This window comes from Vigna umbellata, chromosome 1 (genome assembly GCF_029865625.1).
Source record: "Vigna umbellata cultivar VRB3 chromosome 1, Vumbellata_1.0, whole genome shotgun sequence".
NCBI lineage: Eukaryota > Viridiplantae > Streptophyta > Magnoliopsida > Fabales > Fabaceae > Vigna > Vigna umbellata.
Window position 1 is genome coordinate 69,014,507 of NC_142165.1, and position 72,089 is coordinate 69,086,595.

Genomic DNA, 72,089 nt, shown 5'->3' on the forward strand with positions numbered 1-72,089 from the left:
TTAACCTAAATTTTGTGATGCTACACTTCATGAGCAGAAGCATATTGTTAAAAACTTACAAAAACATTATTTTTATGGAAACTTCACAGAAAGCTACTTCCCAGAAGAGTCTCTGAAACTATTTAAGTCACCATATATATATATTTCATATTCTTTATCTTCACGTTTTACTTACATGATTGTTATCCCAAAGCTAGAGTTTAGTCAATAAAAGCTTCTACTATGGGTAGTCCAAAACCTAGATGCATTATATCTTAGGCAGGTTACATCAACATTTATAGGGTTTTCTTTTTCAACTTTTCTTTAGGTTATCAACCCAAAAGCCCAAACCCATGCCTAGGTTTCATCTAAAATAGATAACCCTGTACTCAAATTTTATCCACCATACTTCAATCAATTCAAAATAAATATTAAATATAATATTTTTTTTGTTGAAAATAATTACTAAATGCAACATTTTTTTCTCTTAATGGTTTAATCGGTCAGTTTTGATTTGATGGATTCACGCTTTCCTTTATGATGATAAAAAATTATTAATACAGTTAAAAGTTTCGGTCAAGATAATAATTATCATGATAAAAAGAAGTCATCATAAATATTGAAAATAACATAAAAGTCGAAATTTATTACATAAATGAGTATCTTTATTTGTTATTAATTAAAAAATAAATAAAAGCCAGTTACTAATTAGTAAAAGAGTATATAAAGAAACAATCACAACAGTGAATCTTTTTTATATTAATTGTTATAAACTATAGATAAAAAAAAAACCTTTAACAAAACATTAAGAAATAAATATAAAATAATAAGAAAAAAGTACAGGCAAAAATAGACCATCTTTATTAAATGCGATAAAATATAGATAAAAGAAAACAGTTGCCAAAACGTTCAACATAAAATGATGAGAAAAATATATATATATATACACCTAAAAGCGTTTACCGAAATAATTGCCTTATTAATGGTTACAGATTATTCTTGTGCACATATGGGTGGAACGACAAGATTCTGATGCAAAAGAAAAAAAAAAGTGATAATTGAATGGATTAGATATCTAATAATGGTGAATCAACCACCCAAAGAAATAATAAAACCTAATAAGTAACTATAATTGATAGAATTAAGACAAATTAGTTTTAATAAATACTTCTATTCTAACCACATCTACACGTATTAGATTTGAAAGTAGGATTAGAAAACTAAGAAGCAACTTTGCCTCCAACAATAATAGAAATTATGGAATCAACGCGAGATATTAATCCTCATTCCTCACACAAACATGAAATTAACCTTAGTGACAAGGTGCCTCCACATGGAAAAGGACCTTTATCCATAGTTACAAGCTTGCCATGCGTTTGAGCATCCCCAGCCTCCATAACTTTAATTATGATTTCAAAAAAGACAAAAAAATAAAAATAAATAAAGCACCGATCATTTATTGTTAGATAGGGAACTTGTTTTTCATCATGCAGAGTAGCAGACTTGTGTCATAATCAACCATTCAATCATTGACAATGCAGAAGAAGAAAAACAACTATGTTATGGTCCCAATTTAGATTTGCAACAAGTAATCAATGAAATGGTTAACTATGAGAATCCAAAATTAATTAATAAAAAACTATGAGGAATTATTCCATCCTTCCGGCTAAGAAAATCATGATCATGAAAATAAAATATCTAGCTGTGTGTTCTTACAAAAGGTAAAAGAAAAAAACATCAAATAAACAACACCGGTAACCTACAGTTGTGTTGAGACTTACTTCAATTATTTAACCTATTCCTGTGGTACATGATAGCAAGCTTTGAAAATTTTCATGTAAACGTAAATGGGGGAAGATAGGAATTGGAAAGGAAGAAAAAGGAAAGTGAAATTTTGAAGATAAAAATAAACAAGTGAATAGCCTCCTTGTTGGAAAACTTTTCAGGCAATAATGGTGAAGTGAATCTTCTCCCGTCCTCCCCCAGCGAAGAAAGAAAATTAAGATCGAAAAAGAAGGGGGAAAAGTACCAATTAGCAAGAATCTTTGTGTCAAATGGATGGATGAATGAATGTTGAGGAAGTGATTTAATGTGGGTTGAGAAGTGAACTGTTCAGCATCCCATGACAGCACAATTATAGACAAAGTTGCCGGAACGTTTTCTGGCAAGTAGATTCCACTGTAGAGGTCCTTCACCGGGAACACAGGAATTTAGTTCGATAAAACCTTCACCTTGAGTCCTTGGACCACCGATCACAATTAGCTTATCACCGCATGCCCTGAATGCAAGACCCCAACCATTCATCGACACCACTCGTTCAGGCAGCCTCCCAATGCTACGCCAAAATCTTCTATCTTTATCGTATTTTTTCACCTCCATGTCAGCATAATCGGCAGCGTAAAGTTCATTATTTACAACCGCAACCAGAGGTGGTGCCTCCGCTGTTGCAGGCATGTCAGAGGTAGCACTGCGTCCAGGGGACATGTTAGGAATTTCTGTCCATGTTCTAGTTTGTAAGTTGTATTCCTCACCACATGTAAGAAGCTTAGAATCTTTTCCACCAATTCCCCCAATAACATAAAACTTTTTATTCATAAATACCCCAGAGCACATCTTCCTTGGCTTGTTCATGCTAGGGAGAACTTCCCAGCTTTGATTCTCAGAGTTGTACAGTTCGGCCGAGTCAAGAATACGACCCTCCGAATCACACCCACCCGCCAAAATAGCAATCTCCCCGAGGCTCGCAGATCCAAACAAACACCTTGGACCATTCATCCTCATCCCAGATGACCATGAGTTCGTCAAAAGACTGTATCTGTAAATCACGTGAGACCTCAGCTCCCTCCCAAATACAATAAGCTCCGTACCTACAGCCAGAGACTCCTTGTCCGAACACATGAAGCATTCGTTCGAAGCCATTCTTGGCAAATGCATCCACCTTTCACGAATTGGATCGTAGGCCTCCCATTCCAGCAGGGCACAGGAAAAATAAATCCAGTGTTCCACTATCCCTTTCAGCCTCCTCCATCTGTACAGCTCCCCGCTTCTTATTGTGTTCCGAAAGCTCTTATTCAGTGAGGCCAGAGAACCATAATCCGACCTCGAACATCGGCTCAGACATGCGATTGAGCTGTCCCTGTTCATTCTCGGCATAAGAGAACCCGAATCTGACGAATCCCCTCTTTCATGCTCTTCCTGCTCCATCTGCTCTTCCTCCTCCTTCTTTACTTGGACAGAATCATCGGCATCATACGCTTGTTGTTCTTCAAAGACAACTCCAACTCTCTCCCCTTGATCGAGAGATTCCGCTCTTCTGTTCATCTTCCTGGGTTGAGATTCTTCTTCACAATCGCCATCACTGGGGCGTTTGCCATTCTTCATGTCCAAGTCTGGCAGGTATGGCATGAAAGGCCACTTGTTATCTGCCTGACAAGAGCTGGAAAACAACCCCGGAATCACGCAGGAACGGCCTTCCAACATAGTCTCCACCCCAAGAGGCAAAAGACAAAAGCAGCGGCAGCACCAACAAGAACTCAACCTTCAATTATTAGATGTCCTCTTCTGTCTTTGCCCAAGGGCCAAATTCAACATGCGCCCCAGAAGGAACTACCTTCGAAATCAAGAGCCTGTGCAAGAAGGAATCAATCAATTTCAATTACAAGTTCCATGCACTTCTCTCTCTACAATTCTATTTGTTAAATTAAATGCCCAGAAACGCCAACACAGCAATATCACAGATCGGAATCCATTCAAAGTCACCTTTTTTTCCTTCTATGAACCCCTAAATAGAGAAAAGAGAAAAGGGGAAACTGCCCTTCCAGAACCAAATTCACACAGAGATCCCAATAATCAAAACACCATAAATAGCTGCACACTTTAATTAAACAAACCAGTGAATCCGGACACATGTAATGAATCCAACATTCCAACTATATGTGGAGAAAAAATCTTTGAACAAAACCCATCAACCAACGTCCCCCAGAATTCAACAAAAAGAAAAATTTAGTTAGATCTCCATAAATCTACCATCTTCATCAATACCCAACAACATAGCAGACAACCCACCTTGTTCATGAGAAAGCTAGAAAGCTCTTTAGAAAGAGAGACTGAAGAAAAAGATGGATGGAGAGAGAAAAAAAAAAAAACAATGATGCAAGAAACTTACAAGTTGGATAAGAAGCAAAATCGAAAATACAACAAAAGTACTTGATGAGCAGATTTTGCAAGATTGAAAAACAGTCTTCAATTCCTTCTTTCTCTATCTCAAACTCACTGTTTTTGCATGTACCTCACACACACACACACAGAAAGGAAAAGAAAGAAAGACCCAGAGAGAGAAAGAGAGCAGAAGTGTCTTTCTTTCTCTCTCTACCCAGCTCTTAGAAGTTCTTTGGTTTTTAGGTTGGTCCTTTCTTGGGTTAGTGTCTGCAAATCAGGTGAAGGAAAGGTTTTGGAGCAAAATCTCAGAGAGGACCCCTCACACAGCCTTATCTCCCTTAAATCATATCTTAATTTATAATTAAATAATTCCTTAATTCATTTCTTTTCCATGATCATTAATTAACTAATTAATTGATTAATTTAACATCCTTCTATGTGTCTTTTTCTTCTTCTTTACCATTTCTTTCAATTTTGTGCGTGTGCGTGTTTGGATTAAGCAAATTTTGATGGAAGAGGTTGGGTGGAGCCTACCAAAAGGTTTTCCGGTAACTGGCTACTGGTAACCGCCGGTGTCAACACGTGTTGACTAGTGGGATGGAGAAGGATGAGATGATTTGTTCTCTCTTTTCTGCTTGGCTGACTCACAATCCAATTATTTTACAAATTCATTTAGAAAATCTGTTAAACTATTTTTAATCAATGATAAAATTCTTTTATGAAAGTCTTAGATTGAAATCTCAAATATTTTTTAACTTAATAAATAATCTTAAATTCAAATGTCAAATATATGATTATTAAATACTTATAAAAACTAATCTTATCCGAAAAAGTTCTCCCACAATAAAACATGTGTTCTTCAAAACATAAATTCAATTTTATACAACAATCTCAAATAATCTTTAAATAATAGGCAGTCAAATTTTAGTTTATCATATAAAAATTAATAATAATGGACTAGGTCACACAAAAATTGAATGAAAATTATATTATAAAATCTTGTGGTATACTTTATTAACTTATAATATAAAGAAACATTGCACAGATGCTTAAAATTGATTTTGAAAAGAAGGACAAATAAAAAGGTGTGTTCCATTTTCGTTACCCATACGTCTTTGTGCAGTTGGATTCTTATTCCAAATTCTCGGCTGGTCAATTTCTCATGGGAGAGGAGAATCTGATGCGGCAGCGGCCAATTAAGATTGGTGGAAGAGTTTTGTTTTGTTGGTTAATGATGCAAAAGTAACATCGGCTAGCTAGATTTTTAACCTAAGGTGTGACTTTTGACTAGTCAACTTTGATTATTATATTTATTAATTAATATTTTTATTGTTAGTTATGGGTGGGTGTTTACATACTAAAAAGGAAAAAGAAAGAAGAGAAAGGAATATTTTAACTTAACAATTTGTGATAATGTTGTTAAGTGTGGTGATGATTATGATTATTACTACCAAACACGGCTGAATCATGGCTAAGTCAAAAAAGCAGATTGTGCAACACTTCATTCAATTTCCGCTTGCGTTTTCGGCTGGGGCTCTCAATCCTTTTTACGCTCTGTTTTATCCCTTGATGGGACATCTATCTATACTGTTGTCCTCTTATATAATTATTTATTATTATACAAATATTTATTATTTTTATTTCTTATGCTTATCTCACTGTTTAATAATGTGACGGACTATTATTTATTAACTACCTATGGATTCAAACGTCTCAAGTTAAAACTGCTCATTTAATTTAATTTTTTGTCCCAAGGTAACATATTCTTCAATTTCATTCATACAAGTAATAGGACCAAAATTTTAGGTAGTAGAGTTATTGGAAAATTTTGTAACTACCCATTCTTCATTTTTTAAATATATTTTATTTTTTTTTCTTTTTCCTCAAATTTAAACATAATAATAAGAACAGAATTCACGCAAACAAGTACACCCAGAAAAATCAGCAAAGCTTTCTTGCAAGCACTGTGTTGAGATCCCTAATCATTCAACTTTTAATTATAGTTTGAAATAGTAATTACTAGCCATCTAATATCTAATCTTGTAGGCTTTGATGGACCTAACTTTTGGATTTTTGGGTCTATTACCCTTGAATTAAAATAATCATTTTCAAAAACTTTTTTTTTTCTACCTCCTTTTCTGTTTTCTACGTGATGATTATTACGGGTGGTAGCTTGGTCGGCATTTGCACATAATCACAACAGTTTGTAATCTTAATCATCCTCAGACTTCTTTCCTTTCATACAACAACATGATTAGATTGTGGTTTGTCGCCAATCTTTTCTATTTCTTTTTTCATAAATGGAAAACTCATGTCTTTCATTATAGTACATCCCACCACCTTAGTTTCACACACCTTTTTTTGGGTATGGAGGTTAAATTTTTCAAACCCAATCAGTCTGTACACTCAATAAAAAAAGAGGCAAAATCCATAACTAACAAAAAAGTTAAAGTAGTTTAAAATTGATAAAAAAAAAAAACTTAAAGTGACTTTAACTAATTAAGTGTGAAAATCAAATGAAAACCGTTATAATAATATCCCATTCTTATTTGATTAGTAGTACTGAAATATTACCTTTTGTATTGATTGATAAAGGCATTTTACACTTTTAATTACTATAAATGTAAATGCCAAAAATATCATAACTAATTTCTAGATTTAGACATGCAAGAGAAGAATAATGCTATGGACTGTCTTGTATATTTTCTTATATTATTTTATTGTTTTTTATTTCTCCTTACACATGATTTATCCTCTTTATTTTTTATTTTATTTTAAGTACTAGAGAATGAACACTCAGTATTATTCACATTTAGCATGCATTATAATTGCATACTCTTAAACTATGACCATTAACTTAAATTAATGTTACCAATTCTTATAATCATTTATTATTATTTATAATATATATATATATATATATATATATATATATATATATAGAGAGAGAGAGAGAGAGAGAGAGAGAGATAGAGATAGATGGATGGAGAGCTAGATAGATATGTTGAAGGTACTTTAAGAAGTTTTACTCTAAAAGTAATTAAAAAAATAATTTTGCAATATTTTGAATTCAACCAAAAACATTTACTCTAATGAGTACAAAATTAAGTTTTACGGAAAGAAACATATTGTGATGAAATTATATCGCGTATCCATGGGTAATTCCAATTTAAATAAACATTTGATGAAAATGGCATATGCTTTTATTTATAATCAATATTAAATTGTAATACAGGATAAAGTGAAAAAAGAAGACATTTTAAATTTAAGAGGAAATTAGAAAAAATACTAAAATCAAGCATATTATATTTATAGATATGAAATTTAAAAATTTAAATTGATTAATATTTAAATATTATTAATTTTTAAAATATTAAATATTTTTAAAATCTTTATAAATATAATTTTGTGTGATCAGGGACAATATTAATGACTTTATATTAGTGGTATCTGTTTGACGATTTCGTTCAAAAATTATCAGTTGTTATACTTTTTTTAATGTTTTTTTAGTCTTTATCTTTAATTTTGGATAATTTAGTTTTGACACAAACTATCAAAATAAGACCGTTACTATGTTATGTCATTAATGACCATTGTCGTGTTTACTTTTTTTTAATAAATAATTTTTTTAAATTAAAATTATTATTTATTAATTTTAATCTTTATTTGGTATTTTCTTAAAATTTAATTATTTTTTAGTTTAGTTTTTGTACTTATTAATATTTTAAACTAATAAAATGAATATTTATAAAAACATTTAACTATACAATAAATAAAAATTATATTTAATAAATTATAAAAATTATTTATATTTATTTTTATAATTATAATTTTATTATTTTATAATATCATAAAAAAGTGTAATTCAATTTTAAACTAAAATTATAAAATATTTATTTTTAATTATAATTCAATTATTTTATAATTTTATAAAAAAAAATAAAGATAATAAAAAATATTTTAAACTAAAATAACTATATTATTTTTAAACGTGTAATTCAATTAAGTAACGTATGTCTTAGTATTTCATTTCATATGAACAAAGTAATCATATATAATATTTTTAAGTTTTAATAAATCACGAACAATATTTTTTGTTATTTTTAATATCATTCTTACTTTTGAATTATATATATGTAATTTAATTTGACAGTTACTGTTTAATATGTTCTTTGCATTGTTTAACAACATCTCCTTTCATTATATTCATATTATTTTCAGATACACTTTATAAAACTTCCCTTCCAACCAAACAAAAAGAAAAGATTTTTTTTTTTACATTTTTTTTATTCTCTCCTGTATCCAGTTACCTAAAAATTCTATTTTTTAAAATTTTTATTTGTTTTTTTTTTCACATTATTTCCTAAGTTACAAATTGATTGAGTGACATTTATAGAATAGGAAATGTCTTAAAAAGACGAGGTGGCATTAAAATATTAGATTTATAAGAGAAAGTAGAAAGAGAAAAAATGAAATTTGAAGTTACAGTAGTGAAAGGTTAGTTTTTTGATGAAAAATGGTGGCATGAGAATGAATAGTGTGTCTGAAGATAAGATGATAAAGATTGAGAAGGTTATATTTGATGGGAAGAAAGGAAATGAATGAGAGTGCAGTTGAAGAAGAGAACTTAAATGCGGCAACAAGTCTCCAAAAACAATCACATGGCTTATTCGCAATTTCAATTATAAAACAAAACAGGTGAGCTGTGAATGAACAACATCATGTCCCACTTCACTATTTCTCTCTCTCTCTCTCTCTCATCAATCTATCTATACCTCTCCATTCTGTCAATGGTCCCCACCAACAACCTTTTCATTTTTCCTTCTTATCTTCTCACCCCATTGCTTTGCTTCAAACTTTTCTCAAATACAATGATAATTCTTTTTAATCAAAATTATTTATCATCTTCTCCTCTTTTCTACTTCTAGCTTAGAGCTTCTGTTCATCCACACCACCCATTTCAAAAATTTTAGTGTAAGGGCTGTTGTGCCATTTCACAACAGTTTGTTTTTGGACGCTAGTGTACACGTATCGTGTTGGTAAGTTTTATTTCTTTGACGGCGTCGTCGGGAGCATCGAAAGTAGACACATAACCTCAACGTGCCCTGCATCTGCACGCGATCTTAACTCTTCCTTAAATTTTATAATTAATGCAAACCACAAGGATTTGATTTGGAGTAATCATCTAGTCTAATCACAGACACGTGCGCTTTTTTTTTCACGTGTAAAAGATAAGGTGCTTTTTGGTGATACCACGAACGTACTTCGAGTCACGTGTCGGTGCACGTGGTTGGGTGCTTCTCGCTTGATTTTTTTTATTTGCAAAAGGCTGAAATGCTTTTTAATTTATATTCATGTTTACAAGTTTTTTTTTATAGTAAATAAAATATAGAACATGGGCGTAATTTATTGTTGTCCAACTTTAGGGTTAAATTGTTTAAGGATAATCATTGTGATCACTTATTATTTGCCCAAACTATTTTGTTTAATATATCGTGCTTAATTTGTGAATAAAAACGCACTATTTCGGTAGCACTACTCATTTTAATATTTACACTGTCTGCTGTCATTTCTAAAATATACATAAAGGAAGTATAGCACGTGAGAAAAAAGTTTATTAAGAGGAATAAAATGAAAAAAATTATAATCCTTAGATTGCATTAAAATGGAGTACATATTTAAATATATTTTTTAATTTGCACCGAGCTTGTTTCCATGCTCAGAGGTCTTTATATTTTCTATCAGAGAGGATAGGAACGTTGCGTTAGCATGACTGAAGCATACAGTTAGACTAGGCTTCTTTCACTTTTTGTAACTTGGCTTTCCGTTTGTGATTGCATTTTCCACAAGAGAAATGTGTAAAATAACACTTATAATTCTTAAGAGGATGCATTTTATAATTTTCAAAACACAAGTAGGATTATCTTATCTTGTTCACATATTTCTTCTATAGATGAATCTTTAATTTTGGTACATCAATTATACTATATTGGTAGATATAAATCCTTTTTATACAATTTGATTATGTAAGTTAAGATAAACAGAAAACATCTTTCTTAAGATAAGTATTATAATTATTTAGAATTTAATATATATATATATATATATATATATATATATATATATATATATATATAAACAAAGAATAAGACAATTTAAATTCTTAAAAGTATCCAACATAATAAATTATATCCATAAATTACATCCACTTAAATGTTTATGTAAACAACGATTACTTAAAATAATTATATCCTCACTAAATACTTACTACTACTTTTAGAACTCAATATTTGAAAAGGTTGTTTTTAAGGTGATAGTTTATTTATTTTTATCTCAATTCAATTATTAATTAATTTAAAAGAAGTTAATATGGTCTTTATATTATTTGAAAGATAATCACATGTCAATCATTTTAAAATATTTTAATGACAAAAGTCAAAAGTATAAATAGAAACTTTATAGGATGAGTTTCATTATTTCAAGTCACATTATCTCTTTAAAAACAATTTCCTCTAGAGCTTTCCTTTCTCTCCGATTTTTATCTGTTGGGTCATCTGTTTGAAGACCAGAGGTACCAAAGTGATCACCGTGACAATATCTTCTAGTCTAGCAAATAGTTCTTGCAAAAGAGTAAATTAGTTTCTGCTCTTTTTTTTAGTTTTCCCATTTTTTTCCTATACATGTAAGCAGTTTTACAATGCATGTGTCATCTAAATTTTTCATTAGGTTATATGTTGATCAATGTTCTAACCAAGTACCTTAATCATGATTTCGTGGTTTGTAACTACAAATAGAGCTTTTTGAGCTCAAGAAACGATTTTAGGTCCTTTTGAGTTGTTTAAGCTTCTATTAGGTATAACAGGCTAAATACCTCTTTTATATTGTTTTATTGCTTTGATAATTTGAGTTGGTATGCTTGAGTTTGATTTAGAGATTAAGCTTGTTTGAGATTCTGTTTTGTTATAATTGCCTAAACTTAATATAAATGTGTGTTGTCTAATATTGGAAGAGACTTGTTGTGATTGCTTGCTGACTTATGTTTAATTCTTGACGATATGTGGATGATAGGTTGCTAGTTTGGTTGATCAATTAGCTACTGAACTTTAGTTTGATAATAGGTTAGATAAATGGTTGGTTTTTTATCTAAAATTTTGGGTTTAAATAGGTGAAATTCTAGAGGAGTTGATTTAAGAAGAAACAAAATGTTTGAAGTTTGTTTTTGAGTCAATCAGGACTTAGTTAGCCATTTAGTTCATTAAAATATTATCTGAAATATGTGAAATATGATATATGAGTTAATGGTTTAGTGTTGAATTAAGGAATAAGTGATTCTGAATCAATTGAGCGAATTAGTGTTCAATTTGACGTCAAAACCTATTTTAGAACTCTCCATTGAGTTAGGAATACAAATTTAGTCATTTGAACTGGTCACTAGTTCCCCAATTCGCAGAAATGAAGTTCTTGGTTTTTAGTATAGCACTGAGCGACTTTAGTATGACACTGAGTGCTAGAAAAATATCGAGTCTCATATTTTTGGGCGTTGAGCGCTGCCTAAGTCAATGAGCCACTTTTTTTTGGGCGTTGAGCGGTATTCTAGGACACTTAGCACCAATTTTCCCTCACAATTCTAAACCTTTTTTCCTATAATTTGTTGGGTGAGAGGTTTGAGTTGTCGAGCGAGGGTTTGAGCATTGGGCACTCCCTGTTTCGTAGTAGTGTTTATTTTCTATGTTTTTTTTATTCTTGATTTGGCTTAGGATTATGTAAATTGATTCGATGGGTGTTTATTTTATAGTTAGAATGGATAATAGTACTCATGTATGTGTTATATGTATGATGATGTTCTAATGAAATGGAAAGTGTGAATTAAGTATGTTGTGAAAAGGATTTCATGGAGAAATTCTTATTATTGTTTGGTAGTGTGATGTATCGAAGTAGAGCCTTTAGGATTGAGGGATGATTTTGACACTCTTAATAACTTCCAATCTCAAGTAGAAAATGATGATTATGTCGTGAAGAGTAGTAGGAGGTCCTTAGTCTGATGCTCATGTATTGGCTAAAAATGTTTAACAAATTACCTTGGTGTGTGGTAGTTTGATGTAGGCAAGTTGTTTCACCACACACAGAGTACGTCCCGATGAGTCTGACATCAATACATGTATACAAATGATCAAAGTCTAGAGTTGATATATTTATTTTTGTATTGTTTGATTTTAAGAATTATTGAGATATTAATGATTCAAATTGTATAAATGTTCATTGGTACTTTAGCTTACACTTCTGTTTTTGTTTGTATTTGTGTGTTGTTTTTTCTTTAACAATGATCATCTTAATAATGTGAGAAGAGGAGGATGTCTTTGGTGAGTAGATGCTAACGGGTGGTCAAACTGAGGCTTAGAGTCTTTATTTTTTTGTTGTATAGATTATATTACACTTTTGGTTCAATGTGGTATATCTTTTGTAATGTAAGACCATATATATATTTTACTATTATATGTTATATCTCGATAATTGTAATAACAATTTATATATTTTTCTTAGAGTTAACTTTTTTGTATTATTAAAAATGCGAAGAATCATATAATAATTGAACATTATGAAAATTGGAATGTTACACAAACAATCTTATAAAATTATTATTTTATAAAAATCAATTAAAGTAGAAAAATAATTAAAAATATAAAATATTATTTGGTTACTTTAAATTTTATTTGATTATTAATTTTCTAGGAAGACAAAATTATATGATAATAATAATAATAATAATAATAATAATAATAATAATAATAATAATAAACATATGTTTTAATTTTTTTTAAAATCCAAAAATAATTAAAAACATACGTAAAAAAATTTTAAACTTGAATTTTTAATATATCATAAGAGACTTCAAATTGCCACATTTTGCAATGGATTGGCCTCACCACTCCTATTATCTTTGTCATTCCTAATTTTATATAAAAGAAATTAATGAAAATAAATTTCAAATATCATTTGTGGTAATATTTACAAAATTAAGTTGAAAACTCACTTTAACAACAACTTGGTAAAATTTATAAAATTAAATTAAAAACTCATTCTAACAACTTAGTTCGGAGAGTATTTTTGTTTTTAGTAGTTATATATATGTATATATATCCTTGTAATACCTACAAGATTAAGATAAATAATTTTGGATGCTCTTAGGACATGAAATTATAATTTTAACAAAAGCTTCTATATGAAATTTTTATTAATTACAATAATCTTGTGGTTATTTGTAATATATGACTTCATTCAAATAAATAAACATATGAAAATTTCAATCATAATTTTATATACATACTATTAAATGGATGGAGATCGTGGAAGAAAAAAATTGAATACATCTTTTTCTTTTTTTCTTGATATTTTTAATGTTGAAATTTGAAGAATTCAAATCTGGTTATGAAGTGAAAAGTTAAGATAAAGCACAAGTAAATTAAGTCACTTTTGAAGTACACAATCTTACCTGTAACAATATAACAAAAGTTGTTTAAGAAGGTTTAGAGGAAACTTTAATTAAAAATATATTATTTTCTACATTTGTTTTTCAATTCTTACTTTTGTTTTTTTTTTCTCCATTTTCGCTAGTTTCAAAGAATATTTCCTGAAGAATGTTTAATCTTTAACACCCTCCTTTGAGTTGATAAATTCTTCAACCTTTAAAGGAACACATCGATTATTCTTTCTCACAAACAATTCACAAATCCTCCTTTAACGCGTGTACACCTATTTTTGAGTTGGTACATTTTAGTAATGTATATCGGGTTTTAGTAGACAAAAATACCTTTATATATCATAAATTCTAAGTTTTAAGGTTAAGGGTATTTTAATAATTTTCATTCTTAAAACTAAAAAAAAGAAACCCAAATCCTTACTCACCTCTTTCATTCCTCTCAATCCTTTTTCTTTCATTTCTCTCACTTCAACCTTTTCTCATCCCTACCGTGACAGAGAAAAGATTGGAGTGAGAGAGATGAAAGAGAAAGGGTTGAGAGGAATGAGGAAAATGAGTAAGAGTTTGATGGTTTTTTTTATTTTTGAGAATGAAAATTATTAAAATACCCTTAATCTTAAAAGTTAGAAATCCATGATATATAAGGGTATTTTTGTCTACTAAAATCCGGTATACATTGCAAACAGGCCTACGCACGTTAGGAATATATATATATATATATATATATATATATATATATATATATATATATATATATAATATCAATGTAAAAATTATTAAAATAAATATTTAATAAATAATGTAAGTGTAAAGTAAAATAATCATAAAAATTAACCTAGTGAAAAAACTTCTAATAAAGATCAAACAAACTTTATGTCGGAAACTAAATTGAGAGGTTTCGTTAAGATAATCATGAATTCTGGAGTCAATTAATAATATGCAAATTAAGATTTTATATATTTTAAAATTAATTTTTTTAAAATTTCTTTCGTACCACAAAGACATTAAAACGAATCTCAATTATGCAAATATTAAGAATAAAATAAACAAAGTGGTATCAGGTATATTTACTGACACAATAATTGCATTTATGCTTTATCTTAAGCTTATGGGAATTTTAAAAGCAAAGTGCATATCACAAGGGAATTAAAAATATAATATAAGCAAAGTGGTTTATGTATTGAATTATTTCCACAAAGAATGATTATTATTTACTTTTTAGTGAGTAGAATTATTATTATTATATTTTGTTTTTTTTTGCGAATGATTATTGTTCATTTACTCATTGAGTAAAGTCAAGTATAATACAATATAATACCTTATAACATGTATTAATTATTGTAATTGATTTATGCCTATAGATATTTGATTGGTAAATTAAGTGCATATATAAACTCATGCATGTTATTAAAATATTAGATTTGTATTGATGAGGCTAATTTTTCCATAGATATAATATATATATATATATATATATATATATATATATATATATATATATATATATATATATATATATATATATATATATATATATAATATCAAAACTTTAGTGATGAATTTCATATTAATAATTATAGAGTTATGAATTTTTTTTCATTAGTAACGAATTTTTTGATAAAATCAACTTAAAATATTACAATTTTTGTTATCAATAAATATTTGGATTCACAATGATGTGTAGGTGTTTACTCTTGATAATAAGAAATTTGAATTTGTGTTACTAATGGATGTTTCTATCGATAATTGAGAGGATGGAATTGAGTCAAAATTTGATATTAAATACACTAACTGCCTTTCTCATTCGACATTTTTGTTTTTTCCTTTTTACGAAAAATATTTTTCCTACAAAATTAAATTAGGTTTTCATTTAAACCATCTTTTTCAAATTCAATTTTCCTAAAATTGATGTACTTGATTTGTTATTTTCTCAATCCCTGTTACCTATTACCTGAAATCGATTTCGCCTTTAAATATGCAACAAATAGTTACATTTGGTCTCAAATTCATTGGTGGCACCACTGCTTCTACTAGTCATCGATCGTTAAGGTAAGGTTTTTTCATATTTGGAATTTGTTGTGTTGTATGAAAAGTTGACGATAATGTGTAGTTTTGGTTTACAAAAAAGGGAAAATTTTGAGTATATGTTTATGCTCTTGATTCCTATGTTGATTTTTTCAAATATTTCTTAGTCTATTAAGTGTGTTTGGTCACCTTTATGTTTTCCTATTTTGTGTTTTGTGGACTAATTTTGTTTAGCGAGAATGTACTGAGTCTGTATGAGTATAACTCAAGGCAAATGATTTTCTAATGTTGTGGCGTAATTGTTAAGTTTGCAATTTGTTGAGATTGTAATTTTTGAAGTGTGCAATTTCTTAACTATGTTATATTGTACTCAGACTTATTTGGCATTCCATTTTTCTTATGTTGGTGTTTGTGTTTTTTTTTAATTTTTTGTTGTGGTATTTCTGTTTTGTATTCGAACTACTATTGGTCTAATTTTTTTTATTTTTTTATTTTTTGCCTTGTTGTTTTGAATTTGTGTTGTTGTTTTGTGGAATTTGATGGATTGGTTTTTGTGTTTGCTTTTACTATGTTAGTGTAGTTTTATATGGCTTCATTCACTTGATGATTCTTACATAGTTTAGAAATTAGTTTCAATTTGTTAGTCTAGATTGCAATTGTTGCTTATTGTTTTCGTAGTTTATGTATTGAGTTAGTTGTCTTTTACTTTGGCGTGTTCCTTTGTTTTTTGTTGTCTATAAGTTTATGGTCAAAGAAAATGAATGTACATATGATTTCATGGTTCCCCGTAAGATTGAATGTGACAAGTGTCTAAGATTGTTAGAGTACTCTCCTTACATGGTCATCATGGAAAAAGGAATAACTTAACATCTTAAACTCAATAAGAGTGACATTTCAAGTTCACATTGTTCGTGCTTGATTAAATGTTTTTTACTCTTTTTCAAATAAATATTAAACACCTATGGAAGTTCAATAGTTTGTCTCTTGTTGAGTTTCAATAAGCTCAATATCACTTTCTTCGAATAGTGTGGAAATAATAGCTTTGTAATTTAAATCTCTTAATCTTGAGTAGATTATCAATTATCAAAAGAGAATGTAAATCCTTGTTTCCATAAAGATCTCTCTATATTGTCTTTGACATTCGCTTTTGAGCATGTTATATATAAAAAATTTTGACTCATGTTGCAAACACTCATCTGTATTGGTCAATGAGAAGTTTTAGCATGGGTTGAAACTGCACACAACACATGCTTAAAAGTGAAGGTAAAAGAAATTGCATAGGAATCTTTGTGAAGATAAGGATTCACATACTTTTTTGATAGTTGGCATTCTACTCAAGATTAAAAGATTTAAATTGGAAAGTTACTCTTTCCAAACTCTATTGGAAGAAGGTGAAATTGAGAGATAGCCTATTGTGCTTCCTTGGGTGTTCAATATTTATTTGGACAAGGGGGCAAATCATTAAATCTAGCACACACAATGTGAACTTGGATTTTCATTTATTAGGTTTAAGATGTTAAGTAGTCCAATTTTTTCATGATGAACATGCAAGAAGGGTAATCTACCAATTTCATGCACTCATCACATGGAATTGACTTTTTTTCTTTAAATAAGAACATTAAGTTCATACTTCTATAAAACATGTCTTACTATTGTTTACTAATATAAGGGTTGATTACTATTTTTTTTTACATGGTGAAAATGGTCCCATATTGGAGTAAAGTAGTCTTAGGTGTTAGTATTTAAGCTCCACATTAGACTTAAGTAGTCTTAAGTTTTAGTATTTAAGTCCCACATTCAACTTAAGTAGTCTTAGATTTTAGTTTTTAAATTCATATTGGACTTAAGTAGTATTAGGACTTAAGAAGTCCCATATTAGACTTCTTACGTTTCTCTCAGCCTTAGAAACAAAAGTACTTCTACTTCTCTTGGCATTAAGAACTCATAGAAACACAAGAATCAATATTTTAGGTTTATATTTGAATAATTTTGTGTTCAAAATTTGGCATAATGATATGTTGTTTGGAATGGAACATAACACATGAAACATTATTCTTGTGCCTTCTGAAGGTGTCCAGTTCCCATTGGTGTCTGAAAATAGGCATACAAATATTTAATAGGATATAATCAATACCAACCCAAAAACTAGAGGTATATTACGCTCATCACATAATGTTTAAGATTCAAAGAAACAAGGTAGAAGGATGAAGTGTCTTTTGCTTAAGTTTTCCACCTTATGATGGTTGTTTTTGTTTTCATTCATTATGACTTTGTCTTAATAATGTGTTTTATTAGATCAAGATTACTTGGACAACTATTTCATTCATTCCCTTATTATAGAACATGGATGGTGTTCCTTTGAATTGTGCTTGGATGTATGATTGTTGTTATAATGGTAGAAGTGGTTTGAAGGAGTCTTGTTATAGTAGTTGAAAAGTTTATTTGTTGGCATATGAAAATCAACTATTATCTGAAGGGGCGATAGACTCTAAAGTTTCAATATGTGTTAGATTTCTAGCTTGCAAGTCCAATTGGAACATTCCCAAGCAATGCTTAGAGTCCCTCACACAAATGTTGTTAGATGTCACACCAAATAATGAGATTTCCAAAAAGTTATTATGTTGATAAGTAGTTTCTATCAAAGTTGGAATTGGAGGCTAAGGAGATTGATTGTTGTGTGAGTGGATATATGTTCTTTTTCGACAATGATAATGGAAAAAAAGATGCAACATTGTTTGAATATAAAATTTGTCATAAAGAAGGGTATCACCCAATCCATCTTGGATCAATGCACAAAACACAAATTATGGTTAAGTCCATGTTCTACTTTCCTATAATTTCAAGATTACATAGAATGTTTTCTTCAATGAAAACTAGACCTAATATGTATTGGCATCATCAAAAACAAATGTAAAGGCATGTTATTGATAATGCTAATTCTTACCATTATCTAATCATCATTTTAGTAGCAAAATCAACTCTTCTTTAGCTTATTACTTGCTTAAATCCTCTCTTTTATTTAGTTTTAGTATTTATCTATATTTTGAGCTACATTACGTAAATAATATTCTAATCCCTTATTTTTTTGATCTATTTCGATGTTAGGAAGATCCTCCATTACATTGAAGAGCCTCAGTGGTCTAGGAAGTCATTGATTTAAAAGTCATTTTCGCTTAAGCGAGAATAATTTAGCTTAAGCGAGAATGACTATCTTCTCCAAGAAGTTTATTCTCACTTAAGTGAAAATAATTTAGCTTAAGCGAGAATTCGGGTAGTATATATACTCACGAGGCAGAAAGAAAAAAAGGGGCTTTGGTTCTTTGGAGGCACGATTTCACGTATGGAGCTCATGGAGGGCGTGAGGAGCTTGTGGGAGCATCTCCTCCTCTTCCTTTGGGTCTCCTTCTTCTTCCACCTTCCATGTTTGTAAGCTTTAGGGTTCTCCATGGAAATGGAGAACTAGATTCATCTTGTTAGGGTTAGATGTAGCCTATGAACTCTTGTGTAATGAATGATTATTTCGTATTTATAAATGCCTTTTCTATCTATTACTAGTATTATTTTTTCTGATCTTAAAGCTTGCATGTAATGGGGACGTTCATGACTTGATTTTGGGGTTTCATTGAGCCAGGAATGGGATATGAAATCTTAAACTGAAACAAGAGTCCTTATGGGTCATTGAGCCAGGGATGGGATATGATTCACATGTTGTCTTAGATCCTAGTTCTTAATGTGGGTTTGCTTGTTAGATTGTCCAAGGGATTGAAGTTTGATAAGGAAAACCTAGGCTCTTTCACCTAAGGGATTAGGGCTAAAGTGTTTTAGTGGATTGACTTTAGTAAATTGATAGAGAGGAGATGAAATTGGCAATACAGAAGAGTTCATTGGTTAAAACTAACCTTAACAATGTCATTTCATACCATTTGTAGTCTTTTCCATTTCCAAGTGCCCTCAATACCAAAGTCCAACCTTGTAATTACTTGTGAATTTATCTTTTTGCACATATTCTTAAATGATGAGTTGTTCTTGAGTCTAGATGAGTTGTTAATCGCACAATTTTCTAGTATTACTAGTCTCTTGGGAAAACGATACCTGGTCTTACCACGGTTTATTACTTGAACGATTTGGTGCACTTGCCAAAGAGACTAATAATTATGATACCTATCTAGTGGTGAAGCCTGGAAGTACTTTGATCGTAAACATCCTACATTTGCATCTAGTCCATGCAATGTATGACTTAATCTATGCTTGGATGGATTTAACCTGTACATTCACACTTCATCTTCACCATATTCGTATTGGCCCATGATTGTTACTCTATACAATCTTCCTCCTAAAATGTGTATGTCAAAACCTTATATGTTTTTGAGTTGTTTAATACAAGGGCCATTTAATTCAAAGGCATTTATTGATGTTTACTTAGAGCCTATAAATGATGATTTGAAAAAGTTGTAGGTTGTTATTTTGATGAATGATGTTTTAAGGAAGCAAAATTTTATGATGGGACAAGCTGATGTTGACTATTAATGACTTCCCTACTTATGTGATGTTATCTAGTTGGGGCACACACGATAGATTAGCTTGTCCGTATTGTATGAAGTATAATAATTCCTTCACATTAAATTATGGTAAAAAAAGTTGTTGGTTTGACTCAAATTGTAGGTTCTTACCTAATGACCATTCTTTTAGGAGAAATTTTAAAGCCTTTTGAAAAGGCCAAGTTGAAATAGATGGACCACCTCCTAGGCTAACACCATTACAAGTTTGGACAAGAGTGAAACAAATGGACCACCTCTTGGGCTAACACCATGATAAAGATAGATGGATATGAAAAGAAACATAATTGAACAAAAAAGAAACAATTTTTGGGATCTTCCATATTATAAAGATAATTTGTTATGGCATAATCTTGATGTAATGAACATTGAATGAAACTTCTTCGATATCATCTTCAATATTGTGATGAATGTGAGTGGAAAGACAAAATAAAATAATAAAATAAGAAGGGATTTAACATTATTGCAAGTGAATAGACCTGGAGTTGAAGCCATAAGATCATAGGAAAATGTTAAAGTCTAAAGTGAATTACATTTTAACCACAGATGAAACTAAGTCAATTTTTCATTGGATAAAGTAAATTAGAACGCCAAACGATTGTATTTTGAACTTGCCTTGATGTATCGATGTTGACCAGCACTAGGAAAAACAACACTAACAAGATTAAGACTAAAAACAACAACACTAGGTCCACTAGCAATAGCCACATCTTGACCAACAAAATGATTAAGAGGATGAAAATGCACATGATGCATTAAATTTTAATTATAAGGATTATTAAATACGTTGTCATTAATATTAACATTCTCATGCAACCTTTCTTAATTTTTAGATAATATGAATTTACACATTACATTTAGATTCTATTATTTAAATGTTCGGTTGTAATATATATGTTGGTTTGATTGTCTACATGTTTTTCTTAGATGTAAAACCAAATTGGGTTGCACAATAACTTCAAATAACTAATAGACAATACAAAGGAACATATCCGTCGATAATTGTTAAGAAAAAGATGTTGTAGTTAACCATGAAAAATTCCTTACATTTAAATTCTATTAATCAAATATATGGTTGTAATATATATGTTGGTTTGGTTGTATACATCTTTTTTGGGTCGAGATGTAAAACCAAATTGTGTAGTAAAATAAGTTCAAATAATCGATAGACAATACCAATGAACATATTTGTTGGTAATTGTTAAGAAAAAGATGTTGCAGTTAATGAAGAAAAATGCCTTCGGTAATTACCGACCAATATGTTCATTGGTATTGTCTATCGCTTATTTGAAGTTATTTTGCTACACAATTTAGTTTTACATCTCCACCCAAGAAACTTGTATAGAACCAAACCAACATAGATATTACAACGAAAACATTACTTATATATTAGTCAATAATTGTTAAGAAGATGTTGTAATTAACGACAAAACATGTCTTTCGTTAATTATTGACAAAATTGTATCGTTTAAATTTCAACACACATTTTAGTTATTGATGAACATGCCATCAATAATTGCCAGCGAATTCGTGGACTTATCGACAAATTCTTTATCATCAATAATACTAACAAATTATGAAGATCCATTGATCAAATTTACTAACGAGCGATTTTCCAACGAATGTTTTACCATTGTAATTTGGCTTTTACTAGTACAAAAATAACGTATAACGTCACCCGTTCAACGTCCAACCATTGAATAACCAACGTTAAAAATGATCAGTGACATTTTTTGTCCCACGTCAACTGATGTCAGATATGGAGATGTTCGACGTTCTTTTGGGTAAATTTCGCGAAAATGCTTGGCACGAAGGTGAAAATGGACTTACGTATGACGTCGAATTCTTTAGTATTATACGTGAAAAGGTTATAAGAAGTCTAATGCCCTAGAATCAGACATTATATGTTAGTGAATTCAATAAAAATTTGGGCGGAAAGTTAAAAATTCATTCACTTTATCTTACCGCGTGACCCTCTTCTCTGCTCATACTTTTCTCAAACGAAGCTTGACGACCAACACATGTAATCTTTCTTTCTTTTTATACAAATGCATGTTGATTAACTACTTTAGGTATGATTTTCGTTTTTTTTGACTGATTATTTTCGTGTTATTCTCTCTCACTAGTGTCAACACTTTATTCCAACGAACCCACCTTATTGAATGTTAGTTTTCGTTTTTGTTTTCAAGAACTTGTTCTTTGCTCATACTACACTACACGTTATACATCTAAGCTTTAGGATAGAAAGTATATCGAAAACAACTCGAAATGACTTGAAAATCTGTTCAAATCACCAAAATATCATGAGAGGCCCCTACAAAAAATTTCAGACAAAAAATGTGAAATATTTTTGCAAAGTTTGGAAAAAAAAAATATTGACGAAAAATAGAAAATCAATATATAATAATAGCAAATCGGACAACCCGAGCAAATGTTATGGTCGTTTAAAGGTCTATCACTGTTCACTTTCCAAATAATTTTTATACTTCACAAAGACCCAAAGTAAGAGCTCCAAGTGCTTTTTCTTAAACTACGGGTTCTAAGGAGTGGTTAAAAACAAATCCAACCAAAACCAATAACCATAGCTATCGAAACAAAATAATCAAAAGTTAATACTTCTATTGTCATAACTTTTGTGCTTTTGCTTATAGTTCATAGTTCATGCTGATATAAATACCAAAAACTGGATTATGTTTGTTGCTTTTATGCTTTTCAAGTCTCGTAGAGTTGTAAAAATGGATCACAATTAATTAAAAAAACAAAAAAGTTTATTAATCTGACGTTAGACAAAAAGTAATATCTGACGTCAATTTGCTCTATGTTTGATGTCAAATATTGCTCTATGTCCGACGTCAATTATCTAACATCAATTAACGTCAAATATTTAAAATTTGACATCAATTTAACGTCTCATGATGTGATGTCAGTATTTTTTTAGACGTTAAAGGCCAAAAAATACATACGTCAAAACCCTTTTTGCGCTAGTGTTTTCCAATAGATTTGTTTTGTTACTGACAAAATTTAACTATCGATACTTAAAAGATGTCTTACCTACGAAAGAAAGTCACTTAGGCAAAGATATGTTACATAAAAGGCACCTTTCTATTTTCAAAACCTTATATTTAATTTATTTCAAATACTTGTTTTTAGATGATAATATATCAGTGTTATGTAGTATATAAACCTATTTTTAATGACAAAGATGTAAACATAAGGAATCAATATAAATTGAGTTACATGATGATTGATTTGAATATGAGAAATGAAAAATACTCAAAATGATATTTTAAATTGGTTTGTCTTTTGCGACACTAGGTATTGAAGCTCATTATTGATCAAATATATCATGGTTTGTCTTTTGTGACACTAGGTATTGAAGCTCATTCTTGGAATTATCGACGAAAATAAATTCTTTGTTAAATTTGAATTACGAACAAATCTTATCGATATATTTTGAAATTTTAATTATCGACGAATTTATAACTGAAGAAATAATTCATCGATAATTATGTAATTTACTACTGACAAATTTTCTGCCTAAATCTTGCATTTAATGTCTAAACATAAAACCATGTGCAATCCACCACCATTAGTACTTAGAGCTTTGTTATTGTTGCCCCACATTGTTGATCGAGCTCATCACGTCGGAGATCAGACAAGCCATCAACACCAATGATAAGATCTTCTCCTTTTCCTTATGCAACATTCATGTTCCAGTTTCTCCTCAAGCCACTACTCACACTCCTACAAGTGTCTCACATTTTCTCCAACACTGTTACTACCTCGTTTATCACCGCAATTCAGCTACCATGAACCTTAAAACCTTTACACAAGACAACTATTGTGTTATCACTTCATCCTTGCTATCATGTTTGATGTTGCATCTTGCATTAGTGCCACCCGACTGATGTTAATCCTCTCTCCTTTTGAATTTTCTTCAATTATTTTAAATTAAATTTTTTAATATAATATTTTAATCACTATTAATTATTGATATTTTATTATTTTTTTAAATTTTGTGTTCATTCATTTAAATTTCATTGATTAAAATGATTTTAATTATAATAAAATATTTATCCAAAATCTTTTTTCTTTTATAGTATAATATTTTTATCACTATTAATTATTAATATTTGATTATTCTTTCAAATTTTATGTTGATAAATTAATTAATTCATTTAAATTTTATTTTTTAAAATAATTTTAATTATAAAAAAATATTTATTTGAAATCTTGTTTCTTAAATTTTCTTTCTTTTATAATATAAGATTCTTATCAATGAATGATTTATTATTAAATTATCTAAGAATATTAATGATTGCGTGCATGAATTGAGAAATAATTTTACTTTTTACAGAATTCATTATTTAATATATTCAACTTTTTATTTTTTTTAAGTTATTTGAAACTCGGAGTTTGAAACTCAATATGATGAACATGAACGTGGACTCTTTGTATTTTATTTTTATTTTTTCTGGATTCGTGATGGTTTGTGTTGATGAATGATGTTGGAGAAGATTCTTTAACTTACATAAAAAGTAACATTTTCTATATCGATGGTGAAATTTGTATAAAAAATCAACTTTTTATACTCTTTATATTTATATCAATTTCAGAAAATATCATTTTTAACGTAGAAAGATTTGTCTCCATGCAACAAGACGAGTAAATGAATGAATTTGTTTGTAGTTTAATAAATTATCCATTATAAATTTTTATTTAGTTATTAAAAATGGTAACAAGTATATGTAATAATGAGACAATTATTAAAAGAAAAATGTGCATTGTGTGGTCATTTTTTTTATTGTTTTATTATACTTTCGTTAATAACCAGTATGTCAATTTAATGTGGTGTCACTACAAAGAGTATAAATTAAAATTCCGATTAATGATTTTCTAGATTATTTATTTTGGAGTGAATAAAGATTAATCCTAAAAAAGATCCAATGAAGATTTCATTGAGGAGAAGAAATGCTTACTAAGGTCTTTGTTTCTTATTCGTACATAGTTGAATTGGAAAAGGAAATGAATATTGTGTTTTATTTCTAGAAATGGAAGGGAATAAATCTCCCTTTAGCAATGTAAGTGAGGTACGAGACACCACCTTGTTTGCCTCTTCAATGTGAGGTTGACCTTCTTCATACACACTTCATTTAGAGGTATCATATGTTCCCACTCCCTCAAATACTTGCTGGCTAAAGTTGCTAGAGTTACTATTACAACTTCTTCATTATTTCCTCTTATAGATAAAAACAATTCATTTTATCTTTAGCATTATTTTTCTCACCAACCAAATATACTATTGATGGAAAATATTAAGATAAGGTTCAACCAACATGAAGACAGTGAGGCAAACTCACCTTTCTCAAATTATTTTAATTTGTGTAATTTGACTTAAGATTGAAAGAGTTCCAATTAAATTTGAAAGATCATCATAAATTTCACTAGTATTATATATGTTTAAAATAAGATATTTGTCTATGAGTTTTAAAATGTCTTCCTTATAATAGATAATTTATTGATTGATAAATTAAGTATACGAATTAATGTGATTTTCTCTCCGTCACAAGCCAATGGGTTGTGGAAGGGAGTGAATATCTAAAAGAAATTCTGGAGTGAAGTCAAATTACAAATTTACTATAATTATAAAATAAATAAGATACTTACAAAAAATAAAAAATATTAGCACATGTATTATTTGTAAAGAGTTTTAGGTAGAAAAATTCATACGCCTATAAAACATAATATAGCCAAATATAAGGGTACAACAATTAAAATCAGCCTAGAATAAGGGTACACCAATAAATCTTTTGTCCCTATATAACAAAAACGACATCAGCCAATGAAATAACACCGGTGCAACAAAAGTAAAGTTTTGTTAATAACCTTTTTAAAGTGTAGTATTTGATCAAACATTTTAAAAGAAGTATTTTTAAGATTTGGCTGATTTTGTTTGCAGAAACCTCCAACTAGAGCTTAGAACATGGCCACGTGCTGGGCCACTTTTAAATGGTATAGTAATTATGAACATAAAAAGGTGTAAGCATTTAAATAAACATAAAGTTCACATGCACTATTTTTACAATAATAATAATAATAATAATAATAATAATAATAATAAATCATAAAACTTTTATTGACAAATATTCTATAGACATTATAGTTAGAGAAAATAAAACATTTCACATGCCTCATTAATTCTCTTTATTATAAAAAAAATGTTGAAAATTATTAATTAATTCATCCCATTTTGTTTCTTTTATAGCTGTTTTTAAACACTTTTGTTTATATCTATATATATGAAATATGATGAAGAACAAACTTCAAAACCAAGCATTCCACAATCCCCAACCCACAAAAAAGATTCTTGGCGTGCACTAACCACTTATAATAATTCCGACCTCTCGCACTTTCTCCACTGCTATTCTCACACGTGTCAATCATACGTGTAAAGACGTGTGGTCATGTGAAGCATTATTGGGCGGTGAGAAAGGTTGCAATTTGTTTCTCACAAACACAGCACGCTAAACAAGGAATATTATTCTAATTCTTCTCAAACAAAAGGACAACTCCTTAGGGTTTAGGGTATCAAACTTTGTATCTATATATACTTTTAATGAATAGTTAATTTCACTTTCTCCTCAAAATTTCATTGAGTTAATTATTTCAATATTTCTATATCAAGATAGTCTTGGTTAAGAAGGAATATAAAGTAAAAGATAAGTTTTTTTTTTAATTTTTTTTTTGTATTTTTGAAGTAGTGAGATTAATTTGAAGGTCCATTAAGATTTTGTTGCAAGTTGTGCATGTGTGTGTTTAATGTATGGGTAGATTGCTGAATGAGGCACTAAGGGGGCATGGTGTGGTGCGAGTGATCTGTTTTATTTGACAAGAGTTCCCATGGGGAATACATTGAAAAACATGATACCTTTATTTGCATTTGAGATAAAGTTATATAATTTGAGAGTAATGAAATGGCCCACAATAATCTGGCCTATTCAGCGTTGAGTTAGAACAAACAAAGCCTTAACTTTTGGAATCAAATTACATTAAATTAAATAGATGGATAGAATATTAATATGTGGGTGCAAACAATGCTCGTGAGGGCTGTCTTTATGGGACAACCAAAGCGTTTTGTTTTGTTTTTGTGGTGTAGATATCTATGTTGTGGGAAATAATAAGGGAACGGTTGATCACAATTAAAAGAGAAGTTGGTTTTAATGGTTGTTGTGTTTATCACTTTTTTTAGTAGAAGACAACAATAATAAGTGGAGGACTTATAGGGCTACCATGTGACAATGTAAGTTGTTTACATGACACAAATTGCATATAGTAGCTTTGTTTCCATATTAAGATATGGACCAATCTCCCTCATAACAAACTCTTCAAATCAAAGCTTAACCTTAGTTACTTTAATTGTAATTCAACTATTTACCTGTTTTATCATAGTTTGATTGTGAAAAATAAAATATTACTTCATTAATCAATGAATAGTATTAATATATTTGAAATTATATGACAAATACACCCTTTTTAAAATATTAAAATAATAAAAATGAATATCAAAATGAAACCCTCTTTTCTTTTTTCCTTTCCCTTTGGAGAAACTCTTGATACTATTATAGCAGTGGTCATAGTCTTTCACTAGGATTCTATGATTCAGGCTTTTGTAATTGTTGTTGCTTTTGACAAGCTTAATTTTAATTGTTGTAAACTTAGTTAAGAGGTTTAATTTGGTAACATTGCAAGAATTAAAATCGATGAGTTTGATGAGTACATATTAATATTGATTCGTTAGGAGATTATGGAGATCTAATAGATCAATTTATAAGTAACTAATAAGTTATGATTTTTAATATTCAAAATCATAACTCAGTTTCCTTTCTCTCTACAAGGAAATAAAAAGGCAAAGCAACCAAGAAAACGGAAAGAAAAGAAGAAAAGGAAAGGAAAACTACTATCTTAGAGTCAACATATATACTCAAGACATAAGTTATGATAAACCCCAAAATTGTAAGATGAGTCCCATCATTAAAGTGTGAATATTTTTTATGTTAATTATTTGAAATTTATTATAAATCCATATATCAAATAAAGTTTTAAAAATTTTATGTTCATCAAACAATTAATATAAAAAATCAATTCTCTTTCTCTGTCTATATAACTATCACCTAAAATGTTAAAATGGTGTTATAAGATAAAATTATAAGACATATTTTACACCCATATTCTATAATATAAAATCATAATCCATATAGAAAATGAGCTTGCTTTTAATATTCTATTAGTTCTATTATTTTCTTTCATGTATAACAATAACAAAAATCTTCTATCTATATACATTTCTAAGCAAAGACGTTTCTTTCTAATTAAATGACTTTATCCAAGATCTTATTATTCTTAGCTTAATTAAAAAAAAAAAGAATGTATTAAAATAAATAAAGAAAAAATACTTATAAAAAAAATTAAAATTTATATATAAAAATAAGCAATGTAAAACTTAAATATACATTTGCATTGATATCTAAATAAAGCTATAGAGATACATACATAAATATTTAAAAACATGTGAACCCATCGCATTCAAATATCTTTTATATTTTATTTAGTCAGTGACATAAGTTATTGAATATGTACAAATTAAAATTTGTATTTAATCATTATAATATGAAATTTTCACTTAACTATATTTGAGTTTTATTTATAATGGTGGAAGTGCAACGCGAAAGTGCGAGGAAGAATAAACATATTTTGCCTTAATATAAAGAGATTTAAATCAGAATGTTTCAAATAATATAAAACTCGATATTAAAGTCGGACTATATATGTGTCTGATGTAAATACCAATTTTTTCATCGTTTTCTTGTTAATTCGATGTAAAACGTCTGATGTGGTAGGTTAATTTTACACTGGTGTTACTTCCCTTTCTTAAGTTATAGTAGTGTTGTAAAATATGATTGTATGCATGCATTTAATCTCATAATATTCACACTTATTTCGTAGTTGATATCGACATTAAAGGTAAACACAAATAATAAAAATATATTTTATAAGATAATTATATTCCGTTGAGACAAATAAGTTACATTAGGTGTAATATATTGTGACTTCTTCATATTAATCGGTGGATGCCCACAAACCTCAAATGAACTTCTATATCCTTATAAAAAAAATTTATGTATATTAAATTGTATTTATTATTAAATTTATTAATGTTAAATTATTTGTAAATAATAATGACCAAGAAATATTAGTGACCCCTACTAGTGGTAATAATATTAGTAAACAATGTGTAAGGATTGTCAATAACAATCTGTAAGGATTGTCCAATATACGTACACTATTTAAGTGGAGATTGTTCAGGTCTAACAAACAAGCTTGTTACTATAATTAATCAATAATGTATTTAATTTTCTTTCAATACCTATTACTCTTTAGTGGTACGACCATATTTTCTCTAAAATTAATATTTGTTTGTCTAGGTTATGAATATTATGATAGAACAACAACAACAACTACTGCACCGATCAGTAGAATGAATAAGTGAATATCACTGACTGCACCGAATGACAACGTTGATGGAGATGAACTATGTGCACCGAATGGTAATGTTGATGGAACCGAACGGTAGAGAAAAATAATAGAGGAAATATTCTTATCACTGAATATACTTCAAAATTTTTATTAAACTGTAAGTATACGTGTGCCTTATATACAGACAATGTAACAAATGTCTTACTGTAATAACAACAGCTGTCAAAGTGAAAGAAACTGACTTATGGTTTTCTAATACTCCCCCCTAAGTCAGATTTTTAAGAGAAACAATTCCTAAGCTTGCTTTCAAAGTATCAAACCTATTAACTTTTAACGGTTTGGTAAACAATCCACCAGCTGCACTTCAGTGTTGCAGTAGACTAGAGCAATTCTCCCCTTATCCACCATATCGCTTAGAAAGTGAAACTTAACCTCTATATGTTTACTCCTTCCATGGCTGCAGGATTTTTGGCCAAATTGATTGCTAAAACATTATCAATCTTCAACTGAATTGGCTTCTCCATAGGCATCTTCAACTCCTCCATCAACTCCTTAATCCAAACCCCATGACACGTAGCAAAACTCCCAACTATATACTCTGCTTCACAGCTTGAGAGTGCCACCACCGGTTGCTTTTTAGAGCCCCAAGAAATAGGAGCATCATTCAACATGAAGATATAGCCAGAGGTGCCTTTTCTCTCAATTGGATCACCACCATAATCTGAATCAGAGTAACATGTTATCTCCTATGTAGTTTTCTTTCTTCTAGAAGGAAATAACACACCACAATCCATTGTGCCTTTGATGTACTGTAGCACCGTCTTTGCAGCCATCGTGTGTGTTTTCTTAGGTTGGTTCATAAACCTGTTGATCACGCCCACACTAAACATAAGATCAGGTCTATTATTGCACAAAAACCTTAGAGATCCAATGATTTGTCTGAATTTTGTTTCATCTGCATCTTCTTCAGCCTCATCTTTCATTAGCTTCAAATTTACCTCCATAGGGCTTCTCGCAGCATTACATTCCAACATATTGAACCGTTTCAGCAATTCACCTGCATATTTCTTCTGATGTAGCACCAAACCGGTTGTTGTATGTACGAATTCAATACCCAAAAAGTAGCTTAAAATTCCCAAATTCGTCATTTCGAATTCTGCTTTCATAACCTTCTTGAATTCATCTATGAGTTCTGGATTAGAGCTAGTGACAAGCAAGTCATACACATATAGGCAGATGATGATCAGTTCCTTCACATAATCTCCCTTCACATATACACCATGCTTAGCCACACATCTATTGAACTTTTTCTTGATTAAGTAAGAGTCAATCTTCTTATTCCAAGCTTTTGAGCTTGCTTAAGTCCGTATAAGGCTTTCTGCAGCCTATACACCTGATGTTCCTTCCCTTTCTCAATGAAGCCAGGAGGTTGCTGCACATAAACCTCTTCCTCCAATGGTCCATGAAGAAAAGCCGATTTAACATCCAGATGGTATAACGGCCATTCCCTTGTACTAACCATAACAATTACCAATATGATAGTTTTCATGCGAGCCACTGGTGCAAACACCTCAGAGTAGTTTAGGCCGTGCTTTTGGAGAAAACCCTTTGCCACTAGTCTTGCCTTGTGTTTAGAATCTGTCCCATCTGGATTCAATTTCTTTTTAAAGATCTACTTCACACCTCTGCTTTGTTTTCCAACTGGGAGGTCTACTAATCTCCAAGTTTTGTTCTTCTCTATTGATGTGATTTCTTCCTCCATTGCCCTACTCCAAACTGGCTGCTTCATTGCTTCAACTTCATTCAATGGTTCTGCTCCAACCATTAAGGCTATATGCACCAGATTTCCTCCCTCATTAATATGTGCATCTGAGTAGACTTCACAATCGGATAATCTCTGAGGAATCACCCTATGCCTTTGCTGCCTTTGCATCACTGTATGTTGAGATGAGTTATTAATATATGTAGCTTCTTCCATTTGTTCTGCAGACGTAGGATAATCAGTGATACCATTCACCTTTTCCTTCTTCAAACTGGATTGCATCTCATTCCAGTTCCAGCTTTCATCCTTGAGCATATTAACATCCCTACTTAACACCATCTTCTCCTTGATTGGATATACAACTTGTAGGCACCAGTAGCATGATATCCAGCAAGTATCATTGCTTCACTCTTATCTTGAAGTTTTGTGCGCTTTTGGTATGCTATATGGCTATTGTAACACCCCGATTTAGGCGTTACAATTTATTTTCCACAAAATACATATGTAATTCGTCTTTAACAAATTTCAACACCCATAAAATATTAAGTTCTTTATTACAGCACAAGTCTTCTGAAGATAAAATTCCACACAGTTCATAGACTTCTGAAATTTAAAATTTCTCACAGTTCGGAAATTCAAACACAGATTTATTTTAGAAATTCCCCATGTCTCCTTTTCCCCACAGATCTCTCATCTTCTAAGCGAGTCCAGAACCATCTGCTAATTCATCTGATATAGTTTCTGCTCCCGTATAATATCACACATTATACGATCATCGCATTCACATGCACAAACACAAACACAAACAGTAGGGTGAGCTAACCGATTCAAGAAATATACATCATCCACAATCTTACTAACATCACAAGTATGGCAATCAGTCAAATACATGCATCTCAAACATACTCAAAAACCAACTATTACACTGATACTTTATAATATTTCTCCAGTCAAAATCATCAGTCGATTCACTAGAGTCAATACAACATATTATTAATCTGCCTACTTACCAAAGCACAATAGTCAACAATCCTTCTGTCTACTTACCAAAGTAGCATAACCATGATATACTGATTACTTACCAAAGTAATCTAACAAGGTGATCTACTTACCAAAGTAGTATAACCATGTGATACTGACTACTTACCAAAGTAATCTAACGAGGTGATCTACTTACCAAAGTAGTATAACAAGGTGATATTGTCTACTTACCAAAGTAGCACAATAATGTAATATTATCTACTTACCAAAGTAGCATAGCGTGGAACACTCCGCCTACTTACCAAAGCAGTGCGGTTTATGTCAAATTCACCTCTCATTTTCCCACCTACTTACCAAAGTAGTGTCCGACTTCAAACCTCTCCTCTCCCGACTTACCAAAGTCGTAGGAAAATAAATAAAATTTCAGATTTACAATTATGGCAATAATGCCTATACCACCCATCCAAATTTACCATCAACTTATTTACAATTCATGATTTAACTCAAATAATTATTACAACTCAGAATGTTCAATATAATTAAATTTTCTAATATAGAATATATTATATTACTCATCCTCCAATCTCCAAAATACAACTACACATACAATTTAAGAATATAATTATCCAAGTTTTTACCCAATACAAATAAATTTACTATTTCGTGAAAATATTACTCTTCACTCATATCATTAATTACAGATCTGAACCAATCAAACTAATAAACAACATGTTTAACTCATATGGTAAAATTTTCAGTCCAATCCAACGGTTAATGAGGCGGAAATCATAATTTATGTATAAATGATCCAAAAACATAAATTAAGCAATATTAAGATCCCTGAGAAGATACGAAATTAATATCTATAAATCTGTATCTCCGATTTCAAATCGGAACGGTCCAAGTATGACACTATCGTTTAGAAACAACATATTAAAATTTCAGGGTAATCCAACGGTTAACTAAGTAGATATGGAGGTTTTACCGAGGTAACTCAGAGACAGAAACTTAAGTGGTTCTCGGTTAAACTCAAAATGCGGAATGAATTCCTCTAAGCACAGACATCTAATTCCAAATCTGAACGGTCAAAATCACCTAATATGTCTTATGAACTACATACTAAAGTTTGGGCTCAATCTAACGGTAAATGGAATATATATGAAATATTTACCATTATAACTTAAGAACAGAATTGCAGTGTTCATCAAATATTTCAAACTTTCGAAATTTCTTTCTCTAAACAGAGACCTTCAATTCCAAATCCGATCGGTCAAATTGTATTAATATGTCCTAAGAATCATATATCAAATTTTGAGGTTGATCTAACGGTTAAATAGGTCAAAATCTATATTATACCGTGACAACTCAGTAACAGAACTACAGGGGCAACTAATTTACTCAAACTTGCAGGATTTATTTCTCCAATTACAGACTTCTATTTTCAAATCCGAACGGTCAAAGTTTAGTAATAGGTCTTAGGATTCACATACTATACTTTTAGCTAAATCCAACGGTGAAAACAATTAATAGAAATTTTTCACCACAGTAACTCGAAAATAAGAAATTATAATCATGAAACCCAAATTTTTCACAAGTCAATAGATAACTACCATTACCAAATTTTAACACATTCATACTCATATTCATGATCATAATCAAGAAAGGATTAGCTCCCCTACCTCTTCTCCTTGCAAGAAATTCTTCACTCTTGATACCTCTAGACCACCACCTTTGCTTGTTTTCACTTTCAATTTCAAAGAAAATTCTAACTTAAATCTCTCTTCTTCAAAGAGAGCAATTCCTCTCCTCCTTGCTAGACCAAGTCAGTCTCCACACTTAGAACACTTAGGATTTTCGTTCACCTCCCACCAAGGACCTCTCTACTCTCCCCCAAAACTCCAAATCTGATTTGGAATTAAAGAAGATGCCTTAGACAACAAAGGACCTATGCACTTGGTACTTAGCAATAATAAACAACCAATGAACCATCCTAAACCATTTTTTTTTCAGCCCTAAAACATGGTAGGAAAGTCTCCAAAGGTTCCAAAATGTTCTCCTAGTTCAGAACACAACCTACCCACTCCAAAAAAATCGCAACTTGTAAAAATGTACCTAAAATTAAGGTTGGACGCTAGCCCCTGGACAGCAACACTGTCACGTTTTCCCCAGCTCAGTTAGACACCTTCCCGAAGTTCAAAATATGTGTATGAGTAGTCAAATTGAAGCTCTTTGAGTCTAGTTTCCAATGAAACAAGAATCAACTCAATTGATATTTTCTACAAAAAGTTATAATTAAAATAGTAAACCATGTCAAACCTGACAGCATTCCATTTTACATTATAACTTGAACTTTTTTACAACTTGGTAAATTCTTGAGGTTCTAGGGTCTTACATTCTACCCCCCTTAAAAAAATTTTCGTCCTCGAAAATTAAGATGTTACTCAAACAAATGAGGGTATTCTTTTATCATATAATCCTCTAGCTCCCATGTCATCTCTTGGGTTTCCTCGTTCCAAAGCACCTTCACTGTATGAATTTCCTTTCCTCGTAACTTCTTTGTTTGAACTTCTAACACCCTTACTGGCATCACTTCGATAGTAAGATCTTCACGCACTTGAATGTCATCTGTTTCCAAAACATGAGTCGGATCAGAGACATACTTCCTCAGCTGCGACACGTGGAACACATTATGCAAGTTCGCCAACTGTGGTGGTAACGCTACCTCATATGCTACTGGTCCAATCCTCCTAAGAATATCGTAAGGACCAAGAAACTTTGGTGACAACTTCCTTGATTTAATAGCCCTACCTATGCCGGTAATCGGTGTCACACGTAGAAACACATGATCTCCTTCGTTGAACTCAAGAGGTCTTCTTCTCTTGTCTGCATAAGATTTTTGTCGACTTTGTGTTGCACGCATCCGGTCTTGTATCAACTTGACTTTTTCTGTTGTTTGCTGCAATAACTCGGGACCTACTGAAATTGTTTCTCCATCCTGAAACCAGCACAAAGGTGTCCTGCACCTTCTCCCATACAATGCTTCATACGGTGCCATTCCAATGCTCGCATGAAAGCTGTTGTTGTATGTGAATTCCACCAAAGGCAAAACCTCACTCCAACCTCCCAAATGATCCAATACACACGTTCTCAGCAGATCTTCCAATGACTGAATAGTTCTTTCAGTTTGTCCATCTGTTTGAGGATGATATGCTGAACTCATTCTTAACTTCGAACCCAAAGCCTCTTGCAATTGCTGCCAGAACCTTGACGTAAACCTTGGATCCCGATCTGAGACAATGCTATTTGGTACACCATGCAATCTCACTATTTCTTGAATGTACAACTCCGCCAACTTCTGCATTGACATCCTCAGGTTGATTGGCAAAAAGTGAGCACTTTTCGTCAATCGATCAACTATCACCCAAATGGAATCATGACCCTTCAATGATCTTGGTAAGTGAGTTACAAAGTCCATCGAGATGCTGTCCCATTTCCATTGGGGAATATCCAACTGTTGTAACATTCCTCCTGGCCTTTGATGTTCTATCTTAGCCTTCTGACATACCAAACAAGAAGATACAAACCTCGCCACATCCTTTTTCATCCCACTCCACCAGAAAGATTCTTTCAAGTCTTTGTACATCTTAGTCATACCAGGATGTATGCTAAGACGACTCTTGTGTCCTTCTTCTAGAATCATCTTCTTCAACTCATCCTTTGCTGGAATGCAGACTCTATTCTTAAAACGAATAATACCATCTAATCCCAAACTGAAGTCTTTAGCTTGATCCGTTCCCAACAACTCCACTGTATCTTGTAGACTTGTGTCTTCCTTTTGTCCCAATTTGATCTCTTCCAAGAAATCATTTGTGATCTTTAAATGACAACACCAAAGGTGATCTTGGCTCAGCTGTAACCCCAAGTTCATATCTCTGAACTTTTCTATTAATTCAAACTCCTTCACCATCAAAGCTGACACATGCATTCGCTTCCTACTCAAAGCATCGGCTACAACATTTGCTTTCCCTGGATGGTACTGTAACTCAAAATCAAAATCCTTCAAGTACTCCATCCACCTTCTCTGCCTCATGTTCAACTCCTTCTGATCGAAGAGATACTTTAAACTCTTGTGATCACTAAAGATTTGAAAACGTGATCCGTAAAGATAGTGCCTCCAAGTCCTCAAAGCAAAAACCACAGCCGCTAATTCGATGTCGTGCGTTGGATAGTTCCTTTCATGCACCTTCAACTGTCTCGATGCATAAGCTACTGGTCGCTTCTCCTGCATCAATACACAACCGAGCCCATGGTATGAAGCATCACAAAACACTTCAAAAGCTTTAGAAGTATCAGGGACTGCTAATACTGGAGCACTTGTCAACCGTTTCTTCATCTCTTCAAAACTTGTTTCACACTTGTCGGTCCATAAGAAAGGTTGTTCTTTACGAGTCAACTGCGTCAAAGGACCCACTATCTTGGAGAAACCTTCGACGAACTTCCTGTAGTAACCAGCTAGGCCCACAAAACTTCTTACTTCTGACACCGTCTTTGGACGTTCCCACTTTAGCACTGCCTCCACCTTCGTTGGATCTACAGAAATTCCTTTGGCAGAAATCACGTGGCCAAGGAATTGTATTTCCTCCAACCAAAATTCACATTTAGATAATTTCCCAAACAATTGATGCTCCCTAAGAGTCTCCAACACAATCCTCAAATGTTCAGCATGTTCTTCACGATCCCTTGAATATATAAGAATATCGTCTATGAACACAACAACGAATTTATCTAGCCACGGTCGAAATATTCGATTCATGTAATCCATGAATATAGCAGGAGCATTGGTCACTCCAAACGGCATCACCACATACTCGTAGTGACCATAACATGACCTGAAAGCCGTCTTCTGACTATCCTCTGGCTTGACCAAGATCTGATGGTAACCAGACCTCAGGTCAATCTTTGAAAACACACCAGCTCCTCGCAACTGATCCAACAAGTCATCAATTCTTGGCAGTGGGTACTTGTTCTTAATCGTCAACTTATTCAGCTGCCGGTAGTCGATGCACAACATTGAACTACCATCTTTCTTCTTTACTAACAAGACTGGAGCTCCCCATGGTGACACACTCGGCCTGATAAACCTCTTCTTCAGTAGTTCCTCAATTTGTCTCTTCAGCTCTGCTAGCTCTGTCGGAGCCATCCTATACGGAGCCATAGACACTGGTCCAGCTCCTGGTACCAAGTCTATAGAGAACTCCACTTCCCTGCTTGGTGGCAACCCTGGTACTTCATCTGGAAAGACATCCTCGAACTCTTCCACTACTGGGATACCCATCGTCTGAACCTCAAAACTCTTCTTCTCTTGAGCTACCAGTACAAAACACATGGCCCCATCACTAACATCCTTTAGAACTTCTTTGGTTGAGATCAGTTCTAAACCATCCGAGTCTGGAAAAACCAATCGTTGTTGTCCACAGTCAAGAAGAACGTGATTGGCGGTCAACCAATCCATTCCCAGAATTACATCTAAGCCTTCGAGAGGTAAGGAAATCAAGTTCACTTTGAACTTGCGTCCGAAGACTACAATCGGGCATCCAACACAGATTGAACTGGTTGAGATCTGACCCGATGTTGGTGTCGAAACCACCAATTCATACCTTAGATTACTCACCGGTATACTGAAGTCTTTCAAACAAGTAGAAGAAACAAAGGAGTGCGTAGCTCCGGAATCAAACAATACATGCACACATTTACCAAACAAAAGGCATGTGTCAAGGATGAGATTACCTGGCTTTGCAGCCTCTTCACCGGTCAAAGCGAAAACTCTTCCAGCTATCTTGGGCTTCACGCCTGAAGAACTTGGTTGTTGTGGTGCATATGCTATCTTCTTCTCAGGACAAACATGAGCGAAATGTCCTGGCTTGTTACACACAAAGCACCTCTTCTCTTCAACCTTCACTCCAGAGAGCTTAGGACAATCCTTCTTGTAGTGCGCACCACCGCATTCAAAACATTTCACGGCTGTTCGCATAAGCGGTTGGGGTCGCTGATATGGCTTCTTCCTTGGCTTTCCTCTAATAAACTTGTCCTTCTGAGTCTTGTCAACTCGGTTTCGGTTCATTTCCAGTAACTCCACCTTTTTTGTCTTCTCAACTAAGGCTGGAAACTTCTTGATTTCAAGAGGTACAATCATTCTCCTCAGGTCATACCTCAGACCCTGCTCAAATCTTTGACACTTCCACCCTTCCGTCATGTGCTGACTATAAAAACGGATAAGATACTCAAACCTGTCGATGTACTCTTGCACTGACATCCCACTTTGACGCAAGGCCAAGAACTCTTGCTCCCTTTCGATCTTGGCACTAGTCGGGAAGTACTTTTCCAAAAACTTGTCCTTGAAACTGTTCCAAGTAATAGCCTCTTCATCAGATTCCATCAGTCGCTTCATACCATCCCACCAGTACTCTGCTTCCTCTTTCAGTATGAAGGTTGCGTAATCTAGTTTTTCCTCATCTGTGCACTTGATCACATGAAAGATCTTCTCAATGTCCTTGATCCAAGCATCTGCTTTATCTGGCGTAGCTCTTCCATTGAACCTTGTTGGGTCGTGCCTCAAAAAGTCATTCAGCCTCGAATAAGTCCTCGGTTCCTGAGTGGTATGCTGCCTCTCCATTGCGTTGATCATCCGATCAACAGCCCGATTAAAATCATCAATTGGAGGTGTTTGACCAACATTGTTAGATCGACGTGCCATGTTCTACCATATACGTCAAAAGAAATTAATTTAAACACAAGTCAAAACAATGCATATCTCTACCTTTCAAACCAACGCTCTCCAAAAGAGCTACAAAATAATCACAACAAATCACAGAGTCACACAACAGAAGTTGACGAGCTCACTTCCCAAAAGCCCCAAAAGATTTTTGAAAACCATGGCTCTGATACCAAACAATGTAACACCCCGATTTAGGCGTTACAATTTATTTTCCACAAAATACATATGTAATTCGTCTTTAACAAATTTCAACACCCATAAAATATTAAGTTCTTTATTACAGCACAAGTCTTCTGAAGATAAAATTCCACACAGTTCATAGACTTCTGAAATTTAAAATTTCTCACAGTTCGGAAATTCAAACACAGATTTATTTTAGAAATTCCCCATGTCTCCTTTTCCCCACAGATCTCTCATCTTCTAAGCGAGTCCAGAACCATCTGCTAATTCATCTGATATAGTTTCTGCTCCCGTATAATATCACACATTATACGATCATCGCATTCACATGCACAAACACAAACACAAACAGTAGGGTGAGCTAACCGATTCAAGAAATATACATCATCCACAATCTTACTAACATCACAAGTATGGCAATCAGTCAAATACATGCATCTCAAACATACTCAAAAACCAACTATTACACTGATACTTTATAATATTTCTCCAGTCAAAATCATCAGTCGATTCACTAGAGTCAATACAACATATTATTAATCTGCCTACTTACCAAAGCACAATAGTCAACAATCCTTCTGTCTACTTACCAAAGTAGCATAACCATGATATACTGATTACTTACCAAAGTAATCTAACAAGGTGATCTACTTACCAAAGTAGTATAACCATGTGATACTGACTACTTACCAAAGTAATCTAACGAGGTGATCTACTTACCAAAGTAGTATAACAAGGTGATATTGTCTACTTACCAAAGTAGCACAATAATGTAATATTATCTACTTACCAAAGTAGCATAGCGTGGAACACTCCGCCTACTTACCAAAGCAGTGCGGTTTATGTCAAATTCACCTCTCATTTTCCCACCTACTTACCAAAGTAGTGTCCGACTTCAAACCTCTCCTCTCCCGACTTACCAAAGTCGTAGGAAAATAAATAAAATTTCAGATTTACAATTATGGCAATAATGCCTATACCACCCATCCAAATTTACCATCAACTTATTTACAATTCATGATTTAACTCAAATAATTATTACAACTCAGAATGTTCAATATAATTAAATTTTTCACCACAGTAACTCGAAAATAAGAAATTATAATCATGAAACCCAAATTTTTCACAAGTCAATAGATAACTACCATTACCAAATTTTAACACATTCATACTCATATTCATGATCATAATCAAGAAAGGATTAGCTCCCCTACCTCTTCTCCTTGCAAGAAATTCTTCACTCTTGATACCTCTAGACCACCACCTTTGCTTGTTTTCACTTTCAATTTCAAAGAAAATTCTAACTTAAATCTCTCTTCTTCAAAGAGAGCAATTCCTCTCCTCCTTGCTAGACCAAGTCAGTCTCCACACTTAGAACACTTAGGATTTTCGTTCACCTCCCACCAAGGACCTCTCTACTCTCCCCCAAAACTCCAAATCTGATTTGGAATTAAAGAAGATGCCTTAGACAACAAAGGACCTATGCACTTGGTACTTAGCAATAATAAACAACCAATGAACCATCCTAAACCATTTTTTTTTCAGCCCTAAAACATGGTAGGAAAGTCTCCAAAGGTTCCAAAATGTTCTCCTAGTTCAGAACACAACCTACCCACTCCAAAAAAATCGCAACTTGTAAAAATGTACCTAAAATTAAGGTTGGACGCTAGCCCCTGGACAGCAACACTGTCACGTTTTCCCCAGCTCAGTTAGACACCTTCCCGAAGTCCAAAATATGTGTATGAGTAGTCAAATTGAAGCTCTTTGAGTCTAGTTTCCAATGAAACAAGAATCAACTCAATTGATATTTTCTACAAAAAGTTATAATTAAAATAGTAAACCATGTCAAACCTGACAGCATTCCATTTTACATTATAACTTGAACTTTTTTACAACTTGGTAAATTCTTGAGGTTCTAGGGTCTTACAGCTATAAGCCAGTGAGCCAAACACCTTGAAATAGTTAACTGTTGGCTTCACTCCAGTCCAAACTTCTAGAGGTACCCTACCCTCTAATCTCTTTGTTGGACATCTGTTGAGAATGTGGACAGATGTAGATACAACCTCTCCCCAAAATTTACGTGGCAAATTCTTCTCCTTTAAGAGACATCTGGCCATGTTTACAATAGTACGATTTCTCCTTTCTGCCAACCCATTATGTTGTGGTGTGTAAGGGGTGACTTAGTGCACTATCCCACATGTTTGACAATGATTCTTAAAATCTCCAGAAGTATATTCTCCCCCTCCATCCGTTCGTAGGATCTTCAATTGATTTCCACTCTCCCTTTCTGCATATGCTTTGAACTTTATGAAGACATCAAGTGCATCATTGTTTATTTTGGTCACAAATAGCCATACCATCCTGCTGAATTCATCAACAAAAGTTATAAAGTATATGTTTCCAGCCAAAGAAGATACCTCAAACAGTCCGCATATGTCAGAATACACCACCTCCAAGCAATCCTTTGCTCTTGATTTCATCTCCGACTTAAACGGTTTTCTGGTTTGTTTTCTAGCCAAACATGATTCACATACACTCTCGGGTATAGTGATTTTAGGCATTCCAGATACCATCTTCTTCTCTCCAAGGTACTTTAGGTCTTTGAAATTCAAATGACCAAACCTTAAATGCCAAGTCCAGCTTCGATCCTCTATACGCATAGTGTCCAAATCTATGGCAATTGTAGCACTCTATACTCTTCTTATCTTTCTTCTTTTGTTACTTCTTCACATTGCCTTTATCCTCCACTGCATCTGATTCATCATTTTAATCATCATTTGATCTGTTGGGCTTCCAATTCCCCTTCTTTCCTTTCCATTTCTTCTGTTTTTTCTTTGCATCATTCTTACCATGATGAACCTTCAAGGCTTGTTCATCAATCTTGACAACATTTCTATCAAACATCCTTATTTCATGCGCTTCCAGAGAGGTTTGTAATTCTTCTATTTTCATCTTTTCTAGCTCTCTTGACTCTTCTACGGCCACGACTATGTAGTAAAATTTTTGAGGTAAAGATCTCATGATCTTTTCAATTACCATTAGATCTGTGATGACCTTTCCACATCCCTTCATTTGATTGGTGATGGCAACCACTTTATCAAAGTGTTCTTTGACTCTATCACCCTCCAATGTTTGCATCAATTCATACTGCCTTCTCAATGTTTTTAACTTGACCTTCTTTATTTTCTCTCCTCTAGTATGACATCTAACAAGAATGCTCTATGCTTCTCTCGCCGTCTTTACATGTTGGATCTTTTCGAAGTGCGCATCATCCCCCACATTGGTGGATTAGAAACAATGCTTTATTATCCTTCTTTCTTTCCTCAACCTTTCTTTCATCTGCAGCACCCGTCGGCAGTTGTTGAAACTCCCCTTCGACCACCTCATTCACGTCTTGGTATCTGAATAATACCCTCATCTGAGTACTCCATCTAGTCCAATTTTTCTCCATGAGAATTGGTAGATTAGCTGATGAGATGTTGTTGCTAGCCATCCTAAACACCCATAATCGTTTACCAAGAGACATAGTCTTGATCTTCTTCACGCTTCAACCACCTTTTCGCCAAGCCTTGATGATTTCTGAAGCTCCCAAGTCTTGAACCTGGGCTTTGGATACCAGTTCTGATAGAACAACGACAACAACTACTGCACCGATCAGTAGAATGAATCAGCGAATAACATTGACTACACCGAACGACAACGCTGATGGAGATGAACTGTGCACCGAATGGTAATGCTGATGGAACCGAACGGTAGAGAAAGAATAGAAGGAAAGAACAAAGGAAATATTCTTATCACTTAATGTACTTCAAAAATTGTATTAAAATGTAAGTATACGTGTGCCTTATATACAGACAATGTAACAGATGTCTTACTGTAATAACAACAACTGTCAAAGTGAAAAAAACTGACTTATGATTTTCTAATATATTATACTATTGTGTTAGCAAGATTACGAGGTTGTCATTTTAGTTTTTTGTTTTTTAGTACTTGTACTCATAAAACAATCAATCAAAGGTGCATAATATCATACTTAGGATCATAAAACTATTATTGTTAAATCTATGATCTTGGTGAGGTTTAAAGTAGAGGAGGAAGTCCTTATTCGTAATTATTTGTAAGTTCAACATGCTTTTTCATATTGATGTATGTAGTTGCCTAGACTTACAAATTGTTTATTCTAAAAAGGATAAAGTTCAAGGCTTATTTATTATTTGAAATAGGTTGGGATAATAACAAGATGAAATAAGGATGAGTTTCATTTATCTCATTCTTATTTTTGTAGTAAAAATTCATTCTCATCTTTATGTTTATATTCAACTGGTACAAAATTTAGTCTCATTTTCATCTTTATCTCCATCGAGCGTAACTAGATGTTCATATTATTCTAAATATCAATTAATTATTTTTTATATAAAAATGAAAACCATAACAAAAGAAATATGATAATATCAAATATTCAATATCATAATAGCATATTCTTTTTTTTTTCAATGTCAACATTTAGAAATATATGATAATTGTATAATTTTAAATTAAAGTACCAAATAACAATTGGATAGAAAGAGATGAGTTATATAAAATATTACACAATTAAATAAATAAAATTTTATGAAAAGCAAAACATCTACTAATTTTGCAAAACGAAACAAAGTGGATAAAGTTAAAAATTTTCTTAAAAAATTATAAAAAGAAAAGAATATTCAAGTTTAAAATATTTTGAATGTCTCTTTTTTTTTTCCTTTTTCTAAATTCTATTGAAAACTTTTTTTATACACTTAAATGAAATTCACAAGAGAAAAAAAAAATAAGCTAATAATAATTTGAATTTACAAATGGATTTTATCTTTTAAATTTCTTTACAATGACACTAAATTACTATAGTATAGTAAATGAAAATTCTTTACACAACTGCCACTACAAAAAAATATGTTATTATCGATATTTAGAATTAGATAGTAATAACTGTAATTCATCGATAACTCGTACTTTCCATGAGAAAACCAACAACATAATATCCATTTGTAATTTACTTGTATGTAAAACTTATAGAAAAATTTATTAAATCCCTTGTAATTTCTGAAAACCTACAACGTGTCATTAAGTTTGTGTTACCAACAGAAGAACGACCTTCGATTATAACCTTAAGATATTTTTGTCAAGAATGAAGGAGATGATGAACACAAACATATCGATGAAATTGTGATTCAGGTATGTTGAGAAGGACATCATGGATGAATTTTTCTATCATTAATTGTAATATATACAACTAATGTATACATCTTTTTTCTCTGCATCCGAACAAAACTTGCCAATATTACACAACAAATAGAAGCATGCAATTCTTGTAAACATCCTTGTATATATTTCACGATTTTCTACAATAATATAGACAATACCAAATAAGATAAATTATTCAATTAATATGTACAAAGTACCTATCAAAAGAGGATGTAAATTATTATGTCCATAAAGATTTCCTTTCAATGCCTTTGACATTAGCTTTTGAGCATGTGTTATGTGCAATTTCAAATCAAGTTGCAAAAATTCTCATTGTCTAATAAATTGCTTTAATTGGACAATGAGCGCTTGCAACCTGAGTTTAAAGTGCACAAAGCCATTGGTTGAAAGCGAATGCCAAAGGAATTACATAAAGATTTTTATGGAGATAGGAATTTTTGTGCTCTTTTGGTAGTTGGTAATCTAATGAACATTTAAAAGATTTAAATCATAACTTATTCTTTTTCTGGACCCTATTGGAAGAAAGTGAGATTACGCTAATTGGAACTCAATAAGACTTAACTCTTTTATTTATTTGGAAAAGAGGGAAAACATTTAATCAATTACACATACTATGAACTTGAAATATCATTTTTATTGCGTTTGAGATGTTAAGATGTCTAATTCTTTCGTGATGACCGTGTAAAGAGGTTACTCTAGCAATGTCAAGCACCCAACAAATGTAATTGGCTTTTCTACTTTAAAGTAGAACGACACAATTCATACTTGTATAAAAACACTAAACAATTGTAGAAAAGCAAATTAAAATTAAAAAAAGAACATATTGAATTCAAAAAATAGAATAAAGGATTATACTTTCATCCACATAATTTCTTTGCACTCACAAGAACTTCAAGCATTTAGGCATAATTTCTTACTAGAACAACTGACGTTAACAATGATGGCAAGTGGTGGTGACGCCTAGCAACCTCATAAGAACACATAAACTTCACTCAAAGTTAGGTTTTTGAAGACCATCTGACATATAGAACGAGGGTATAGGAAATTGAAACTTTGGTAAAACGAATTTGGGGCCACTTTGGGAAAAACGAGCTTGGGAATTGCCAATTGGGGAAGACAAACATGATAAACACTTCTTTGTTACATGGCGAAGGAAACATGTCCTCTGAATCTCAAAATTTCATTTTAATTCTCTCATTCACTTATCGACAACACAAATTTGTTAGGCAAAATCCATAAGAAAAAACTATGACAACCTTATCAATAGATATTACTGATGGATATCTGGCTCACAATTACACAACTCACTTACCGAAAAAATTTGCATTGGTAAATCAAATATCAAAATTTGTTGATAATATCCCTCAATAATTGCATATTACCAACAGATCTTGATCCGCAATAAATGAAGAATGAGTTAGAAAATATAAATAATTATATAAAAAATCATTAAACAATATTCTACTTGATAAAAATAAACAACAAAATATATTAAAAAAAATAAATGTAATCAAATGTGTTTCTAAATAACAATTTGATACACCACTTAACTAAACCCTACATTGAAAAAAAACGTGTAATGATAAGTACAATAAGATGGAAAGTTTCTTGAAAATCTAAAAAAAAAAACTTTACAAATAATGAACTACTTGAACCATTCATAGATAATGAATACTTTTTAGCAAAACAAAAAATTCTTGAAATGAAACAAAAAATTAGGGATCAAAGACAATGAAGAAGATAACTTTTTTTTTAATACGTAGTAATTGAAATGTTTATGTGATTCAACACTTGAAATTGAGTCTCAACATTCTCATGTGAAAAGAATAACTAATAAATAAAAATATTAAATAGAAGGAAAAATAAATGTGAGACTTAATAATTACTTGATTTACTAAAATTGATAGTACATAATTTGGACAAAACCTCACCAAAAAAGAATAATCAAGATTGTGATAAAAAGGAAAGTTCCTTGAGATATAAGTGAATTGGGTAGTGAAAGAAAAAAAAAAAGTAGGATTACGAAAGTATATACTAATATATATATATATATGGGGTTTGCTAACGCGCATACGCCTGTTTTTCAGTTGGTACATTTTAGCAATGTGTACCGGATTTTAGTAGACAAAAATATCCTTATATATTATGGATTCCAAGTTTTAAGGTTAAGGGTATTTTAATAATTTTCATTTTCAAAACTTAAAAAAAAAAAAAAACCCCAAACCCTTACTCACCTCTCTCATTCCTCTCAATCCTTTCTCTTTCATCTCTCTCACTCCAACCTTTTCTCTGTCATCCCTACTGTAGCCCCAATTGAAAAATCAGAAACACATGCCTTTAAAAAATTTTCCTTTGTAAAGAGTTGAGTCATTGACATATTCACCTTCAAGGCAAAGGTTCATTCAAGATCTCTTCAATTTCACCATCTTCACTAACCTCTCTAATTTCATCATCTGTATTTGTTGAATCATCATCTCTAAAAAAAACCTCCAGGCCAATTACCATATCTTTCTGATGTCATTATGCTTGTGAAAATTAGATAAAATTATATACGATAAAAATTATAAAATGAAAACTCATTATAAAGTCATTTTTTTGTAAGAAATTGTTTAACAACTAAGTGTTTCTGATTTTTTTTCCAGGCCAATTACCAATTCCTTTGATGTCATTATGCTTGTGAAAATTAGATAAAATTAGATAAGACAAAAATTATAAAATAAAAACTCATTATAAAACCATTTTTTGTAAGAAATTGTTTAATAGCGAGTATTTCTGAATTTTTTCCAGGCCAATTACCAATTCCTTTATGCTTGTGAAAATGGGATAAAATTAGATAATACAAAAATTATAAGATGAAAACTCATTATAAAATCATTTTTTGTAAAGATTGTTTAACAACAAGTGTTTCTGATTTTTTCAATTGAGGCTACAGTAGGGATGATAGAGAAAAGATTGGAGTGAGAAAGAGGAAAGAGGAAGGGTTGAGAGGAATGAGAGAGGTGAGTAAGGGTTTGGGGGTTTCTTTTTTTTTTTTAGTTTTGAGAATGAAAATTATTAAAATACCCTTAACCTTAAAACTTAGAATCCATGATATATAAGGATATTTTTGTCTACTAAAACCCGGTACACATTGCTAAAATGTACCAACTGAAAAACAGGCGTACGCGCGTTAGCAAACCCCTATATATATATATATATAAGTTGTTAAAATTATGTAATAAATTATCACTAGTGAAAAAAAAGGGTTTTGCACAACAATGATTGACTACGTTTAATAAGCCACCATAGTAAAAAAAACATAGAGTGGAAAAATTGTAATTTCTATGATTTTTTTTATCAATGTTTCTCTAAATAACCGTTGTTAAAAGTAGAAATAATGATGGTTTTCTAATAATCGTCGTTAAAAGTGTTAAAAACGAGAAATAAAAATGGTTATATAGAGAACTATCATCGAATGTATAGTACCTACATAAAAAAAGACATGCTTATTTCCCTCGTTCAACTTCATTTGAGTGTTTTTTCTTCCCTACACTTTCATTTTCTCTTCCTCTCGTACTTTAATTTTCTCTGTCCCTTGCACTTTTCTTTTATCTTCCCTGTGCATCTCACAATTGTCGCTACCGCCAATGGTGAACCCCTACAAGCCTCCACTAATCGTAAATTGCTCAACGTGAACCTCTTCCAGTTGTGAAGCACTAGTAGTCTGCTTGGGCATCAAAAGTTTTCATCACATCGTGTTGTAAAACCCATATGTTGTGAGGTTCCTCTACGAAACTCATCGCATACCTCAAAACCCTGTTGCGAGTCCTCTACTCACTTATTGATGGACGAGGTCCAAGCCCAATACCAAATCAAGGACCCATTACCCCTGGAATGGCTAGGAAGATGCAACAAGACCATGAAAATCTACCTCAAGAAGGACAAGTAGTCTTTGCACATTTCAAATGGGAGTTAGAAGCCCAAAAAGAAGGTACAACAAAAGCCATCCCAGCCCATGGAGAAGAGTAGAAGAAATCAAGTTTTGGTAGAAAAATTCACGGGCAGTGCTGAGCGCATACCCTAGAGCCCCCATTGTCAGCATCTCCCTTTCTTTTCTTTAAGCATGTGTATTTAGTGCTTCTATTACATTCTAGCACACTTTCCATGCATGCACACGTGGCCTTTGATCCACTTTTGTAGGCTAATCATCAGCACCATATAACTAGTTGAATTTCCTATAAATTCACCATTGATTCCTTTGTAAAAGCACTTTTGGAATAATATAGAAATAAGCTGAAGCTATTGAGCCAACTCTTTCTTTGTCCGAAAGTCCTTCTTCTTGCTTCCTCCCCCACCCCTCTAGCTTCCTTCCATAGATGGAAGGCCGCTTGAGCTAGAGCCATACCATAAAAGCATTGCATCCACCACAAACAACCATTAACTTCCATTGTTTCCGCTGCCAGAATTGCAACTACATTTCCATCTTACTATCTTGCTACTCACTGTGTTTCCATCCCTCTGGATGAAGTTATCACTTATGTTTGATGCTTTACATTTATTCAAAGATTATTGTTTACTTGTTTCTAATTTCTCTCTTTCGCTTCACAAGCAAGAAAATGGTTAATCGATGGAAAACTTGTATGCCTTTTAACAATCATATGAAGATGCTTGTTTGCTTTACTTTGTTAGTTTTACTTTTGTTAATCCCATCATGATATGCAACACTATTTTTTTTTCTTTTTTTGGATGACTTTTAAAGATGGTTCAAGAACAACGGTCATTGTTTGAAACTTTTAAAGATGGTTATTTGAGCCATTATCATTATTGTCGTATTTTTAACGAGGTCAACATTTACAACGGTTTGAAAACTATCGTTCGATGATTGTTTTAGCAATCGTTGAAAGCCTATTTTGCAGTAGTGTATGGGTACTTTGGTAATTTAAAAGGAGAGAAGGATAAGTATTGGGATGGGTATGGGCACAAGATGAGGTGGATAAGTAGATACATATCTGATCTACATACCCAATTAAAAAAATTAGGTATTTTCCATACTCATACTTGTACCTAGTAAATGTGAGGACTCTGTTAAAATGAGAACGAGTTTGAACATTATCCACATAAACAAAATTTATTATTTTCCCTAGAAAAAGGCCAATCAACATCTTCTATGTTGAAATGGTTGACCAACATGTTTGAATGAGGTATTTGCCACTAAGCTCATGGTAAACATCGTTGACATAATATAAAGATTTTATTAAAAGAAAATAGTTAAAGAAAAAGAACAGGAAATCATGAGAGATAACAACAAAACTATGATAAAATATATCCCACACATAGGCAAAAAATACATATGATGAAAAAAATAAAGTAAATACATAGATGGAAGAAACCCACCAATGCAACAATAGTAGAAAACTAAAGTTTAATAATCAAATTCCTGAGCATATTAAACTCATTGACAATGCACACAAGGCTTTTAAAACTTATTATATCTTTTTAGAAATCCTTGCTTCGGAAGATTTAGTATTAACTTTCTTTGGCCTACCCTGACCAGGTTTTCTTGTAGTTTGAACTGACTCATTATACTCCTTAGAATTAGAATTGTCCCTCTCATTAAACATATTAGCGCATTTAGAGACTATTTTCAATTCCTCCAAAAACGAGTTTTCTTAGATGTTAAAAAAAAATTAGGAATTGACTTAGGAATACAATGAGCTGAATCTAAATGTTGTAAACCTTACAAACTATCGACAATGGGAGTAACATCCTCCAAAAAAGGCATATTATTCAAGGAATCAAAATCCAATGGCACACCACCACTAACAAAACACATCTAGCTTCTTAACAATAAAAGGTACATGAACACCACACTACAGGGTCCACCACAGGAACCACATGATCCACCATAAGCTCAACCATAGGTTCCATCATAGACTCCACCATGGGCTGCAAAACAGACTTCACAATGTGGTCGAAAACAGACTGCACAACAAGCTTTATAAGCTTTAAAATTGAACCTATAGAACCCTTATTCCCATCATAGGCACCAATAACCTTAGGATGATAAGGTTGTCATATTTTTGCACCAATTATTTTCTCCCCTCCAAATATTACATTAACATCTTGTTGTAATCGTATACAATTAGATAGATCATGACTAACCATTTTACAATTTGAACAAAAAAAAGATGATTTCTCATACTCCACATCAACTATAAATGAAAATCCCGACATTTCCATCGACATTTGATTAGGAAAATTAGATAACAACACATGCAAAGAATCTCGAGACATGTTCTTATTGCAATCATCTATAAATAAAGATATGCCAATACCACGTGTAGTCCTTTTACACCAATTACAACATACCTCAAACCAACAACATCCCACTAGCGCATCTACACCAAGACAACTAAGGTCTTTACAATTAAGAAAATTAATAATTAATTAATGTATAATAAAAACTGATTAAAGATAATTAAAAACTGATAATTAATGATATTTAAAGATAATTAATTTAATTTGAAAATATCAACAGGAAATATCTATCAAATATTCTTAAAAACTGATTAAATTTGTTGAATATTTGAAAGATATAAGATATAAGATAAAATATCTTATCAACAAAATATTGAGATCCAAGCTCAATCAAAGCTATATAAAGATACCCAAAAGGAGGTAGAAATTAGAACTCATTCATTCACTCAGACTCTTCCATTGGAAGAAAACATCCACCACTCCTCTCACTTTTATTTTACCATGTATTCTACTTCATTCATGGATAGCTAAGCTTCTAGGGCTATTCCATTGTAATTTCATTATGGATTCTAAAGTTAAGTTGAATTAATGAATTTGATTATTTTGATTATTGATTTGAGTTATTATTCTTCTATTTCTTGCATCTCTCAATCATATTGAAAGTAGTGATTTTTTCATTAAAAGGTGATTGATCTACATGCATATCGATCATATGAGTTCAAGGCTTTCTAGGTTTGATTGATAATTTACTTTGACTGAAATTAGGAACTTTCGTATGATTAAACGTGTTCTTGCTACTAATCGAGAATGTACTTTGATTGGTGGTAAGAATTTCAGCTATAACTAATTGAGAATTTACTTTGACTAATTAGCTGTTAATTGGTTAGAATATTTAAGAATAAACATGATTAAACACAATAGAATTTGATTGAGAATGTACTTTGGTTGAAGTCAATGTGAAAGGAGAACATCCAACCATTGCCAACATCTCATTTAGACACGTGAGATTGTATTTAGATAAGTTTTAAGAACTTACAATTTTATAAAATTTTATTTACAGTTCAATTTTTACTGCTTAAAAGAAAGAAATAGTAAAAGTTCTCTAAAGATAGTGTATCGTATAAAATATTAACCGAGCGGTTGGTGACTAAGACCGATCAGTCCATCCACTCAGGTCAAAGATTGGGTCGCAATTGGGTTAACGCTTAAGCTATTGTTGGATCAACAGTCCAGCAGATGATAAAATAATCAAAGAATATCTAATTAAAGATATTGATGAAGTAGGTTATAAACAACCAACCGGATTTTCAAGTAATCTGTTTATATCTTATTCTGTTTATATTTTATTGGGCTTATATCAGATCAGGATCCATGAGGTAAATTATAAATACAAAGCCAGGGCCGAAAGCCATGTAGGTTCCACTTACGTTCAATTCACCCTTCATAACACCCAAACATTCAACAGTGATAATCTTTCACTAAATACTCAACAAAGAGCCGAGGCTCTTCAAATCACACGCCTAACTTAAGCGTCGGAGTATCTTTTGCAGGTACATCCCCCTCGTCAAGAAGGAGACCGATCGGTTCGTGCTTATACCAATCGGCCAATAGTAGGATTTTGGACGCGAGCGAGCGGTTTGATCACATCAACAGGTTAGTGTCTCGTTTACCGAAACATTTTGGCGCCCACCGTGGGGCTGAACGGCAAACCCAAATGGTGACCACGAGGAGCATGGAGGAACAACAAAGCACCAGAAAGATTATTAGAAACCACAAGAAACCAAGAGGAGCGTTCGGTCTCGACATCACTATTTCAGATCAACACCAGAAACTTTCGACAAAGTGAAAACTACACTACATGAATCATCATCTCTACGTGAGACGTCATCAACAAGATAAGTATTTTTTGAAATATGAATATTTTATAAAATATCTAATTGATATAGATATTATAACAACTATTTTATGTAGATATTTTAAATATATATAGTATAATCCATAACATATTATATGATATATGATATATTATATATAATATAGTATATAACTATAAATATAGTTATCTAATTAGTATAACCGAAACATTTTTTGGCATGATTAAAATAGTCAAAGAAATTGTTGTGTTAGAGATAACTATCAACAACAATATTATAAAATCTCAAGACAGTTTTGATACCTTGTTTATTATATATGTTATTTATTCGGTGCAATTCATAATATATGGTAACCGAATCATTTATTATACGGTTATATACCATAATATATATCATCATGAGAATTTCAGCAAGATAACATCTTGAAGAAATATATATCAAAATCCACGCCATCAGCTATGCAAGTGCAGACTAAGATCTTCTCATAAACGGACTTCATGCTTAAAGTATCATGGAATTGAGTTAACGAAGGGGAAGTCTCCTATTGCAAACACTGATTGCCAATTTCGTTAGCAAAGTTCATAGTTAACGATCAAGTCCAAGACCGAGTGGTAAATCCCTCTCGGGAGAGAGGTAAAGCCCTCTCAAAACCGAACGGTAAAGCTCGTTCACTACGAAGCACTCCTAGCCCAAAGCAGAGAGGTAAAGCCCTCTCAAAGCCGAACGGTAAAGCCCGTTCACTAGGAAGCACTCCTAGCTCAAAGCAAAGGTAAAGCCCTCTTAAAACCGAACGGTAAAGCCCGTTCACTAGGAAGCACTCCTAGCTCAAAGTAGAGAGGTAAAGCCCTCTCAAAATCGAACGGTAAAGCGCGTTCACTAGGAAGCACTCCTAGCTCAAAACAGAGAGGTAAAGCCCTCTCAAACCCGAATGGTAAAGCCCGTTCACTAGGAAGCACTCCTAGGTCAAAGTCAAAGACCGAGAGGTAAATCCCTCCCGGTTCATGTTGAAGGCCGAGCGGTAAATTCCTCTCGGTTCATGTTGAAGGCCGCGAGCTAAAACCCTCTCGGTTCATGTTGAAGGCCGAGCGGTAAGCCCCTATCGGTTCATGTTGAAGGCCAAGCGGTAAATCCCTCTCGGTTCATGTTGAAGGCCGAGAGGTAAAACCCTCTCGGTTCATGTAGAAGGACGAGCGGTAAATTCCTCTCGGTTAATGTCGAAGGTCGAGCGGTAAATCCCTCTCGGTTCATGTGGAAGGCTAAGAGGTAAAACCCTCTCGGTTCATGTGGAAGGACGAGCGGTAAATCCCTCTCGGTTAATGTCGAAGGTCGAGCGGTAAAACGCTCTCGGTTCATGTTGAAGGCCGAGAGGTAAAACCCTCTCAGTTCATGTCGAAGGACGAGCGGTAAATCCCTCTCGGTTAATGTCGAAGGTCGAGTGGTAAATCCCTCTCGGTTCATGTTGAAGGCCGAGAGGTAAAACCCTCTCGGTTCATGTGGAAGGACGAGCGATAAATCCCTCTCGGCTAATGTTGAAGGACGAGTAGTAAATCCCTCTTCGTTCATGTTGAAGGACGAGAGGTAAATCCCTCTCGGTTCATGTTGAAGGAGAGGTAAATCCCTCTCGGTTCATGTTGAAGGACGAGCGGTAAAACGCCCTTGGTTAATGTTGAAGGCTGAGAGGTAAATCCCTCTCGGTTCATGTTGAAGGACGAGAGATAAAATCCCTCTCGGTTCATGTTGAAGGACGAGCGGTAAAACGCCCTCGGTTCGTGTTTACGTGGAAAAAGTTTTAAAAAGAGCTCTCCTCAACCACCGACAAGAGTGGCAGAAGCTTTCCAATACAGCAAACAGAACCTCCCTCAAACTCATAAGTCCTATAGTTAACCACGGCTAAAGCCGAACGCTTAACTCGGACTTGGAGGGCATAATGTATCATATAAAATATTAACCGAGCGGTTGGTAACTAAGACCGATCGGTCCATCCACTCAAGTCAAAGATTGGGCCGCAATTGGGTCAGCGCTTATGCTATTTTCAAGTAATCTGTTTATATCTTATTTTGTTTATATTTTATTGGGCTTATATCAGCTCAGGATCCATGAGGTAAATTATAAATGCAAAGCCAGGGCCGAAAGCCAGGTAGGTTCTACTTACGTTCAATTCACCCTTTATAATACCCAAACATTCAACAGTGATAATCTTTCACTAAATACTTAACCAAGAGCCGAGGCTCTTCAAATCACACGCCTAACTTGAGCATCGGAATATCTTTTGCAGGTACATCCCCCTCGCCAAGAAGAAAATCGATCAGTTCGTGCTTATACTGATCGGCCAATAGTAGGATTTTGGAAGCGAGCGAGCGGTTTGGACACATAAGCAGGTTAAAGTTCAATATCTCATGTAAGAATCAGTTCTTACGGCTAGACCACGTTATCTTGCTCTAATGAAAGTTTTTTTTTCTTTTCTTATGAAACATAATACTTAAATTAAAGACTCTTTCTAATATCTTTACATTAAAGTTATTTTTTTTGGATCTAATACTTAAATTTAAGAGTCTTCTTAATATATTTACATTAAAGGTGTCCATAGTATAGAAAAATGACATATATAATGACGAATTTTTAACTAAATAATTAAGTCCAAATCTCACACGGGCTAAATTAATATTGGAACTTTTGAAATGAGAACATTGTATTAAAATAATACTTAAAATAAAATAATACTTCAAAGTGAACATCCATCATTGGGTTGGTCTAAAATTAAAAAGAAAATAATTAAAATGATAATATTAATGTATACTTTGAGAGATTGAAATTACTAAAATCTATTTAGCATTTTGGATATAAATTTAATATGATTAAATTTCAAGTATGAAGAACGATTTTCAGTTTTCCGGAATTAAAGTGACAATTAACTTAAAAAGAATGGAAGTTGGACAATAAACACAAGGAAAAGGCCGAACACATGTAGGTCAACTGAAGAGACGTGCTCCTTTCCTATTCACTTTCCTGTGCCACTGCTATACCTATTTCCTCCTCCCTTCATCATTTCAACAATGTAAAAAACTTTGCAAACTTTCAAAAAAGAAAACAAAAGAAGGAATAACAAGTTGAACAACAATGTAGTTAGGCAACCATCATCTTCAACCTCCTTGCCTTCACTTTCATCATTTTCTCATAATTATATTTATTTCTTTTAACAACTTCTCACCATTTTTACTAATAATTTTATATTTTATTTCTTCAAAGAAAACTCTCAAGTGCTCAGGCATAAATTATTGAGATTTTAGATAATAAAAAGTTCATAATATATGAATCCGTAAATAATAGTTGGCATCAAATCGAGACACGTATGTTGTGTATATGGTGTCGTCTTAGCTGTGATATTATATTAAAAAAAGCTTAGCTGTGGTATTACATATATATTTATATTGGTAGTTCTTAGCTGTGATATATGATATGATATAACTTTATGTCGTATTCAAACATAATAAAGACTGGGTGTGAGAAATCCGTGAATTTCGCCTAACCAAAGGAAACCGCTCCTTTTTTGGTACAAAGGAACCTCTCTCTCTAAATGGTTCATTTAGACCACCATATTTTTTTCCAGTGAAAATGACGTTATGACGTTGCACCATTAAGGCTTTGCCAAAATATGCAGATAAAAGAAATAAATGTGAGAAAACAACTGATCAAGTTAATTAGAAAACATAAGAGAGATCAGAGTATTAATTACTTCAATTAAACTATTAATTGATCAGATCAGTAGTGTCCCTTCTACCTTTCCAGTCTTCGTTAATCAGCTCTTTTTATTCTCTTAGCTCTTCAATTGAAAAGGAATTAGCGAAAAGATTACATGCTGTAAATGACATGATTTGGAATCTGTGGCCTCCCACCGCCATTAAGGACAATTTTCCTTTATTATTCTAATGAATTAGCATTTTTTTTCTTTAAAGTTGAGGGTGTTTCCATTATTTAAGAATCTTCACACTCTTATACGAAATGCAAAAGAATAAGTAAAGAAAGGAGTTAGTAGCACGTCAAGCTCTCTTACTCATGTCTAGGTTATACAATCTACATGATGAAGAATCTTTGGTGCGAATTTACAAAGGTACATTGAATTTTATTCATTCATGGTGGCTCAGATGTCATGCATGCCAAGTGATCAATGAACTTTGTTATTCTCCTCCTCTTTCACCAAACGCAATTTTTTCCTAATAACATTTGAAAATAAACTTTAAATTTAACTTAATCTTATAAAATTAATTTATGTTTACACTCACTTATATAATATAAATTTGTCTTAAATCTAGTTGATATCGAATCTCAAATACATCCCCCCATACGACATATACATATTAAGCATATGACTACATTATTGGTGGTCTATTAATGGTGTGATAGTATGTAGTACAATAAGCTCAACAAACAATAAATTTCACTAAACCAACTTTGATATCATTTAAGGAGTAAATTTTAAGTATAATTTAACCTTATAAAACCAACATGTAATGTGAGGTTTACACCCACTTATATATATTGTAAATTCGTATTATCTCTAATCTATATGATATCTCTAACATTGAATAAAACTTGTAATATAATTTTTCTCACCATCTTCTTTTAGCATTCTATTCTTTTTTCATGTTTTCACTTCATGTTTCGTATGTAAGGTGATCGGTCACTTCAAACAGGGTAGTCGTTCAACATCTTGATTCCAAGTTTTCCTGTTAGTCAACATTAATTAGGAGATACCTGTCAAAGGTCCTGATGCAAAAAGTTAGTTCGGATATGAATGCAAGCATAATAAATATGTAATTAATATGTATCCTACCACCTTACCTGAACCCTAATTTATAATTTTTCTAATGGGCTTTTGATTAAAGTCAACCTAATTGCGGCCCAAATCGACTAAAACCTACATTACTAGCCCAATCAAAATTACTTGGTTGCCTTAAGTCATTGATGTAATCGTTCGGTTTTTCGATTAAAATAATAAGATGGTGTTCGACGGACCAGTTGCTTCAACAAAACCACTCCATGACCGAACGTTCCTACTCCTTGAATGGATAGTCCATATTGTACACAGTCCTCTAAGCATGAGATTTGCTTAAGGCTATGTGAAGGGGTTTGATTTGTTCTGCATTGTTCAATACTACACTTAAATTGCTTGAACTCCTTACCATTCATTTTGAAATCTAATCGTTGAGGGTTATAATCGAGACGCTTCGAACTTCGCACCTAGCAATTGTTAAGAGATGTGAACCGTCAAGTTGTTTGGACCGTCAGATGTGAAAAGATTTGACAATTGTGGCTTCATGACAATTGGGCTAACTACTTCTATAAATAAGGGTGGGTTTGGCCTATCATTTTCATATTTTCTCCTATTCCTCAGCATTTACCATTCACTTTCTACTTAAGATAATAATATGTTAATCGATCGCCTTTATTCGTCTTAGGAGTCTTCTTATTGGGGATTATGCCTCATCGTCAACGTCATTGTTTGGGTATTCATCAGACAACCAAAGATCAACTAAGGTTTGTAACCGGGCCTCGCATGACGTTTGTGAATATGCAAGTCGCTTTTGCTAGGGTACGAAATTGTATTATTGGGCCGAATAGGCATATGTACTCGATAACAAGATAGAGGACCACATCCTTAACTTGAGGGTTTTCAAGGGAAACAAATGGTTGTGTCATGGCAAGGAAGGCTTTAAATTGGACTTCTTTTACATGTACATATGCTTGTTCACCAATATGTTCGTTGTGATATCGTTTGACGAGTTTTAGATGTGGGTGTTGCTTGAATTGAACATGGCACCGACTTAGTTTCATTGGAAGGAATGAATGGCTAATCAAGCCTTCCAGGTTTTATACTCGCTATTGGATTTGCTGCTACACCAACTTTACTCCTCCATCACTTTCACACCCATCCGAATAAGAAGAAATGATAAGTGTCTTTAATAGTCGAATTAGAGAAGTGGTTTTTCACGTTGTATGAAACTTCATATAAGGGATTATTGAAGATAGGATTTTTCAAGGTGAAAATAAAAGAAGGCAGCCGCAAGCACTTTTTTGACACTAATGATCGACCTGAATTTCCCTTATATTGGACATATAATCCTGAATGGATAACATTGTTGCATCCATCTCAGTTGAAAAACTTTATCCACAAGCCTTTGATAGGTATCCATGATGTTCTTAAGACCGAAAAACATTACTTTAGAGCAAAAGTTTGCACATTCAATTATCAATGTTGTTTTTTCCCTATAATAAATGGGTATTTGACTATATCCCAAGTAGTCATCCGAAAAGTTGAGCATTTCGTTGTCAGAAGTAAAGTCGGTCAATGTTGTATGGATCTTTGAAACATGTCTTATTAACATTAATAATGTTAGTGAACATCTAGTACTAGCCGTTTGGTTTCTTCACATAACGATTTTTGCTAGCCAACTAGTATACGTGAATTCCTTGACGAAGCTAGCCTCTTATAATTTCTTTACGTCAACCTCACCCATTTTTTGTCATTCCTCACCTAAGTGGCATTTTTTTAGGCAATCGGGAAAGCTTCGTAAAAGATTGCGAGTTTATGGGACATCCTGATTTTCTTTTAACACGTCTATCACCACCTTATCTCACCCTTGGTTTGACTCATTCCCTGATAATGTTTTCATTGACGTAATCAAATTAATACTACTAATCTATATCAATTTCAATATTTCTAAGATAGTATCTAACAAAATAGAAAGCTTAAATTCAACCTTAGGTCATCTCCCAACGAACACATAATTGATTGTTAACAAATTATTTATTATAAAAGCTATACAAAAGGGTTAGTAAAAGAAAAGTAATAAAGAAGATAAAGATAAAAAAAAAATTAAAGAAAAAAATAACAAAAGATAGAAAGAAATAAATTTATAAAATAATTTTAAAAGATAAAAAACAATGATAGAGAAAATATGTTGATTTCACTATTTTTTTTCAAAATAGGAGTCATCATTAGTTATCTAAAGAATATTGTTCAATTAATTATTGTCTTAGATATTCAAATTAACTAATGTAAATTCTCAATTAATTTATTTCCGTTCTCACCATTAACCAAAGTACATTCTTAATTAAATATTACTATGTCTAATCACGTTTTTTCTTTTACCTCTTATATCAAGTAAAGAGCTAATTAACTAAAGTATATTCTTGATTAATTATTGTTAAAGTTTTCACCTTTAATCAAAGTACATTCTCAATTATTGACAAAAACACATTCAATCCCATGAAAGATTCTAACTTTAATAAAAGTAAATTCACAATTAAAATTAAAAACAGTTGGACTCATATGATTGATATGTAGATTGAACACCATGCTAACTTTCTACAATGTAAAATCATTAATTTTACTTGATTTTGAAGCAAAAGACATAGATAAAGATAAATCAAAACTAGAGTCAAAAGAACAAATAAATTTATTTATCTAACCTGAGAATCTAGTTAAGAAATTATAACATAATCAACCCTAGAGGGCTAGCACTCCATGGCATGTAGATTTAATATGAAAATAGAAGAAGAAACGGTGGAGAACATGAGAGAAGAGATAAAGGATGAAATTAGAACCCCTAAAGGGTTCCTAAGTCTCTTTATTTAAAAATTGAATTGAACTTTATTTTGAGCTTTACTATTATTATAATCTTCTTTTTGATAATGTAATCTACTCTAATTATCTTATAAATAATATGTTCAAGATATAGTTGATTTTTGTGAAGATCTCAAAATATTTAAAAAGATATTTGCTATATTATAAATTATCTTTTATCATAAGTATTTATCAATTATCAATGTCTTTTTTATAGAAAAAATAGGGAAAACTACAAGATCCAAATTTTGTTGTTTGTTCCCTCTTCCTTGTTTAGTCAAATTTCGTCACTACTTTCATGCTTTTCTTGCCTTCTACACACAATGCTTGATTTGACTTCTTGTGGTTTTGATTATTTTCTATTAATGGATTTATCTTTAAGGTGTCATGAAATTTTAACCAATTTATTTCCACACTTTAGTGAGCTCAACTTAGCTGTAGCTGCACTAACACACCTCAAAATATCTAAAGAATATTTATGCAACTAAAAATATATTTTTATCATGTTTTTTATCTCACGCTTAATAAACCCAATTATAGCAAATATTGATTAGAATATTCTTTTAAAGTACAAAAATAAATTAATAATATTAAAGGCTAAATGATAGCATAAATATGCACCCATCACTCCCCATTCAGGTGACCTAGTTATCTAACCTGCATATCTCCAACTCGATCATGTCTTCTATATTAGTTCGCAGATCGAGGTCGGTCATGGCTACTTCTGATTGACAAACCTCTTTGGGTGCTAGGAAGGGTGTTAACTTCAAATTTAATGCATAACATTCTTTGGCTATCTTATGATCATCATGCATAATATTGATCATGTCACACATTGCTACACCATAGGTATAATATTTTTATTATTAGTATTTCTATGTTAAATTTATAAACATTTATTGATAACTTTGAAAATTTTATCTTCAGTTCATACGTCCTTAGAAGTAGTTGATGCATGAGCTAGTCATAGATGAAGATGATGAGATGGCTGAAGAGGAGGATGATCCTCTAGCAAAGTTCATGACAAAATTATCCAGGTTGTCTAGAGGACCAGTAGAATTGCATTGGGATTTGAGAGTATTTGGCCTTCAATGCCATGTGTTAGTATATATCACATTCAATGATGCACTAGAAGTCATTGGGGGAGAAGATGTTGAGTATTTCCATCCTTCAACTGTGGTGCATGTAAGATAGTTATTTTTGTCTTCCATATTAGTTATATTTAGATTCTTAGTTTCTAACAACTTAACTTTGTTGTTTTAGGTACATGGACACAGTCATTGTGGACCAAGGTCGGTCTTCCATGTACAGATTTGTTGAAACCTCAGACCATTCAACCTTCTGGTAAAACAATTGAGACCAAACAAAATTATTTGCAAACATAGATGGCTGAGTGAAATAGATACATATACCTTGTACCATAAATTAAGACTAAATTGAGACAAAATAAAAATACAGGGATCAAATGACAACATAATAAAAATACATGAACCAAATTGAGACTAATACAATGACACGTGGCCTGACAATGACATGTGGCACTGTCAGTGCCATGTCACACTGCCCTTGCCACGTGGCACACTATCAGTTTGACACGTGACATTTTTAAATTTTACTTTTAAAAAAATAAAAAATAAAAATAAAAATAATAAAAATATAATTCAAAAATTCAAAAAAACCACAAACTGACACGTGTCACCCCCTTTAACGGTGTTAGTATGGAACTAACGGTAAGGCCTAAATTGATTCAATTTTTCATAATAAGAAATCTAATCGAGAACATTTACAATACGAGAACCTACTTGAGACGATCCTACAAAAATAGGAATGTTCGAAAGAATTAAACCTATTTTTAAAGGAAAATTTTTCATTGTGTCAACAATGTAGGTCATTACATGTTGTTGTCTCAATAATAACTGCCAAATAAATAAAATATATATATATATAATAAAAAAAACTCAAGGAAAAAATTTATAAAAGTAGGAGAATTGTAAGATCCTCTAATTTAATATTAATTATTAATCATATTTCAATTCCATAATTAAATATTTTATATAAAATAAATTTAATTTTTAAGAATACTAAAGTATAATTTTCTTTTAATTAATGAATTTATGTTATATAAATAGTTTACCATTTTATAAAAAATTAATAATTTATAATTATAATATCCATATATTTACAATATAAATAATATGTTATGTATTAGTGTAACATTCTCTCTTTTATGTTAACTATATTTAAGTTTTTTGTTTAAATATGTTTTAATAATTAAATTGAGAAATATAAAAAAAGACTTTCTAAAATATTAAAGAAAAATTTTGGGTGCCAACTAGTTTTCATTCTTGGGTAAAATTGTGATGACAACATCATGAATTATTGGATTGAGCTTCAATTCGTATATAGTATTATCGAAATATAGTTCTCCACTATGACCCTTGTGATTCACAATTAATGCTTATGCTAAAAAAAATAATTGTTGCATTTTAGTGCAAAACTTAGGTCTCCACATAATTTCTAGTCCTAAGCTTTCTGGGTAAAATTTTATTCCTTCCTTGATAATTGTTACATCAGGATGGAATTTTTTTTCCGAATTCATAAGACATAATACTTCAGTTTGATCGTCAAGATTTCCATTTATAGGTTTATGGTTAGAGAAAAAAAATTGTAGTATAAACTAACATCACTTATTTCTTGTTTTGGGTTACTTCAATAAGAATTTGATTCCAATATCGTTAACAGTTGGATCAAGCTAAAAAATTTACAACATGTTCTTAAGATAAAATTCTTCATTTTCACTGTTTAGATTTACATTTTAGAGTTCTATGATAAGAAATATCATTTTCACATTTAGGGTAAAGAAGAACTCCTCTAGAAAGTAAATAAGTCTTCTCCCAACTACCATAAGTTGTCAAATGTGAAATACTATTATAATATTTTAATAGTAAGTTATGGTTTTACTATTAGATGTATGTGAATAGGAAAAATAATAATATTAAAATAATAATTTTAATTTTTTAAATAATGTTAAGAGGAGAAGTGAAACAAGAGAGTTAGGATAGTTTCCTCAATAAATATTTCTTCATCATTCTTCTTTATTTCCATTTTCTTTCTCTATTAATCAAGATTTTAAAGTAGTATGAAAAAATTATTCAATCTATTAAAAAGTGGAGTTTTACTTCGATAAGTGTTTTGAGGTAAGGGAAGTAATAAAACAGTTATCATTTTATATATTTCATTTATCTATATTTATTGATTTATTTATTTTAATTTAGTGTCCTTATTTTTATTTTATTTATTTATTTTTATTATTTCTATTTTATTAGTGAAGTATTTATAACTTCTTTTTTATTTATTTATTTATTATTATTATTCTATTAGTGAGATGTGCATAACTTCATTTTTATTTATTTATTGTTATTATTTTTATTTTATTTGTGAGGTGTTTATAATCTCATTGTTATCTATTTATTATTATTATTTTATTCGTGAGGTGCTGATGATCTCATTTTTATTTATTTTTTTATTTTTATTTTATTAGTGGGATTTTTATAACCTCGTTTTTATTCATTTATCAATACTGAGATGTTTATAACTTCATTTTTATTTTTATATTGTTATTAGTTTTATTTTATTAGTGAGGTGTTTATAAACTCTTATTTATTTATTATTTATTACGAGGTGTTTATAATTTCATTTTTATTTATTTATTTTTATTATTTATATTTTATTAGTGATGTGTTTATAGTCTCATTTTTATTTATTGATAATTAACATTTTATTAAGTGAGGTGTTTATAACCTCATTTTTATTTATTTAATTTTTTTTATTAGTACCCTCATTCGTATTTATCTATTGTTATTATTTTATTAGTGAAGTATTTATAACCTCATTTTTATTATTATTTTCATTTATGTAGTGAGGTGTCCACAACCTCCTTTTATTTATTTATATTTATATTTATTTCATTTAAGTGAGGTGTTTTTAACCTCATTCTTATTTATTTATCTCTATTATTAAAATTAATTTTATTCAGTGAGGTGTTAATAACATCATTTCATCTCACATTTATATGTGAAGTACTTGAATACAAAATGAATATTTTTCATCCATAAAAGGAATTAAGAGGAGAACTATTATATTGACTAAAAAACTCAGAAACCTTCGAAATCGATGTGAGACTTTTAAGCACATTCCTTACTATTGTCCTTTATAGAGATACAACGCAACAACATCGCATACTAGGTTCATAATGATAATAATTTTAACTTCAAAAAAAATTAGAATCAAAAGAACATAACTTAGAAGTCTTAAATTTTTTAGGTGAAAGGTGTAACTACTTTGAAATTGAAGTATGTTGTGTGACCAAGAAATACCTCGAATTAATTTATTGATATATGTTGAATGAATTGTATAAAAATGGTTTTTTAATTTCTATGGAGAAATTACTATATTATAAAGTGTAGTGTATACATTGGCATAGGGTGTTTCGGCGTGAAATCATCTTGACTCTACTAAATTCTCATACTTACATAGAGAATGAGGTTTAGGCAGTGAGAGTAAATAAATGTTCCTAGTCTGCGGGATCAATATGAAATAGTAGTGACTTAAAGGATGAAAGGGAACTAACCTCATCATGATGCTTTTTAGTGATAAGGATGGTGGTTTTGAGATAAAGGAAAATATTGTGGTTGATGTTGAATCTACTGCAATAAAAATTTACAATAGGTGCAATACTTTAGAAATATTTATATACTCATGTATTCGATAGGGTCTCTTCATTAATAAGAAATATTTATATTTAAAAAATATTTGACAATTTTGGAGGATGGTGAATACGTAGTATATATATTTACACTTTTGTAATATATATTATTATTTAGAAATGACCTAATTTGGTTCGTTAAAGTCAAAGGCACCACCTAGGAGAGGCTTGGACATCAAGTTAGGGTTCTCTCCTTTTAAGGAAATCTCCTTTAGACCTAGTTTCTAGAAGCTTAGTTTGTCTTTTTGTATGAACACCCTTGAGTAGAAATGACAAAAATACTCGTACCCGCGAATATCCACGGATAAAATTTAAGACGGATAGTTAGTACTTATAGGTACTTATTACCCGCTTGTATTTTAATACCAATTTATAAATGGGTCAGGTGTAGGTTTATACTACATGTACCCGCGAGTATTCGCTAGTCAAAAAAAATAAAAATAAAAATAAAAATTTAATTTATATTTTATTAAGTTAAATTTAATTAAATTAAAATTAATTTATATTTTATCAGGTTAAATTTAATTCAAATTCAACTTTAATTTATATTAAATTTAATTTAATTTATATTTTTTGTAATTTTATTTAAATTTTATTTTAAAAATTTATAAAATATATTTTATTAAAAATTTGTGGATATCCACGAGCACCCATGAGTTTTAAAATACCCGTAGGTATTTTTTAAATGGATATTTACGTAGGTAGTAAACGAATAACGAGTGGATTTTTTTATGCAGATCAGTAGTAGATAGGCACTATTTGTGCCTGACTCGACTTGTTTTAATCCCTATCCTTGAGCTTTTTTGTTTTGCTAAGAGACTCCTCACCCTTCCCTATTAAAGGTTTAAAACTCTTGAAAGGGTTGAGTCTTTGATGTTTAACTAACTTATATTTGAACATGTGTGAGAGAGGTATCTTCTTAGAGTGTGTTCTTCTCTTTAGTCTTATTTTGAGACTTGCACTCAAGTGGTGGTAACTAGAACTGTCAAGTCAGCCCCATTAACAAGATTTGGCCCTAGCCCATGTGGGTTGGGGCGAAAAAAGCCCACAAGGCCAAAAAAAATCTTTTATTGAAAAAGCCCCCAGGGCTAAAAGCCCCCAAAGTCCTTTGGGTCAGGGCCAGCCCATGGGCCTTTTTTTTACAAAAATTTATGTACAAAAATATAAAATCATCATATCAAATTATACCAAACAGATCACTCACACAAGGCATTATGCAGGCACCAAAGAATAAAAAATCTAGTCAAATCAATCCTGCATCCTTTCTTGGTACATGGATATCAGGGAGTAGCCAGTTAGTACCAAGAGAAAAACATCACCATGTTTCATCCCTCAATTACTACTAAGATAAAAATAAACAACGTTCCATTTGTCAGATTCCGTACAAGACAACACCAGAGTCATTGCTCATTGACATCTAGAGATGTTTCTTCTCCGCAAGCTTTATCAACACAACATAAGTATACCAATATACCATGCAATAATCATGAACAGAGTAGAGTTCCAGTTCAAATCCCAAATTGAGAAACCGAAAAGTTATCCAATAAGTTTGCTCTTCTACCCATGCGAGAATGTGTTGGTATATTTTGAAACATACTGTCTGTTAGAACAGAGCAATATTAAAAATTAACAGATGAATTGTAGTTAGTGAAAACAACTAATAGAAACTCAATCAATAAAGTCCCATTAAGAAGTATGTGCGCTGTAACACCACATAATATTCACATCCATGCAAGTAAATGGTAAACCAACAAGCAACAGAACTTGATGTTTGAAGTTTTTGAGGCTTCTTCAAACTCTCCTTTAAAAGCCATCTCCAGCTTCAGAATAATGCAATATTAAATCAAGATTAGCTTAAAATGAACTTCCAGCAGTCATAAAATATAAATATTTGCATTATCCATAGAAGTTGAATCCTACACCAAATGCGGGGATATCATAGAGCATTAATCTCTTCCCCTATACCAACTTTCAATTTTATTCTTTTTCATTTTCAACTTCTTTGGATATTTTTATGAGGGCATCATAAAATATAAATATTTGCATAGATAAATCATTACAGCAAGAGAATTTCAGGAGGAACCAAAACCCTCCCAAACCATTCTCACTTCAAAAACAATCAAACGCAGTTAATCATAGAGTGACTCATTGATTTTTGGAAAGCCCAAATCAGTGACAACATGGAGAAAAGGAAATGAGTGAAAGGGAAGTACCTGAGACAAAGTCAAATGAAACATCCTTTATTCAATGTTGAAGACTTTCAACATCTTCTAAAAGGTTAGACTCATCAATTCTCTCATGACCAAAAATATCTTCAACAATTTTATTTATCAGAAGCAATTGAAATACAATCAAACAACTAGTCTATATAATTAATCATTTTAATATAATGTAATTTTAAAAATAATAACATATACACTCACCGCTAGGATTATCAGAAAATCCATATAGCCAATTTTGAGTACAAATCAACATTTGCACATGCTCAAGAAGAATGGAGCTTCTATATTTTGAAAGTACACGCCCACCTTTGCTAAAAGCTGACTCTGATGCCACTGTAGTAATGGGAATACTAAATACATCTCGAGCCATTATAGACAATATGGCAAATTTTTTCTCATTAGTCTTCCAATATTTGAGCACATCAAAATCTTCACTGTCTTCATCATCATCTATTGCTGGTTCATCTAAATAAACATCTATCTCGTTCTTTCCAACAATAGATTTTGATTCATTTTGATACATTTTAAAATCCTACAATGCATTACATATTAATTATCAAAACGAAACTAGAAAAACTGGAAAAAAAAAATGAACACTAGACATAAAATGCTTACTGAAATAATCCTTGATCTCTTAAACTTTTTCCCTTCAGTATTGGATTGAGACATCAAGATGGATTCAGTAGGTGATTGAGAAAGAGAAACACCAGGGATAGAAAAATTCTTTACATATTCTTTAAATAACCTCTTGAACTTCTCTAACACTTTCTTTGTTTTCTCTGCATAGGTTAGAGGATCCAATTTTTTATAACAATATGTTATAAAATCAACTTTTAGTTGTGGGTCAAGAATAGCTCCAAAAGCTAACCCAATACTATACTCCTTCCAATACTTTTGAAACTTTTCTTTCATATTCCAAGCCATATCCTTTAAGGTGGGATCTTAGTTCAACAAATTCTCTTCAATGATAAGCTGAATTTTCCAAATTTGCATAAAATACAAATTTGAAGTGGGGTAAGATGAACCAGACATCATGTTTGTAATCTCATAAAATGGTTCTAAGAATTGACATATTTTCTCCCCGCTATTCCATTCCTCAAAAGATGGACAATTTTTATAATTTCTATCAACCACTTTGAGAATTTCAAAAGCTTTCTTATATTTGATTGCACTTTCCAGCATTAAATAGGTTGAATTCCATCTTGTAGTCACATCTAATCTCAAACCAATACTCATATTTATGCCAACATCACTAACACATTCTTTGAATTTGAGAGTTCTTCCATCTGATGATTTAACATACTTAATACTCTCTCTAATACTATGGAGTGCTCTGTCAATCACCTTTAAACCATCTTGAACTATCAAATTATGAGTGTGAGCTCAACATTGTACATGGAAAAACTCACCATCACATAATAAATTTCTATGAACACAAAGATGACTTTTTAAAATGTCTTGCAAATTATTATTGGCAGAAGCATTGTCCAGGGTAATTGAGAAAATTTTCTTATCAATACCCCATTGCTTTAGGCAATCAAACACAACACTTTCTAGTTCAACACCTGTATGTGGTGGTTTCATTCGACAGAAGTTAAGAATCTTACTTGTCAATTTCCAGTTTTCATCAACAAAGTGTGCAGTTAGGCAAATATATCCCTCAGAAGTAACTGCAGTCCAAACATCAGAGGTTAAACAAATTCTATTAGGAATCTTAGACATGATTTGCTTAACTTTATCCTTTTGTTCAATGTATTCCTTTTCCACATCTGATATAGTAGTGTTCCTACATTTCATGTCAACATTCGGATTAATGTATTTTATCCACTCCCTGATTCCTTCATATTCAACAAAATTATAAGGGAGACTATGTTTAATTATGGCTCTTGCAAGTAACTTACGATGAATCTTTTGATTGATTTTTCGTGTCCCAAACTTTCCTTCTTGGTAAAGATTCATATCCGTATCTAAGTTTGCAATACTTCTACACGCATTGACATGTCGACTTAAATGTGAAGTTCCATAATTATTTTTAGAAACAGGATGTTTTCCAACTTTGTAGTTATTGCCACAATACTTACATGCAGCCTTTTCAATGCCATCCTCATCTTTTCCTATTTTTGTGAAAAAATTCCAAATATTTGAAACTTCTTTTTTATTTGTGGTAGCACTTTCAGATGGACCAGGAGTTTCAGATGCAAGATCATCAACCAAAGTTAAAGGGTTACTCTTAAAGTGATCCATATTTAAGAAGCAAATTTAAGGCAGAAAAAGGGGAAGACAAAAGATGCCCAAAATAGATCCAAATCCTGTTAATAAATATGAACCAACTAAGTTTAAAGGTCACAAAATCACTATTAAAATCATTATAGCTAACAACATAAAGCATAATATGAAAAGACAACAACATATTAAAATCATGATATTAAAATTATTTATCCATATATGAAAAGACAACAACATAAAGCATAATACCTAATATGAAAATTCAAACAAAAAAAGAATGTTATCTTAATAAGAAAAAAAGAGTATCCCACCCGTTCAATACTCAGAATGCAGACTGCAGGAGTTCAATAAAACAAAAAAAAACAAAAAATAAAACAAAATGGATCATTAGTAACATTTACCCGTTATGTTTTTATCCCGTGGAGTAGCAATCAAAAGTGCAATACCGGTTAATAAAACAAGCAGTGTATTGGTTGTCCGCGTTTAAAACTTATAGGTAATCAACAAACACAATATTTAAAAAACGAAACCAACCAAAGGAGAACAATAGCAAATTAACAATATAATAACATGAAGGAAAAAATTACTAAATTTATTGAATTTGAAATTGAGAAATGATAAAAGTTACATTGAATAAAAAGAATACTTCTTCTTGAAGCTTAAATTTGTTTTCTTGTGAAAGTTATCTTCTTAAAAAGGAAAATACTATATCTATATGATGCATATCATGGAATAAAGAGACCGGTCAATCTTATAAATTATAAGTTATAATGCAGTGTTCACTCAAATAGTTATAATGCAGTGTCATATAACTCTTCCCTAATGAAAATGACACATCAACTTTTCATTTTAACCTATATTCTCTAGCCAATTTCAAGGTTAACCACTACTCACCCCCCTCATAAAGTTATGTAAATATCATTACACAATCTGGTTTTTTTCCATCTGAAAATGATATTTGGATATCATCTAAGATATTACCGTCCTAAGATATCAAAAGTGCTCATTACTTCACACTCATAACATATCAAACACATTTTACTGACAAGGATTAATAAGAACATTTAAGAGATTATATTTATACATTTTATGATCCACTACATTGAATTCCTGCCTGTCAAAGAAGGGAGCTGAGAAGAAATTTTTTTTCACCAATATCCTAAAGGGGCAACTGAGATAATGGTGGGTCCATTTTGTATGACACTTGGTTTCCTAATATCCATGCACCAAAGTTGCAAATGAAGAATGCTACGTATACAAACAAATTTTTACATACTTTCCTTCAACAAAAAAAATTAAACCCTTGACCTTTGTCTTAGCATTTTCTGTTATCAAACAAAATCAATATCCAAGAAAACTTTATGGGAACCAGTTAACAATTTTTATTTAAAAGCCACAATTTCTGACACCATTTGTTTGAAAATTCTTAAAACATAATCAACAATTAGCACTTTGATGGGAGAGACTATATATTTATATATCTATACATACAATTTTGTTACTTGCTTAGATAAAAAAAGGGAAAATGAAATTCTCAGAAAAGGAATCTGTAAGGGTCTCCAAAAGTGATTTGGTAGCTTATGAATCATTGATGAAATGGGACACAAAAATCTTTAGAAAAAACACGAAAGTATTTGAAAGAAGCTAACCTTGATTCTTCTTCGTCATCTGTACCACCGTTGTCATCAAGAGCTGTTGTTGACTCTACTTTGTGTTGTTGTCCACCATGCGCCGCTGTCTTCCGTCGACTTTGTACTGTCGTCTACCTATGCTGTGGTTGCTAGCTCTTAAGCAAGTGTTTAAACAGAGAATAATTCAGGGTCAAAAGAAAAAATACGTTGTTGGGGGCTACGGGGCTAACCCGACCCTAATTTAATCATAACCCCATTTTATGGGGCTTTTGGGGTCAGGGGCTTTAGAAAAGCCCCCTAATACATGGGTCAAAAAAATGGGCTAAATGATAGGAAAGGCCAGGGCTGGCCTTGGGGCTAAAAAATATATTGACAGCTCTAGCGGTAACCTCACTCATCTTAGATTGGTGAATCTTTGTGCTCCCTAAGTAACATATGCTTTCGTTGAACATCCCCATCCCCTTTCATGTCTTTCATCATTTACTTCATCTTTACTTCCTTTTAGTTCCTTGTTCATCATGTTTATATGCACTATATGCTACTTGTATTGTCTTGTTTTTTTATTTCTCTTTAATTGAACTTATTTTCTTCTCTAAGAGTTTTGGAAGTGCACCTTCACATTTAGGTAGCATTGTTATTTTAACGTCGAATAAGAATCTTTCTTATACTTTCTTAATCATAATAACACCATATTCTATGAAATATAAGATAAAATTTTATCAAGGGAAGTAAATGTCTATGAACTATGAAAATAGTTTTTGATGTGTATAAATAATTTTCAGGTTATTTAGATTATCATTTTAGGATAAGTAATAAAAGTAAACTTGATATAAAATACCTA

General features: G+C 31.8%; 2 protein-coding genes and 1 long non-coding RNA gene across 4 annotated transcripts; all 3 read right to left on the bottom strand.

The window, feature by feature from the left end:
• Positions 1-1,575: 1,575 nt before the first annotated feature.
• LOC124841699 (F-box/kelch-repeat protein SKIP11-like) lies at positions 1,576-4,461 on the bottom strand. Its single transcript, XM_047318019.2, has 2 exons — positions 4,145-4,461; positions 1,576-3,605 (listed from the first exon to the last, which is right to left on the bottom strand). Exon 2 carries the CDS (start codon positions 3,457-3,459, stop codon positions 2,092-2,094), a length of 1,368 nt encoding a protein of 455 aa, XP_047173975.1. The 5' UTR covers positions 3,460-3,605; positions 4,145-4,461; the 3' UTR covers positions 1,576-2,091.
• A 27,561-nt stretch (positions 4,462-32,022) lies between these two features.
• Positions 32,023-39,339, bottom strand: LOC148206157 (uncharacterized). Of its 2 annotated transcripts, none has more exons than XR_015783505.1 (2): positions 34,153-34,650; positions 32,023-32,233 (listed from the first exon to the last, which is right to left on the bottom strand). XR_015783505.1 is itself a non-coding variant. In XM_088104117.1 (2 exons), exons 1-2 carry the CDS (start codon positions 39,225-39,227, stop codon positions 32,190-32,192), a joined length of 1,011 nt encoding a protein of 336 aa, XP_087960243.1. In that variant the 5' UTR covers positions 39,228-39,339; the 3' UTR covers positions 32,023-32,189. The 2 variants fall into 2 exon arrangements, 1 of the variants encoding a protein (XP_087960243.1); XM_088104117.1 differs by lacking the exon at positions 34,153-34,650 and adding an exon at positions 38,261-39,339.
• A 162-nt stretch (positions 39,340-39,501) lies between these two features.
• LOC148206158 (uncharacterized) lies at positions 39,502-41,157 on the bottom strand. The gene is made up of 2 exons (XR_015783506.1): positions 40,643-41,157; positions 39,502-39,712 (listed from the first exon to the last, which is right to left on the bottom strand). It is a non-coding gene; the product is annotated as an uncharacterized LOC148206158 (long non-coding RNA).
• Positions 41,158-72,089: the final 30,932 nt, after the last annotated feature.

Bases quoted from the DNA above. Each gene is read 5' to 3' on its own strand.
- LOC124841699 (XM_047318019.2), bottom strand. From the start codon at position 3,459: ATGTTGGAAGGCCGTTCCTGCGTGATTCCGGGGTTGTTTTCCAGCTCT.
- LOC148206157 (XM_088104117.1), bottom strand. From the start codon at position 39,227: ATGGCACGTCGATCTAACAATGTTGGTCAAACACCTCCAATTGATGAT. The intron at 32,234-38,260 runs GTAATCTCATCC...ATACGGGAGCAG, and splicing joins TGAAGAGGCTGCAAAGCCAG to AAACTATATCAGATGAATTA.